Source organism: Aethalodelphis obliquidens, unplaced genomic scaffold (genome assembly GCF_003676395.1).
Source record: "Aethalodelphis obliquidens isolate GAN/ISIS:26980383/991018 unplaced genomic scaffold, ASM367639v1 scaffold50, whole genome shotgun sequence".
In the NCBI taxonomy this organism is placed as follows: Eukaryota; Metazoa; Chordata; class Mammalia; order Artiodactyla; family Delphinidae; genus Aethalodelphis; species Aethalodelphis obliquidens.
The window spans coordinates 4,183,762-4,246,805 of record NW_020837994.1 but is presented as its reverse complement, the minus strand read 5'-3'; the positions used below and the strand labels follow the sequence as shown (position 1 = coordinate 4,246,805).

At 38.1% G+C, this 63,044-nt stretch overlaps 1 protein-coding gene across 1 annotated transcript; it reads left to right on the top strand.

Moving 5' to 3' along the window:
* The first annotated feature begins 17,039 nt into the window (after window positions 1-17,039).
* On the top strand, window positions 17,040-43,835 carry GDPD4 (glycerophosphodiester phosphodiesterase domain containing 4). The gene is given in 7 exon segments (XM_027083271.1): window positions 17,040-17,045; window positions 17,133-17,238; window positions 17,241-17,353; window positions 18,440-18,594; window positions 31,851-31,998; window positions 43,559-43,641; window positions 43,757-43,835. Coding segments are annotated over 7 exon segments (690 nt in total).
* Window positions 43,836-63,044: the final 19,209 nt, after the last annotated feature.

The following is a 63,044-nucleotide window of genomic DNA, read 5'->3' as shown; positions in this document are numbered from 1 at the left end:
GGCCATACAATAGAACTTTGTTGTTTATCCATTCTATATATAATAGTTTGCACCTGCTAAGGACGCTCTCTTTTTCTTGATGACTATGGCTAAAGGTTTATCAATTTTGTTTATCTTTTAAAAAAACCAGATCTTAGTTTCATTGATCTTTTCTATTGTTTATTTTTTTAGTCTCTATTTCATTGATTTTTGCTCTGATCTTTGCATTTCTTTCATTCTAAACTTTGGGTTTTGTGTGTTCTTCTTTTCCTAGTTCCTTTAGGTGTAAGGGTAGGTTGTTCATTTCAGATTTTTCTTGTTTCCTGGGGTAGTCTTGTGTCACTATAAACTTCCCTCTTAAAACTGCTTTTGCTGTGTTCCATAGATGTTGGCTTGTTTTCATTTGTCTCCAGGTATTTTAAAATTTCTTCTTTGATTTCTTCAGTGATCCATTGGTTGTTTAGTAAGCTTATTGTTTAGTCTCTACGTGTTTGTGTATTTGCAGTTTTTTTCCTTGTAGTTGATTTCTAGTCTCATAACATTTTGGTCAGGACAGTTGTTTGATATCATTTCAGTCTTCTTAAATTTATTGAGACTTGTTTTGTGGCCTTTCCTGCAGAATTTTCCATGTGCACTCAAAAAGAATGTGTCTGTCTCCTGCTGCTTTTGGATGGAATATTCTATTAAGTCTAATAGATACACATTTCGTCTAATGTGTCATTTAAGCCCAGTGTCTTCTTATTGATTTTCTTTTTTTTTCATGTTTTACACTTATCTTTTTCTTTTTATTATTTTTTTAACATCTTTATGGGAGTATAATTGCTTTACAATGATGTGTTAGTTTCTGCTCTATCACAAAGTGAATCAGCTATATGTACACATATATCCCCATATCCCCTCCCTGTGGTGTCTCACTCCCTCCCTCCCTATCCCACCCCTCTAGGTGGTCACAAAGCACTGAGCTGATCTCCCTTATTGATTTTCTATGGATGATCTGTCAATTGATGCAAGTGGGGTGTTAAATTCTCATAGTATTATTAAGTTTTTCTACCTGTTTTTCTGTTAATATTTGTTTTATGTATTTAGGTGCTCCTATGTTGGGTAAATATTTCAATTTTTATATCTTCTTTGGTTGATCCCTTGATCATTATGTAATGTCCTTCTTTGTCTCTTGTTACAATCTTTGCTTTAATGTCTATTTTGTCTGATATAAGTATTGCTACCCTGGCTTTTTCTTTGTTTCCATTTGCATGCAATATCTTTTTCCATCCCCTGCTTTCTCTGTGTCTGTGTCATTAGATCTGAAGTGAGTCTCTTGTAGGTACCATACATATGGGTCTTGTTTTTGTATTCATTCAGCCATTCTAGGTCTTTTGACTGGAACATTTAAGCCATTTATATTTAAAGTAATTATGGATTGGTATATACTTATTGCCATTTTGTTAATTGTTTTTATAGTTCTTTTTTGTTCCTTTTGTCTTCTTTTTTCCTCTTTCCTTGTGATTTGATGACTACCTTTAGTGTTATGTTTGGATTCCTTTCTCTTTTTTTGGTATCTGTTATAGATTTGTGGTTTCTGGTTACCATGAGGTGTATAATAGCAATGTGTGTTTATGTGTGTGTGTGTGTGTGTGTGTATCTATTTACATATATCTATTTATATATATACTTATATATATATGTAAATATTTTAAGTTCCTAATCTCTTAATTTCTAACTCATTTTAATAACTCTGCATTTTCAGTCTTCTTTCCCATGGTTTTTGACATCATATCTTACTGCTTTTTGTTTTGTATCCCTTAATGCTAATTGCAGACGTATTTGATTTTACTGCTTTTGTTGGTCTGCTGGTGGGGGTGCTGGTTCCTGACATGGCTGGCTGTGGTTTCCGAGGTATCTCAAAACTGGTACTGGCCTGCTGGTGAGTGGCACTGGACCCCAGAGTGGCTGGCTGAGGAATCTAAGGAATCTTGGTGCTGGTGTGGCCTGCTGGTGTGAGGCCAGAGCCTGGGGCATCATGGGCTAGTGCCAGTTCACTGGTGGGTAGAGGTGGGTGTCAGAATCTCTTGCTGCAGGGTCCTGGGGGTACTGGAGCTGGTGTGGCTCGCTGTTGGGTGGAGCCAGTTCCTTACACAGCTGGCTCTGGAGTCCAAGGTGTCCAGAAGCTTATGTCAGCCCACTGGTGGGTGGGGCTTTATCCTGGGATAGCTGGGTGAGGGGCCCAAGGTGTCTCAGAGCTGGTGTTGGCCTTCTGGTAGGTAGGGCTCTGACCCAGGGGGCCCTGCGGTGGTACCAGCCTGCTGGTAGGTGGTTTCGGTCCTGCTATGGCAGGCTCTGGGGCTGCATTGGTCCTGGGGCTGGTGTCCACCTGCTTGTTGGTGGGGTCAGGGCCCAAGGGATCCTGTTGCTGGTTCCCACCCACCAGTGGATGAAGCTGAGTCCTGGGGCTAGTGCTGGTCCACTCACTGGCAGAGGTGTGTCCTAGGGTCTCTGGCTGCAGGGCCCTGGGGTCCTGGGTCTAGTGCCTGTGTACTGGTGTGTGGGCTGTGTCCCAGGTCACCTGTGGGCTCAGGGGGTCTTAAGGCAGTCTGACTGCTGGAGAGTGGAGCTGTGTTCCCACCCAGGTAGCTGCTTGGCCTGAGGTGTCTCAGTACTGGTGCTGACAGGCTGTTGGGTTGGGCTGGGTCCCAGTGTTAATAAGCTAGAGGGAGGATTGCAAAATGGTGCTTGCCAGCACCAGTGTCCATGTGGTAGAATGAGCTGCCGAAAATGGTTGCTACCAGTGTTTTTGTCCCCAGGATGAGCTCCAGTTGCCTCCTGCCTTTCTGGGAGACTCTTTGAGATCAGCAGATATGTCTAAACCAGGCTTCTTTCAAATTTCTGCTTCTGCCCTGGGTCCTGGATCATGTGAGATTTTCTGTTCACCCTTTAAGAATGGAGTCTCTGGGACTTCCCTGGTGGTGCAGTGGTTAAGAATCCACCTGCCAATGCAGGAGACACGGGTTCGAGCCCTGGTCCGGGAAGATCTCACATGCCGCAGGGCAAATAAGCCCATGTGCCACAACTACTGAGCCTATGCTCTAGAGCCTGGGAGCCACAACTGCTGAGTCCACGTGCCACAACTACTGAAGCCCACAGGCCTAGAGCCTGTGCTCTGAAACAAGAGAAGTCACTGCAATGAGAAGTCTGCGCACCACAACAACCCCACTTGCCACAACTAGAGAAAGCCCGTGTGCAGCAACAAAGACCCAACACAACCATAAATAAATAAATAAATAAATAAATAAATAAATAAATAAATTAAAAAAAAGAAAAGAAAAAATGGAGTCTCTATTTCCCACAGCCCTCTGTGTCTCCCAAAAGTAAGCCCTGCTGGCCTTCAAAGCCAAATGCTCTGTGGGGTCATCTTCCTGGTGCAGGATCCCTTGGCTGGGGAGCCCGATGTGGGGCTCAGAACTATTGCTTCTTGGGGAAGACTTCTGCAATTGCAATTAACCTCCCATTTGTGGGTTTCCCACCTGGGGGTATGGGTTTTGAGTACACTGCAACCTCACCCCTCCTACATGTCTCATGATTCCTTCTTTATATCTTAACTATAGAAGATTTTTTCTGCTAGATTCTGGTCTTTCTCATCAATAGTTGCTCTGTAAATATTTGTAATTTTGGTGAACCCATGAGAGGAGGTGAGCTGAGGGTCTTCCTACTCTGTCATCTTGGGCAAGCTCTCCGTATACCTTTTTAAATTGGTTTTCCATGATAGTTTGCTCAGTTTCCCCCTTTTTAAATGTTTCATGTCTCTGCACTAGATTTTTCTTTTGCAGTTACCATGAGGTTTGAATAAAATGTCTCATAAATAAATTAGTCCGTTTTCTACTGATAGCAACTTATCTGCATTTGCCCATACAGGTTCTGTTCTTTTGTTCTTCCCCTTTTATAATTTTGCTGCCAGAAATTACCTCTTTTTATACTGTGAGTTCATTACTGAATTATAGTGGCTATAGTCCATTTTAGTGCTCTTTTCCATTAACCTTTATGCTATAATCAAATGTTTAACACCCTATTCTAAAATAGAGTTACAGTTTCCTAATCCTATTTATCACCTTCCTTAGAGTTTTGTGTACTTTTGTCTTTTCTTTTCAGATAGAAGAGCTCCTTTCAACATTTCTGGTAAGGCAGGTCTAGTGGTAGCAAATTCCCTCAGCTTTTGTTTGTCTAGGAAAGCCTTTGTTTCTCCTTCATATCTGAAGGATAACTTTGCTGGACAGAGTTTTCTGGGTGGCAATTTTTATCTTTCAATATTTTGTATATGTCATTCCACTCCCTCCTGGCCTGTAGAGTTTCTGCTGAGAAATTTGATGATAGTCTAGTGGGTTGGTTTTTTTTGAAGGTTACTCCCCACCCCACCCCCAACAGCAGTCTTTAAGATTTTTTTTCTGTATCATTGACTTTTGACAGCTACATTATAGTGTGTCTTGGAGAAGGTTTTTTGCACTGAGATAATAAGGTGATCAATTAATTTCATGGATGTCCAGGTCTTTGCCCAGGTTTGGAATTTCTCAACTATTATTTCCTTTAGTAAACTCTCTGTCCCCTTTTCTTTTTCTTCTCTTTCTGGTATACCCATTATTCTTATGTTGGCTCTAATAATGGAGTCTGATAGCTCTTGCAGGGATTTTTTTTTTACTTTTTAAAAACCTTAGTTCTATCTCCTACCCAAATTATTTTTAGATTCCTATCTTACAGCTCACTGTTCTCTCTTTTATCTGATCTGCTCTATTTTCACTGCATTCTACTGCATTTGTTGAGTTCTTTGACTCCAGAATTTCTGTTTGGTTCTTTTTTAGAATTGGAAAATTCCCAAATATTAAAAAAAAAAACACCTCTAAATAACCCATAGATAAAAGGTAAATGTCAAGGAAAGTTAGAAAATACTTTGAACTGAAAGAAGATAAAAATACAACATATTAAAATTGGTGGATTACAACTAAAGCACTGCTTAGAGGAAAAACCCTAGGATTATCTGCTTATATTAGAAAAGAAGAGTCTCAAATAAATAATCTAAGCTTTCTCTTTAAGAAACTAGAAAAAGAAGAGCAAATTAAACCCAAAATAAGCAGAATAAATTATAAAGAACAGAAATCAATGAAATAGATACAGAGAAATAGAAAACGTCAGTGAAACAAAAACTTATTCTTTAAAGAGACCAACAAAACTGATAAACCTCTAGTCAACTGACCAAGTCAAAAACGGAGAAGACAAATTTTCAATATTAAGGAAAGAAAGAATGTTCCTCATTACAGACTCTCCAGACATTAAAAAAGGATAATAATGAAATAGTGTGAACTGTGGAGCTGGCTCATATTGGCTCATGAGGGCCAATTATTACATTTCAGAACTTTTGAAACTAGTTGTTAAACCCAGTTACGATATTAGGCATGGTTGTAGTATTTAAGCAACAAAAATTGGCAAACAGTACAGATCAGGCCTTTATATTCATGGAGAGCCCATTGTTAAACATTTAGCAGCACACCATTTTCTATGAACAACTCTATGCTCATAAAGGTGACAATTTAGATGAAATGGAACAATTCTTTAAAGACACAAACTACCAAAACTCACTCAAGAAGAAATGCGCAAACTAAATAGTATTATATCTATTAAATAAATTGAATCTGTAGTGTAAATACTTCCAACAGAAGATTCCAGTTGCTGATGTATTTGTTAACATAAGTTCGTGTGCCCAACACACATTGAGGCCAAACAAACTGAAACGTCGGAGTTTGGAGCAGAGAAAGATTTTTTGCAAGGCCATGCAAGGAGACAAGGTGGCTCATGCCCTAAAAAGCCCCGAGGTTCCTGAAGGGTTTCGGCAAAGCACTTTTTCTTTGTTTTGTTTTGTTTTGTTTTTTGCGGTACGCGGGCCTCTCACTGTTGTGGCCTCTCCCGTTGCAGAGCACAAGCTCCGGACGCGCAGGCTCACGGGCCCAGCCGCTCCGCGGCATGTGGGATCTTCCCAGACCGGGGCATGAACCCGTATCGGCAGGCGGACTCTCAACCACTGCGCCACCAGGGAAGCCCTTGGCAAAGCACTTTTAAAAGCCAGGTGAGGGAGCCGGGGTTTGAAGGGTATGTGATCAGCCTGTGCACAATTCTCTGATTGGCTGATGGTGAGGTATAAGGGTGGTGTCCCAGGGATTAACATTATCAGTCCTTAGGCTCCCGAAGGCCTGGGGCTATGTGCTCGTGGTCTCAAGTAGTTAACACCTTCCATTTGTTGGAGAGGGGGGATTTTTACATCTGCAAAACAACTCAGGAAATGTGCATCAAATACTATTATCTAGGTACTTCAGAGAGGAGCTAAAGCAGAGGATATGGGGGAGGGTCTGTCCTGGGAAGGCCCCCATGGGGTCCTGCTTGGTTACATATTCACTGGTGAATTCTACAAAATGCACAAGGAAGAAATAAGACCAATTCTACAAATACCTTCCAGAATATAGAAGAGGAGAGAATAATTTCTAATGAATTTTTATGATATCAGCATTTCTCTGATAACAAATCCATAAAAAGGCATTTGAAGAAATCTTTTTTTTTTAGGCTGCACTGTGCGGCATGGGGGATCTTAGTTCCCTGACCAGGGATCAAACCCTTGCCCCCTGCATCAGGAGCATGGAGTCTTAATCACTGGACAGCCAGGGAAGTCCCAGCCATTTGAAAAAATCTTTAGAACAGTACCCTTGTGGATAAAAATATAGACATCCTCAACAAAATATTAACAAACTGAATCCAGTAATATATAAAAAGGATAACATGTCATGATCAAAGGGGTTTTATCCTGAGAATGCAAGTCTGGTTCACAGTTGAAAATGAATGAATTTTATCATGTTAACATACACAAAGAAGAAAATAATATAATCAAGTTCCATTCTTGATAAACTCTCTCAGAAAACTAAAAACAGAAAGCAACTTTCTTAACAGTATAGCTATAGCCACCATCATACTGAATGGTGAAAGACTGAATTCATTTCCATAAGACCTGGCAAAAGGGAGGATGCCTCATCACTCTATTTAACATCATATTGTTAGTCCTAGCCTGTGCAATAAGTAAGGAAAAAGGCATACAGATTGCAAAGGAAGAAAGAGAACTATTTCTGTTTGCAGAGGACCTGATTGTCTATGTATAAAATCCCAAGAAATCTACCAGAAATATCCAAGAATTAATAGGTGAGTTTAGGGTGGACACAGGATACAAAGTCAGTATTTGAAGAAAGCAAACCCCAAAACCCCCTTAATCTAATCAGAGAGGACTTCCAGTTTCAACTTTGATATATAAAGAGTTTGGAAGTTGTCACTGCCCTCCTTAGAACAAGAAAAAATCCAAGCAAACTGAAAATCAATGAATTTTCTTGGATATATTTGAGAATTGAAGTTGTAGGGCAAACCGTTACTCTGAAATCTGGAGAGACAAGTGAGTATAGAGAATCACAGCCAAGATCAGCTTACCAGAAGCAGAAGCCATTGGAGCCAGTAACTGGTAGGAGCAGTGTAAGTATAAGCGGTAATATTGAGTAATTGCTGAAGGCTGAGTGTGAACTAGTTTGAGTCTTAAAAGCTCCTGAGGGCCCAGTTTTATACAGGCCCCCACATTTTTGTGGGTTTTGCCTCCAGGAACTCCATCAGGTTCTTACAGTGAAGATCAAGAAAACAAAATCATCTCTGGTTTTGAACAGGGAAAGGAGAATATAACCCTTTTGAAATACATCCAGAGTATTCTCCATTACAAAGGCTTAGTCTCCAGAAGTAACCACATTACCATAACCTTATCACATACATGGGGAGGGAAATCAGTCAACTCAAGCCCTCTCTGGCCTTCCTGTCATGTAAAGGTAGAGAAAAAAAATACTAAGAAATGCTTTTGAAAGTCATAGCCCAGACTCAGACCCACTAAAAAATACAAAGATTTAATCATAAGGTTATAGTATACTTCCCTTCCTCAGCACCTTACATGAACAGGGCTTCTGTATAATAAAAGTGGATTATGACTGAGAGGACTTAAACAGACTGTTTAAATTCTTAAGGAACCCAGAGAAATAGGATAGGGCACAAAATAAAACAAGGAAACTGAATCCTCTGGTACCTATAGCTATAGTAGGCATTAAACATAGTCCAGGTCCTAGCCAGATTAATATAAAACCTGATAGTAAAAGCATGATTATCTCAGTTCCTATTACTGTTTACATCATATCCAACTTCCAGCAAAAAAATTATAAGATATGCTAAAAGACAAGAAAAAACACAGTATGAAGAGACAAAGCAAGCATCACAACCAGACTCAGGTATAACACAGACTTTGGAAATGTCAGAGAATTTAAAATAATTATAATTAATATGTTAAGGGCTCTAACAGAAGTGTGGAAAAAGTAGACAACATGAAAGAAAAAATAAGTAGTGTAAGCAGAGAGATGGAAACTCTAAGAAAGAATCAAATGGAACCACTAGAAATCAAAAACATTTAACAGAAATAAAGAATGCCTTTGATGGACTCATTGGTAGGCTGGAAAATGATAAGGAAAAATCAGTGATATTGAAGATATATCACTAGAAACTTCCTACACTGAAATGTAAAAAAAAAGAAAAGAAAAGAACAGAAGAGCCAAGAATTGTGGGATAGTTACAAAAGTTATAACATACATGTGATAGGAATTCCAAATGGAGAAAGAAAAAGTGAAAGGAACAGAAGAAATATTTGAAGTACTAATGGCAGAAAATTTTCCAAAATTAATGACAGAAACCAAACCACATATCCAGGAAGCTCAGAGAACACCAAGCAGGATAAATACCCAAAAGATCTATACCTAGCCATACTATATTTAAACTGCAGAAAACCAAAGACAAAAGAATCCAAAGAGAGGGTTAAAAATCCTCACCTACAGAGGAGCAAAGATAAGAATTACATCAGCCTTCTCATCAGAAACCATGCAAACAAGAAGAGTATACAATTTATAATGTTGAAAGAAAAAAACCCACTGACCTAAAGTTGTATATCCAGCAAAATTATTCTTCAAAATTAAAGGAGAAATAAAGACTTGTTCAAACAAAAACTGAGGTAATTTGTCACCAAGAGAATTGCCTGGCAAGAAACATCAAAAGAAGTTCTTCAGAGAGAAGGAAGATAACATAGGTCAGAAACTTGGATCGACATGAAAGAAAGAGAATCAGAGAAGGAATAAATGACACTTAAAAATAAAATCTTCTATTTTTATTATTCAGTATAGACTTCTGGTAGAAAGTGTAGACGGAAATTGCAGTGACCCTGGATTAGTAAAGAGTTCTTAGAACAACAAAAGCATGATCCTTAAAAGGAAAAAATTGATAAGTTGATCCTTATCAAAATGAAAAACTTGCTCTGTGAAATACATTGTTAAGAGAATGAAAAGACAAGTCACAGACTGGGAGAAAATATTTGCAAATCACATATCTGATAAAGGACTTTTATCTAGAATAATAATTAAAAAAAAAACCCAAAACTCAAAAATCAGAAATTAAGCCATTTAAAAAATGGCCAAATATTTGAATAGCTACTTCACCAAAGCAGTACATGGATGGCAAATAAGCACATGAAAAGATGCTCAATTTAATTAATCATCAAGGAAATGCAAATTTAAGCCACAGTGAGATACTATGGTAAAACCTATAGAATGACTTCAAAAAAAGAAAGTCTTGGGAATAGCAATAACTGGTGAGAATATGGATCCCTTGGACTCCCATGCATTGCTGGTGGGAATGCAAAATGATACAACCACTCTGGAAAACCATTTGGCTGTTGCTTGTAATGATAAACATACACTTACCATAGATTTGTAAACAAGGAATATTGCCAAGATTAAAAGTAATTCAGAGCATACCAAACATATCTAAGTGTTTCTGGCATCCTTCTTGCTTGTAAGTAGGATATGGCATATAGCATGAAGAAGTCAACCTTTGATATTTTGCTATCTAAGAAACAGCACATAATTTGGTTGTAAAAGTATTTAATAATTTTACAGTTGACCCTTGAACAATATGGACTTGAACTGCATGGGTACACTTACATGCAGATTAAAAGAAAAAATGCATACTGAGCACTGCACCATCTGTGGTTGGTTGAATCTGCAGATGCAGAACTGTGGACAAAGAGGACCGACTGTAAAGTTACAGTCAGATTTTTGACTGCGTGGGGATCAGCACCTCTAACTCCTGCGTTGTTCAAGGAGTTCTGTTTTTCTGAATTTAGAGTCCTATACTGGAAAGGTGATATAAAAAATGTTATTGTAGTGGGTTGGTCACAAGAATATTAAGTACTTGAGAACAATGAATGTTTGTAGTTTTACTACCTATTAAGCAGACTGGTAATACAATGTTTTAAAATAAAAATAGCAGAAGATAACATAATTTTAAGGAACTTGAGTTCCTTCAGAAGTGAGGAACTTCTGTTTTTATTTAAAAATAATACCAGGCATGCCAAGGTTACCACAAAGTACACAGTTATTTTGGGGAAAAATAGGACAGATATTTTGGGCAGATGACCCACAAGGTAAATAAAGATTTAGTCCATATTTTAAGGAAAAGACTGAATATTCAAAGATCAGTTTTGTCATTTTAACAAAGAGGAAACTGAATTACAATCTTGCAATAATATAACATTTGTTGGTAAAGGATTCACAAGACTTGAAAAAATCTTAAATGAGCTTGTTTCTGAACCAACTTTGTCAAAATTTTAATGTATTTAATTGATTCTTACCACATTCATTATTTTCAGTTATCATAGACTAAAGCAACTATAGTTCACTTTCTCTCAAATCTTTTGTAACTTATTGTACCCACCTATTTGTTTTTAATTATTATTATTCTAGAACAACCGGATAATTTAAATCAGCTGTGTCACTAAACACACTGTTTAGTTCAGTTGACTTTTTTCTTTACATAGCAAGATTTCTTGGTGAAGAAAGTAGTTGGTTAAAATATATTCTGGTACAAACTCCCCACCTCATTACTAACCAGTACTTTGAATACCCTTATTCTAACATATTTATAGTGGGAAATAATACAGCTGAGGAAAGCATGCCAGCATCAGGGTTAGATTTTTGGCTGGAATTGTTCATCAATTGTTGAACAGTTGGGTGTCACTTACCATTTACCTATTAGTTGAACCATTGGGCATGTCATTTATGCTTTCAAGCTTCAGTTTTTTCATTTTTAATGTAGTGTTCTGCGGTTGAATTAAATAATGCATTTGAAGTTTTCCGCAAATTGTATTTTATTGTTACTGTAGTCCAACTCTAAGAAGGTCACTTTTTCAGTGACCACTGTCATGGAACTTATATCATGTTTTATTTGTCTGTCTATCTGTCTTATCTCCCTTACTATACTGTGAATATCTTGAGAGCAGGATTGGTGTTATATGAACGCACAGCATAAGCTTGCTGAATGAATGGTTATCTAGGGCTTAGTAAGCAGATCTGTGTGTCATACTCATTTCTTCTCTCTCAATGTTGTTGAAAATGTATAGTTAATGGCACTAATAAATTAATTTTCCTGTAACACTGCATTTCAAGTACCATCCACTGCCACAAAACCAAGTCCAATGCAAGTCCTTGTAATTGCATTTAATAAACATCACCCACCCAATGGAGCTACAACACAAAGTGTTAACAATGGTGCTAGTTGGTTAAAAGTAAATTTAGTGCTTTTTTATTTTCTATATTTACTCAGGCTAAAGAATTTAAAGTGTGATGTTGTATGCCAAGGGCTTGGGCTATGTTATTTATAATACTATAATAAATTATATATTTATTGTATCAGCCAAAGTGAAAGACAAATTTTTGATAATTACCTCAAATTATTCAATTCCTGTTGATGGAATCAATATCCTTAGAAGGCTGTTTCCTTGGAAATATGCTATTTTTTCAGACTCTTTATAAGCAGATATTGTTTTCTAAGGGTTTGGAGAGTCCTACAATTGGAGAGGTCTAACAGCCCCATAGAACATTTAACCTTGTCCTGGGTTAACATCAAAAAGCTTGATTCCCACATATTAAAAGAAGACAGAAATTATACAAGAGACACAACCAACTTTAGTGAAGTTTTATGTATATTTTCTCTGAGAATTGTCATGACAAACATTCACTATTACACCCCAAGCATTTTAAAAAATCTTCTACTAGCTTAAGTATATTTCCCTTCATTTAGGTATTACTTACACAAATAATCATTATTGAGTTGGTGTAGTAGGTTGATTGGTGACCCCAGAAAAGATATAGCCACATGCTGATCCCTAGAACCTGTGACCATTATCATAAAGGCAAAAGATGTGATTAAGTTAAGGATCTGGAAAGAAGGAGCTTATCCTGGATTATCTGGGTGGGCCTTAAATATAATCATATATTGTTGTAATGGAGAGACAAGGGGAGAACAGACATACATATAGAGGAGACCACACAGAGAAGGGAAGCGATGTGATCATGGAGGTAGGAACTGGAGTGATGTGGCTATTAGCCAAAGAAGGCCAAGGCATGTCAGCAGTCACCTGAAGCTAGTACAGATTCTCCGCCAGAGCCACCAGAGTGGGCATAGGCCTGATAACACCTTGGTTTTAGACTTTTGGCCTCCAAACTGTGAGAGAATAAATTTCTCTTCAATTACCAAGTTTGCATTAATGATGGAATTCTTGAATTCCATAGGTTGGTCTTTCTTTTCTATAAGAGGCCCTTGTCTAAGGACATTAATCAGAGCATTCTGTTTAGATCATCTGTTGATGATCTGCCAAAGTATTTCCTCTAATGTCTGTTTTACTGTGGGGCTCTACCTTTAGGACAGCAATTTGTTTGGGGAGTTCCAAAACATCTAGTAATATGTGTATTTATTATTCATTTTTAATACAGATAACTGAAGAGGTTAAAAATCTCTATTTTTTCCCCCATAACATTCCAAAGTTGTGAATCACTTGAAAGGCAAACAAGCAATGCATGTATTTACCCTTTTATTTTCAGTAATCCCACATGCCATAGAGACAGCCATAATTTTGGCCAGTTGAGCCAATTTGATATCTGGTAATGGATCTGAGATTCTATAAGGGAATCTGGAAAAATTATTGCATAATCAGCCTATTATTACCTTTTTTCATTTTTAAGTTTAACCTATCAATAAGTAACATTAAATCAAGATTTGATATAGGAGCATCCAAAAGATCTGTTCCAGGTATGGACAGTTCTCAAATTATAGAAATGATGAGATTCTCCTCTGTTGATAAGGATAATAGTTGCTATTAAGCGTGTTACATTAGTAACTGGTAATATGAGAAAGAGAATGTAGGTATTTTGTAATTAATCAACTAATATAAAAATACTGGATATTTTAAGTTAACAAGAGGCATTATATTGAATGTGGTACCATAAAATAGATGAACCTATTATGAGATCTGAAGATTATTAGACTAATTTAGCTAAGACTGCATGTTTTTCTGAGGCAAAGATTAAAAGCCTTGGATCAAGGAATAGGCATTAATAGGCAGAGTCTTTGATGTATGTCTTGTCATTAAATTAATACCCATAGACTATGGCCTTCCCTTTTACTTTCAAAAAGAAAGATTTGTGATGATCTGGAAGATCAGCAAAGATGATGGTTGAAGAAATATTTTGAGATCACTGAAGGTCTTTCTGTGTTTTGTGAGAATGGTTCCAAGATGTAAGTCAAATCATACAGAGAGCTATTTCAAAAAAGCTTGCTACCTATACTCTACAACATCCAGTTAATCCCAGAAATCATCTTAATTTTCTTTAGTGTTTGGCCTTGGATAATTTTGGATAATTTGTAATCTCTCACTAGATTATGTCTCTCCTTAGCCAATAGGTCATGGCCGAGGTCAGGGGTTTGCAAACTATGGCCTGCTGTTCAAATCCAGCCCACTGACTATTTTTATATAGCTTGTGAGCTCAGAATGGTTTTTGCATTTTTAAATGGTTGAAGAAAAATCAAAAGAATAATGTTTCATGACACATAATAATTATATAAAAGTCAAATTTCAGTATCCATAAATAAAGTTTTATTGGAACATAGCCATACTTATTCACTTATGAATTGTCTATGGTTGTTTTTGCAATATAATATCAGAGTTGAATAATTGTGACATAGACTATATGTCTAACAAAGTCAAAAATGTTTAGTGTATGGCCCTTCACAGAGTAAGTTTGCTGATTCCTGGATAATGAAATGTTATTTCGTAGAGTTAAAATTTCTCCTTAGAGTCTATGTGAATAGAATTATAGAGTCAGTCTTAGAATTTCAAGATGGGTATGGGTTACTGCATATCCTTAAGATCTTGGTTTAAGACTTGAGAAAAGGAGGATGGGACTTCCATAAATGCCTGAAACATAACTTTCCAGGTGAAGTGTTGATTTTGCTCTGGTGAAAGCAATAAATATTGGCTATCTTTATAAGCTAGGAAATGAAAGAAAGTAAAGATAGGACCAAAGAGAGTACATTCAGGTTAGGCAGTGCTAGAAAATGAGGTATAACTCTTTGGTTAATAGCTCACAGATATTGATGGCAGACCACCATCTCAGTTTTGGGGTTTTTAAAAAACATGTAAAATAGACGTATTGCTTGGACTAATGCAAGGGATAATTAAGCCTTGTTATATTGCCTGTTATAGTTGGCTTAGATCTTTTCTAACTTCAGCATTAATAGGATCTTAGGCAACAGTGTCAACAGAGTCAATCTGAACTCCTGTGGGTTTAACTCCAATTATTCTGCCTCTTTTCCCCTTGGGTTCTGGTACCGTGGACAGTTATTTGGTTATTTTTTTGAATCAACATACTCAAGTCCATAGTTATAATTTGATAATGTGCAGTAGAATTTTCTGTGACTCCTGATAGTAATTTGTCTGTGGTACATTTCTTCTGGTGGTTCTTGCAAAGTAGGTTCCTAACAAAGCTTATGAGTGTGCCATAGAGAAGAAAGTAGTGTTCTTCTGACAGTTATAGATAAAGACATGGAAAAGGACTTAGGGTTGTTAAAAATTCCCACTTCTTGGTTTTAGTGCTCTGAGAAATGTGATTTGCTATGGTAGTGACATTAATAGTAAAGGTAGTTGTACCTGTATCAACAAGAAAACTGTATTGTTGTTCATTGATATTTACAGATAGTTCTCATAATTGTCTGTTGAGCGGTATTGTTTCCCTCAGAGTGGCATCATTGGGCAGATTTTGGATAATTTTCCTACTTCTAAACCAATATGATACATTGAATCACCCACTGGCTCTTCTACTTGAAATTTTTCTAAGCATAGGCATAGAGAACCAAGGACTTTTTAGTACTGTTTTGAAAATGTTCAACTTTACATTGGAGATAGTCTAAACTGGCATTGTCCCTTTCCAGTTTATTTTTCTGAATAAGTTCTCCCATTTTATATATAAAAAAGAGGCTCAACTTACTTCAGATATTAGATCTACCCTGTAATGCTATTTAGAGATTACTGGAATCTAGTTTTAAACTCTATTGATTAATCTTCATAGTTTTACTATTTTGAATTTTTCATCCACTTTATCATTAAAGTAAAGGTTTCATAAATAAATGTCCTTGTACAGTGCATTTCTTATTCCTTTTTCCCATTCAGGGACATTTTAAAAATTATGCACGGCTGAGTTATTTAAATCCTTTCTTGGTCTTTCCCATCCTGTTCTTTTAACAATTTGCCCCTCATGAAGGTCTAATGATTAAGTGCATCAGTTGGTCTAGATCTGGTAGAATCTAACAAAAGCTTGTATTCCAAAGCAAATTTCTATTTTCCTGAGGATTAAGAAAACCTTTACTTATAAACCTCTACTCAGATGTAGACCATGGTTTAATTCCAGACTTACGATCTGCCTTCAGGTATAGCATGGGAATATTGTGCAATGTGCTTTATTCTTTCTTGAGAAAAAGGTGAGAAAGGGCAGGTTGCTTAGGAAGTCAAAGGATGGAGAAGAAATGGAAAGTGTGAGAAGGAGAATGAAGATAAAGTTGTATAGAGAAAAGGAGAGATTATTTGAGTCTTGGTAAAATGTGAGGTAGCTGCTGCTTCCTTCTCCTGAGAGATAGCCTGTTATCACTGACTTTACCTACAAATTGGCAAATGACAATAAAAGTAGCCATCTCTTAAAGTTAATATAGCTAATATATGTATGGACTGAGGTAGAAGATGAAATGCTGTGTACTGCAAAGAAATTGTAACAGTTCCTGCCATTAGGGAGTTGCACTGCAGTAGAAGCAGTAGAGAGTGAGGGAACTATTGTGAATTGTGCACTTCTCTGTGTACCAGACATGCTCCTAGACCTGGTAAATATTTTATCATACTTGATCTTCAAAATAATCCTGTGAATACATAGATTACTTCTCCCCTTCCCCATTTTATATTAGGGTAATGAAGACTTTGAAATTTTAAATGGTTTTACCAATGTTACACAGCAAGAAGTATATGAAGCTAGGATTTGAATCTGGTCTAGGATATGTACAAATGACTGAAGAAGGCAGAATGAGACATACAATTACAAAGGCCTAAAAATGGGTCATTGGGGTTTAGCACCATTGAAGTCTCTTTAGTTTAGGAATATTTAAGGGAGGGTTCATTAAGGAGGTAGCATTTGAACTGGGCTTTGCAGTTTGAGGATAGGATTTTAACGGGTGGTTATGGTAACAAAGGCAAATGAGTGATAGAGCTGGGATTGAATTCAATTCAGTCTGAAGTCAAAGCCTATTTTCTTTCCATTACACAAAACTAGAACAGTGAGAGAAAATGTGGAAGCCAGTGCAACTGAAAGGGGATTGTAATATTTTGAGTTATAGTAAAAAAAAAGGTTGAAAAGGAACTTCAAGACAAGAACATGAAGGACCTTCAGTACATATACAGCAGGTTCTACAATATAGAATAAATCATTCCAAATACCATGATTACCTATGGAGATTACATTTAATATCTCTTCTTGGCAAATCTTCTCTCAGGACCAGTATTTTGGAGGGCCTGGCGGGTTGAATGGTAATGGACCAACATGGAGGTAGGGCTGGGTATGGGACTAAAAGCAGGAGAATTGGAAAATGCTTTTGATAGGAACCAGTGTTTTCTCTAATATATTTATTTTTAGTTCAAACCATTTTACAGTATGAAGCCCCTATCAGAGGCTGATAGAGAAAAAGCAGGAAATCAGAAGATTCCAAAACTAACTGAATTATTGGAACTTGCACAGAAGGAAAAAAATCTGTGATATTTGATCTTAATGCCCCTGCACCAAGACATTTTCACAGAAGCTGGTATGTCCGCCATGTAGTAAGCGTGATCCTTGACTCTAAGATTGAGCAACATCTGGTATGTCTATCTTAGTATTTATGGTAGAGGTTGGGAGGTGGGTAGCATGTCCCAGGAGCATAGCAGCTGAATCTGACCTACCTTGTAGATCTTCCCTGGGATCCTAAAATAATTTTGCTCCCTGTAGAAATGGAGATGACTACTTTATACAGCTATATGTGGCAATCTAAGAATGACCCAATGAAATTTACATCAGTGGGGAAAAACATTGAGGCTATTTGCTATTACAAACCAAATGAAATGTCACCACTCTGTTAAAAGGGAATGTGTGTAATGGCTATATGACGTGACCTGCACCATCACCAGCATACAGCTATTAGAAAGAGCCTTGAGGTAACGGGGAGAAAGAATCTACCCCATCTTTCTTCTCTTAGTTGCTGCTCCCCACTGGGGGGAATAATTTATTTAATTGGCCAAGCCACTGAAGTTCTATAGCCATTGGTCCTTATAAAAAAAGAAAAAGAAAGAAAAGAAAGAGCCTCGGTATGGAACACTAAGGCTTTGAGGACTTGGCTTTCATTAATGACATATAAAGAGACTTTTTGAGCAGAGAGTTTTTCATCGTGTTTTTCAGAAGCAACTCTGCATTTGGGCAGTCAGTCATTCCAAATGTCTTAAATTCTCAGAATATAGAAGAAAGCTATGAGTGAAACAAATACGTGTCTTTTTGCAAATAGAACTATTTCCACAGATGAGTCATAATAGCATTCCCTGTTGGCAGGAAATGACCCCCTGCAAAGATGATTTTTAGCATCATTAGCCAGAGGAGATGTTTATGATTCCCACCTTTCCTCCACACGTACCAACTCCTCATCCACCCTGGCCAGTGTGAGGACACAGTGGACCCTTGGTCCCATGATGTTAACTGGGAAAACTCAGCTCCAGAACAACCTGGGTGAAAGCCCCATTATAAGAATTCATTAGACAGTATTAGGCCAGGTTGACTCTATCACCAAGGGCTAGAATCTCTCTGTTCCCTATAGACTGTTACCCATGCTGGAATGGGGCTCCAGCCATTCTACTTGGGGCTGTTTGTACCTAAACAGCTGGATTATCCACTGAAAGACTTCCTGTTTTTCCTTACAGATTTTTTGGTTGCCTGGTTTTGATAGGGAGTATGTCAGGAGAAGAGCTCCTGGTTTTCAGCAAGTGGGCCAGTTATTCTCCATTGAACGCCTCACAAAAGAAAATATCAGTAGAATAAATGTTGACCACAAGAGGCTGTTCTACAGTGGATTGAGGTAAGTGTTTCACCACATCTCTTTTGGCATATATTGCCTTACTTGCACGAAATCTGTATCCCAACCAAGCTACTTAGGTCCCCCCTCCCACCTCAAGATTTCTGTGTGTGGCTATCTTTTTGGAATCTCCTGTTTTCATCTTCTTACCCTTCCCTCCGTCTCTGCCAACAAACATTTATCAAGGGTAGACTCTTCCTGGAACATACTCTTCAGCTCCTCCTTCATGCTTCAATCTCTCATCATTCACCTTTTTGTATGCTTGGTGTTTTTGTTTTTATATAAATTGATCATTGAAAAGTCAGAACTCAGAAAGTTGTCGATTTCCTTCTGCCATTACTAGATGGATTGCAGTACCTTGTAAATAACTTTGTAATCCAGATAGTCAGATTTCTTATAGATATAATTCAGAACATAATTAAATCATTATTAGAAAAACCCTTAAAACAGCCAAGTATGAGAAGAAACAAATTCTTAACCACCACATTTATAAATATATAATCAGAGACAGATTTTTAGAATTAAAAGCACCTGGGAATAAAGTGATAACTTTTTCAAACTTAGCTATTATTAATCACTGTTTAATTTAATCCATATTCCCTTTCTCTTAGATTAAAAATAATTTTTTTCAGATAATTGTAAAGGCTTCAGAGACAGTCTGAACATGTATATGTATTTTGTTCAGATATACAGATATATCTCCAAAATCTCTTGAGCTAGTAAAAGTTCCCCTAGATATCTTTCTGTATCTCAAGCCATGAGCTAGGCTGTTGGATACACCTCTGTTCATGTTCTGACTTTTCTAGCCTCTCTGGCCATGGGGGTAGATGATCATAAAATATGTCTTTTTTCTTTTAGAATTAGATAATTATACATGTATTACCTCTTTTTCCCATTCAGAAGATTCCTCTTTGCCCAACTACTTCTCTGTTTTGAGTGTATTTGCTTCCTTTTCCTTTTTTTTTTTTTTTTTTTGCGGTACGCCGGCCTCTCACTGTTGTGGCCTCTTCCATTGCGGAGCACAGGCTCCGGACGCGCAGGCTCAGCGGCCATGGCTCACGGGCCCAGCCGCTCCGCGGCATGTGAGATCCTCCCAGACCGGGGCACGAACCCGTGTCCCCTGCATCGGCAGGCGGACTCTCAACCACTGCGCCACCAGGGAAGCCCCCCTTTTACTTTTTTATCAAAGAGAAAATGGCTCCAAGATGATTTGCTTCTCTCCTAATCATAATTTAGATTCATCTAGTAGTTGGAAATAATTATAATAGCTTCCACTATTGAGCCTTTATTATGTGTCAAGTTCTGTTGGTAGACCACAGGCTCTTTTTGAAATTCTGGCTTACCCATCAGCTATGCGTGTGACTTTGGACAAGTTTCTAATAATCAGTTTTCTCATTTGAAAATTAAGGATAACAGTAACTTGATAGAATGGTTAAAAGATTAAGTGACATAATTCATATATGCACAGAGCAAAATGCTGGGCAAATATGTGAACATAATGTTGTTCATATGTTGTTGTATGAATGTTGCTTTTATTATCACCATCCTTACATTCTGTGCCCTGGAAATTATCATCACCACCACTCTGCGAATGAGGCATCTTGCCTGTAAAGAGGAAAAGTTCAGGGAGGTTAGGTAATTCACCAAAGTCAATACAGTTGGTCAGTAAGGGACCACACTGAGATTTAAATATAGGCCTGACAGACTCCAGAGTCCAAATTCTTTCACTAATAAGCCTTTAGTTATTCATTGGCCATAGTTATATGCACGTAGTTTCAGCTGGCATCAGACTTAAGAGAGATCATATCCTGAGTCCTATTAGAAAATCAAGCAGTTTAATTTAGCTCAGCAAATATTCACTGAGTAGTAATATGTACAGCGCGCCATGCTAGTTTTATGTGAAAAGTCAACATAAGCAAGGCATCATCCTTTTTCTTAAGGAAACTATATATTCTAATAAGAATAAGGGTTTCTTCCATATGCCTATAATACAAGGTTGATTGTGACAGTTCATGAGCAGACTTTATTCCAAGTTATTCCCCTCAAGAAACACTAAATTTTAAGAAGTTAAGCGGTTGTAACTTGTTTTTGTATACTGTTCATGACCAGAATACTTATTATGATCACATTTCCAATACATTCTCTGTGAGCAGTGCTTACTTCCATCAGACCACACTCACAAGACATTGTGACCTTGCCATTTTGACTGAGAATGCTTTAAATACATTACTTTGATCAAACTTATATGAATATAGAGATGCCCTCTGTTTTATTTCTGATGTGGGAATTTTTAAGTGTTTAAAAATTTTAATTTATTAAAAATTGAGTGAGGTGAAATTCACATAAAGTTAACCATTTTAAAGTAAACAATTCAGTGGCATTTAGTACATTCACAATGTTGTGCAACTGTCACCTGTAGTTCCAATACATTTTGGTACTGAACATTTTTATTTTCCCTCTGACTCTTGGTCAGTCTTGCCAGGGGTTTATGAATTTTACTAACCATTTCAAAACACCAAATTTTGGCTTTGTTCGCTTTATTCTGTTGCACATTTTCTTTCCTATTTCTTTGACTGCTGTTATCTTTATTATTTTCTTTCTTCTATTTTCTTTAGGTTTAATTTGCGCTTCTTTTAGAAGCAGAAAATTAGGTGATTGATTCTAGATCTTCTTTTCTAATGTAAACATTTAAGGCTGTAAATTTCCCTGCAAGGGCTTCCCTGGTGGCGCAGTGGTTGGGAGTCCGCCTGCTGATGCAGGGGACTCGGGTTCGTGCCCCGGTCTGGGAAGATCCCACATGCCGCGGAGCGGCTGGGCCCGTGAGCCATGGCCGCTGAGCCTGCGCATCCGGAGCCTGTGCTCCTCAACGGGAGAGGCCACAACAGTGAGAGGCCGGCGTACCGCAAAAAAAAAAAAAAAAAATTTCCCTGCAAGCATTGCTTTAATTGCATTCCACAAATAATTTTGATATATTCTTATTATCCAATTTAAAATGTTTAAAAGTTTTTTTATTTCCCACTTGACTCATGGATTATTTAGAAACGTGTTGCTAACTTTTTTAAAATTTGAGGATTTTCCGTCTACTCTAGTGTTACTGACTTCTGATTTAAGGTCACTGTGACCAGAGAACAGCTCTATATGATTTCAATACTTTATTTTTAAATTTTTAATTTTACTGACACGCCTTTGAAAGGTTTGTTTTGGTATAAGGCAAAGCGGCCAATTTGAAATACAAACAGATGGACACAATGTGTATATCAGATGTTGGGAGTAAAGATGGTTTATTGATTGAAATAATAGAGGCATTATTTTGATTTGTCTTGACATGAATGCTGATTTATAAATCTCCTCCCCATTGATTTCTTCCTGTAGTCCAGACACATAGAAATAAAAAAATCTCACCAAAGCTCACCTTGGTGCTAATCAAGAGTGCTCGGTGAACATTATAAAACACATGATTTCAGTACTTTAAATGTATTTGAACTTTTCTTATAGACCACTATGCTGTATATCTTGGTGAACTTCCCATGTCCACCTGAAAAAGGTGAGCTCTCTTCATTTGTTGGGTGTGATATTCTATAAATATCAATTAAATTGGTTGATAGTCTTTTTAAGCATTTTATACTGCATCTTCCCCCTGCTTTTCCTTTTCAGTTAACACGAAATATTAGTTTGCAGATCAAACTCACACACATCAGAGAACTTATCTACTATGAAGTTTTATTATTAATTTCAAAGATACAGCAGTCTATCAGAGGCTCAGACAAAGCAAGGAGAGGTCAGAGACATTGATTTCAACTTTGCAGGTTTCTTCCTTTATTGGACCCATACTCTGTGGCCCACAGTAATAGATACGGCCTCCAAGTGAGTGTTTGCAGGGTTATTTCACTTAGAAAGAGAGCATTTGAGTTGCAGAACATCTGCATTTAATACTCCCAGGGAGTTGTATGGCTTACGTGACTTTCTGCAGGGACGCATGCCTCATAAATCCACATTCTGTATTTATTTACAAAATATATAATAAATACTCAACCAGAACCATCCTTTTAAAAAATGTTCTATACATAAGGCCTTTCTTCCTGGTAAATATTATTATTATATTTAGAAAATATGTAGGTATCATGTTGACAAGGAGATTAGACCATGTCTTCTTCCTTCTTTCTTCTGGGAGCAACCTCTTCAGTCAGAGAGAAATTAAGGCCTCCTTGTGCATCATCTGTCAGTTATGGAGAAGGGGGTGTAGTATCTCCAATTATGATTGTTGATTTGTATATTTCTCCCTTTAGCTCTGTTTGTTGCTGTTATTGTGATTGTTATGGTTGTTTGGCTTCTCATATTTTAAACTCTTTTATTAGGTGTATTTGCATTTTAGAATTGTTAGATCTTTTTGGTGAATCCACCCTTTCATTATGAAATGTCCATTTTCTCTGGTTATAATTCTTGCCTAAAGATTACTTTTATTAATATTGCCACACTTGCTTTCTTATAATTAGTATTTGTGTGATATTTCTTTTTGTGTCCTTTGTCTTTCAACTGCTTTGTGTCTTTATATTTAAAGTACATCTCTTATAAACATCTCATAAAATATTATTGGTTCTTGCTTTTATATTTAGTAGGACAGTCTCTGCTTTTCAATGGGAATGTTTGGCCCATTAATATTTAGTTTAATAATTAATATACTTGGGTTTATATTACATCATACTGTTTTTTTCTATTTGTCCTTTTTATTCTAGGTTGTTTATTTTGGTCATTCTTTTCCTGCCTTTTAATTTTTTTTAGTTAATCAATTATTTTTTAGTATTCTATTCTATCTCCTCTACTGGCTTCTTACATTTTTAAATTATTTTTTACTGGTTGCTCTATGAATTATAAAAAGTATCCTTATCTTATTACAATCCACCTTGAGTTAAATTATTCCATAATATAGAGTATAGAATATTAAAATCTTAATTCCATTGACTGCTGCCCTTTGTGCTATTGTTGTTATAAATAATATTTTTGTTATAAACCCAGAGTACATTTTTATTGTATTTTTAAAAATTGACTACCACTGGCATTTTTCACAAAACTAGAACAAAAAATTTCACAATTTGTATGGAAACACAAAAGACCCTGAATAGCCAAAGCAATCTTGAGAACAAAAAACGGGGCTGGAGGAATCAGGCTCCCTGACTTCAGACTATACTACAAAGCTACAGTAATCAAGACAGTATGGTACTGGCACAAAAACAGAAATATAGATCAATGGAACAGGATAGAAAGCCGAGAGATAAACCCACGCACATATGGTCACCTTATCTTTGATAAAGGAGGCAGGAATGTACAGTGGAGAAAGGACAGCCTCTTCAATAAGTGGTGCTGAGAAAACTGGACAGGCACATGTAAAGTATGAGATTAGATCACTCCCTAACACCATACACAAAAATAAGCTCAAAATGGATTAAAGACCTAAATGTAAGGCCAGAAACCATCAAACTCTTAGAGGAAAACTTAGGCAGAACACTCTATGACATAAATCACAGCAAGATCCTTTTTGACCCACCTCCTAGAGAAATGGAAATAAAAACAAAAATAAACAAATGGGACCTAATGAAACTTCAAAGCTTTTGCACAGCAAAGGAAACCATAAACAAGACCAAAAGACAACCGTCAGAATGGGAGAAAATATTTGCAAATGAAGCAACCGACAAATGATTAATCTCCAAAATTTACAAGCAGCTCATGCAGCTTAATAACAAAAAAACAAACAACCCAATCCAAAAATGGGCAGAAGACCTAAATAGACATTTCTCCAAAGAAGATATACAGACTGCCAACAAACACGTGAAAGAATGCTCAACATCATTAATCATTAGAGAAATGCAAATCAAAACTACAATGACATATCATCTCACACCAGTCAGAATGGCCATCATCAAAAAATCTAGAAACAATAAATGCTGGAGAGGGTGTGTAGACAAGGGAACACTCTTGCACTGCTGGTGGGAATGTGAATTGGTACAGCCACTATGGAGAACAGTATAGAGATTCCTTAAAAAACTACAAATAGAACTACCATATGACCCAGCAATCCCACTACTGGGCATATACCCTGAGAAAACCATAATTCAAAAAGAGTCATGTACCAAAATGTTCATTGCAGCTCTATTTACAATAGCCCGGAGATGGAAACAACCTAAGTGTCCATCATCAGATGAATGGATAAAGAAGATGTGGCACATATATACAATGGAATATTACTCAGCCATAAAAAGAAACGAAATTGAGCTATTTGTAATGAGGTGGATAGACCTAGAGTCTGTCATACAGAGTGAAGTAAGTCAGAAAGAGAAAGACAAATACCGTATGCTAACACATATATATGGAATTTAAGGAAAAAAAATGTCATGAAGAACTTAGGGGTAAGACAGGAATAAAGACACACACCTACTAGAGAACGGACTTGAGGATATGGGGAGGTGGAAGGGTGAGCTGTGACAAAGCGAGAGAGAGGCATGGACATATATACACTGCCAAACATAAGGTAGATAGCTAGTGGGAAGCAGCCGCATAGCACAGGGAGATCAGCTCGGTGCTTTGTGACCGCCTGGAGGGGTGGGATAGGGAGGGTGGGAGGGAGGGAGACGCAAGAGGGAAGAGATATGGGAACATATGTATATGTATAACTGATTCACTTTGTTATAAAGCAGAAACTAACACACCATTGTAAAGCAATTATACCCCAATAAAGATGTAAAAAAAATTGTATTTTTTAAATTAAACTTTTTATTTTGAGATAATTGCATATTAACCTGTAAGAAATAACACAAAATGATCCTGTATACCTTTTACCCAGTTTACTCCAATGGTAAAACTTGTAAAACTTTAGTGCAATATCAAAACCAAGGTATTGACATTGATGCAATCCACCAGTCTTATTCAAATTTCCCCAGTTTTACTTATATTCATCTTGTGTGTGATTGTATATATAGCTCTGTGCAGTTTTTTCACATGTGTTGGATTGTATATCCAGTGCCACAACCAAGACATAGACTAGTTTCATCACTGGAAATATTCTTTTTGTTTCCCTTTGATAACTACACTCCCCTTACTTCCAACCACTTCCCCTCACCTCAAACCCTAGCTCTTCACAATCACTAATCTGTTCTCTACTTTTATTATTTTGTCATTTTGAGAATGTAATATAAATAGTATCATAGAGTATATAACCTGTTGTGATTGGCTTTTTTTCATTCACTATAATTCCCTTTGAGAGTTATCCAGGTTATTATGTATATAATAGTTTATCCTTTTTCATTTCTGAGTAGTATTCCATTGTGTGGAGGTACTGAAGTTTGTTTAATCATTCACCAACTTAAGGCTATCTGACTGTTTCTGTTTATGAGCTATTATAAATAAATCTGTTATGAACATTTGTGTACAGGTTTTCATGTGAACATAAGGTTTTTAAATTAAAAGTCTATAGTTTATTCAGATTTCAGTCATTTTTAAAAAATGTTTTAACTGTGGTAAAAATACATATAATATAAAATGTACTGTTTTAATCATTTGTAAACATACAGTTCAGTCATTCTAATATACATTCATTACATTGTGCAGCCATCTCTGCCATCAAGCTACCTAACTCTTTTTGTCTTATAAGCTCAAATTCTATACTCCTTAAACAATAACATCCCTACCAACTCCCCCACCCCCAGACCCTGGCAACCACCATTCTGCATTCTTTCTCTGATTTTGACTTATATAAGTGGAATCATGTAGTATTTGTCTTTTTGCAACTGGCTTATTTCACTTAGCATAAAATGCTCTAGGTTCATCCATGTTAAATCCATCCATTGCAGAATTTCTTTCTTTTTTAAGGCTAAATAATATTCCATTGCATGTATACACCACAGTTTGCTTATTCATTCATCAGTTGATGAACACTTGAGTTGCTTCCACATTCTAGCTATAGTGAATAATGCTGCTATGAACATGGGTGTACAAATATCTCTTCAAGACCCTTCTTTCAATTGTTTTAGCAATATATCCATTAAGTGGACTTTGTGGATCATATGGTAATTCTATTTTTAATATTTTGAGGATACTGCTTTCCATAACAGCTGTACCAACAGTACACAGGGGTTCCAATTTCTCTATATCCTCTGCATCCTTGTTGATTTCTGGGGTTTTTTTCTTGATGTAGCTATCCTAATGGGTTAGTATTAGTTCTTCTTGAAAGGTTTGGTGGAATTCGACAGTGAAGGCAATGGGTCCAGGACTTTTCTTTGTTGGAAGGTTTTTGGTTAATGATTCAATCTCCTTATTCATTGTATGTCTATTTGCATTTTCTAATTCTTTATGATTAAAAGGTAGGTTTTGTGTTTCTAGGAATTTGTTTCATCTAGGTTATCCAATTGGTTGGGATACAACTGTTCATAGTACTCTCTTATAATCCTTTTTATTTCTGTAAAATTGGTAGTAATGTCCCCACTTTTATTTCTGCTTTCAGTAATTTGAGTTTCTCTTTTTATTAATAGTACATCTAGATAAACGTTTATCAATTTTGTTGATCTTTTTGAAGAACTAACCTTTGGGTTCATTGATTTTCTCTATTGGTTTTCTGTTTTCAATTTCATTTATATCTGCTCTAATCTTTATTATTTTCTTTCTTTTGCTATGTTGGATCAATTTGTTCATCTTTTTCTAGTTCCTTAAGTTACAAAGTTAGGATGCTGATTTGAGATCTTTCTTGTTTTTTAAATGTAAGCATGTATAACTATGAATTTACGCCCAGCACCCCTTTTGCTGCATACCATAAGTTTTGGTATGTTGTGTTTTTATTCTCATTTGTCTCCAAGTATTTTGTAATTTCCCTTGTGATTTCTTTCTTGATCCATTGGTAGTTTAAAAGTGTGTTAAGTTCCACAAATATGTGAATTTTCCAGTTTTCCTTCTGTCATTGACTTCTAATTTCATCTTGTTGTGGTTGGAGGAGATACTTGTATGGTATCAATCTGTTTGAATCTATCAAGACTTAATTTGTTGCCTAACATGTGGTCTATCTTGCAAAGTGTGCACTTGAGAAGAATGTGTATGTTGTTAGTGTTGGGCTGAGTATTATGTATATGTCTGTTAGATATAGTTAGTCCTTGTGTTGATTAAGTACTCTATTTCCTTACTTACCTTTGGTGTGGTGGTTCTATCCATTGTTGAGAGTGGGATATTGAAATCTCTAATGATTATTGTACAGCTGTCTATTTCTCCCTTCAATTCTGTTAGTTTTTGCTCTGTCAATTTTGCTGCGCTGTCATTAGGTGTGTAAATGTTTATAATTGTTGTATCTTCTTGCTGTATTGAACCTCTTATTAATATATAATGTCCTTCTTTGTCTCTTATAACCTTGATATAAAGCCCATTTTGTCTAATATCAGCATAGCCACCCCTGCTCTTGTTGGTTACTATCTGCATGGATTGTCTTTCCATCCTTTCCCTTGTAATCTATCTGGTCTTTGAATATAAAGTGAGTCTCCTGTAGACATCATGAATTGAAACATATGTTTTATCTGTTCTGCCAGTCTCTGTCTTTTAGTTAGAGAGTTTGACCCATTTATATTTAAAATAATTACTGACAAGGAGGGATTTTGTCACACTGTTACTTCTGTCATTTCTGTAAATATTTGTTATTTTGTTTCTGTCATCTGTGTTTTTTTTTTTTTCTTTACTTTCTGTATGCCTTATACCTTTTTTGTCACTTTGGTTTCTGCATTACAATTTTCTTTGTTGTTTTGTTGACCTTTTATAGTGAAATGTTTAAATCCTTTTCTCATTTTTGGGGGGTGTATATTCTATATCTATTTTATTTGTGGTCAGCATGGGAATTACATTTACTATATTAAAGCTTTAACACTCTTATTTGAATTTATATCAGCTTAATTTCAATAATATAGAAAAACTCTTTTCCTTTACAGATCTATTCCTACCTTTCTGGGTTGTTAACATCAGAAAATTAAATCTTTATACATTGTGTGCCCCAAAACATAAACTAGTAATTTAAAAAAAGGCATTAGTCTCAAATTACATAGAAAACAACTTTTGGAGCTACAAACCAAATTTACAATAATACTAACTTTTAGACTAATAATTTTTTTTCTTTAGATATATTAGTCTCTTAAATCATGTAGAAAATAAAAAGTACAGTTACAAACCCATGTTACAATAGTACTAGCTTTTATAATTGCCCATATATTTGCTTTTATTGAGATCTTTATTTCTTCCTTCAGTTTTGAGTAACTGTCTAGTGTCCATTCATTTCACCTTGCAGAACTCCATTTAGTTTTTCTTACAAGGTGAGTCTAGTGGCCATGAACTCCCTCAGCTTTGGTTCTTCTGGGAATATCTTAATTTGTTTCTCACTTCTGAATGACAGTTTTTCTGGATATAAAATCCTTCATTGACAGTATTTTAACACTTTGAATAGGTTGGTCCACTGCCTTCTGGCCTCCAAAGTTCTGATGAGAAATCTGCTGGTGATGTTGAGGATCCCTTGTATGAGACAAGTTGCTTCTCTCTTGGTGCTTTCAGCATTCTCTCTCTGGCTTTTGAAAATCTGATTATAATGCATCTCAGTGTGAGTCCCTTTGAATTCATCTTATTTGGAGTTTGTTGATCTTCTTGGATGTTTTCCTTCATGTCTTTGATCGAATTTGAGAAGTTTTAAGCCATTATTTTTTCAAATATTCTTTCTGTCCTGGTCTATTTCTCTTTTCCTTTTGGGAATCCAAGAATGCATATATTGATCTGTTTGATGGTGTCCCATAGACATCTTAGGCAGTTCATTTTTCTTCAATTTTTTTTCTTTCTATTCTTCAGAATGGTTAACGTCTATTGGCCTGTCTTCAACTTCACCAGTTCTTTCTTCTACCTGCTCAAATCTGCCTTTGGATCCTAATAATAAAATTTTCATTTCAGTTACTATACTGTTCAGTTCTAGAATTCTTTTTGGTTTCTCTTTTAGGATTTATGTTCTTTATTAATATTTAAATTTTGTTTATACATTTTTAAACTTTATCTACATCTTCCTTTAGTTCTTTGAGTATCTTTAAAATACTTGTTTCCAAGTCCTTGTCTAGCATATCTGCCAACAGCTCTTTTCTGGGAACAGTTTTTATCAAGTTATTTTTTTTCCTTTGAATGGACCCTATTTTCTTGTTTCTTAGTATGCCTTGTGATTTTTTTTTTTGTTGAAAAATGTATATTTCAATCTAATAATCTGGTAACTCTGGAAATCAGATTCTTCCCTTCCTCAAGGTATGCTGTATTTTTGTTATTTGTTTATTTGTTGTTGTTGGCTGTCTCTGTGCCAAGGATCAGCCTGAGTTCTTCTCAGATCTCTTCTGTTCCTTTCCCTGCTCATACATGTCACTTTCTAATTTTCTCCATATAAAAAGTTGCTTTTGCATGTCCTAGTCTTTAATGTATGGCTCCCAAAAAGGGAAAAAAATAAAAATAAAAGGTGGGGAGGAAAGAGTGCTGGCCCTTTTAACCCCTGGTAGTCACTTCAGTGGGAGTGGGAGGGGTTTGCAACAATGGGGGAAGGTACAAAAATCATGGCTTCCCTACTCTGTCTACAGCTCTGTGGATGGAAGCATCAATCAGTGATCAGAGCACAGATACCTAATATATGAAGGATAGCATCCTTTTGGCTCACCTTGGCTCCTACAAGGTGTGTGCAAGCTGCTTCAGGAACTTGGGCACAGCTGCCTGCCATGGGGCTAGGGGCTGGTGTACTGTAACTGCTACTGTGCCAAGTGATGAAATCAACCAAAGTTAACTATAACTTACCATCCAAAACTCCCCTGGAAGTTGAAAGCCTTCAATAGATTACATAGTTACAAAATACTTATATTTTACCTTTTATGGATCATGCTTTTAGTGTCAAGTCTAAGAGTTCTTGGTCTAGCTCTTAGATCTCAAAGATTTCTCCTATGTTTTAAACATATTCTTTCATCACTATTATGCAGTTTACAGCTTTCAGAGCCTTCCTTGTTTTGTTACGTTTATACCTAAGTATTTAATTTTCTTTGGAGTGATTGCTAATAGTATTGTTTTAAATTTCAATTTCTATATGTTTATTAATATATAGAAATGTGTTTGGTTTTTATGTGTTGGTTTCAAAAAGTATAAAAAGTAGGTTTTTATAAACCATTTCCTTATTTCTATTTTTTAAATTTATCTTTAGGTGATCTGTAGAATTCTCTTAAAGACAATCTAACATATTGGGTAACTAATAACAAGCACTCTTGTAAAGGTGGTATGGTTATTTTTATTTTACAGTGTATACACTGAGCCTAAGAAATTGCCAGGTTAGTATATGACAGAGCTGGGATTCAAACCCAGGCTTGTACAGAGCTGTTTTCAATATGCTATACCATCTCAGGGTTTAAAAAGTCTTTTGAAGGCACTTAGATGGTATATTTTCTGAGAAATTTAATCTCTGAAAATAACAACTTGACTAGGTGTTCTTCTACTGTTTCTGTAGATAGTGCACAAATATTTACTGACATTTGAAGTTCTGACATTGGGAAGTGTTGTGTTCCATTCCCCCTACTCAATGCTTATAAAAATTCTTTATATTTGAAATTTAAATATTCACCAAATTGGTATTCATTTCTTCATTCCTTCCTTTAACTATTTCTGAAGGCAGGTATGCTAGGTACTGGATATACAGAGATGAGTAAGACACAGTCTCTGCTTTTAATTTGCTTACAGTCAAGTAAAGAAGACTGATAGGAAAGCAGATAAATAGAGTAGAGTGTGGTAAGTACTCTGATGGAAGGAAGTACATTTGCTACAAAACAGTGTACTGGAGCTGGTGCATTTCAGCTTATGGGAGCAAATTGTGGGAGTATTTACACCATGGAAATTGGCAAATTCTACAGTTAGGGCTTTTCTTCTTTTTTCTTTCCCTCCGTCTCCCTTTCCTTCCTCCCTCCCTCCCACTCTCCCTCTCCTCCTTTCTTCCTTCCTTCCCTCCTCTTTCCCTTAGGAAGCCAGTTTACTAAAATACTACTGTTGGTACAGGAGGAAAGGTATTAAATCCAGTCCTTTATCTCACCGTAACATGAGCTCATTCTGCGTGTCATATCATAAGTTGTCCTACTACCAACTACTTCTGGTGATTTAAGCAACAGCCTTTCACAGACATGGTGGCTGTTTCCCTTTTACATGATGAGAGTGAGATTAAGTCTAAATCTCCTGTGGGTTCTTTTTCTTCCCAGAGAATATAAAGCAGTTAACATCAACATCCACTTATACATCGTCAATGAACCTTGGCTTTTCTCACTGGCCTGGTGCTCCAGCATTCATTCAGTGACCACAGACAACATTCAGGTCCTAAATGAGATAAATCACCCTTACTTCTTCATGGTGAGCTGATGGTCCAGATTGTTCTTCCAACTCTGGTATAATAGGGGTCTCTGTCCCCCACCCCACCCCTACACTGCCCACTGTGCAGTCCCCAGGGAAGCTGCTTAAGAGCAGAGATTTATGTGACCTTGGAAATGGCATTCCCCTTTCTCTCACCCAGATCCTTCTGTGATTTTCAGGGAAAAATTAATGTTGTTTTAATAATTGAATTAATATTGAATCTTCACACTGCCTTGCATGCATTATGTAGTGTAACCCTCTGAGTTAGCCACTAGGAGTATCCCCATGGGGGATCTGAAGTGTGTAGCTTCACATGATACAAGGTTCAAAATGAGGTCTGACTCGAGTTTTGTTACTGCAGCCACACCTTCCTGTAGGCACAACAACAATGACAGTGGCATGGGGTGAGGGGAGAAAATCAAGTGTACTTGATTCCGAAGTGAAAACTGTGCGTCCTGAGAAAAGGAGAGTGAGTGTCCAGCCACCGAGCTTGATTTCACCTCTGTCCTGCTACTGCTTATGGCCAGAAGTGTGGGGACCTGAAGACCTGTGTTTTAATCCCAGCTAAATCCCACCACTTACTGTCTGTAGAGGGAACCCCAGCTAACCAGTTAACTGCCACAGAAGCTGTTTTTCAAATCAGTGTAGAGTATGTTGACCGAGTCGGACATCTATAACAGAAAACAGCTTAATTTCTCTCCACTGACTCTTTAAACTGCTCTGTGAACTAGATCTTTCCTTGCCCTTGAATGAGGTCTCACTCAGATCCCATAGCTTTTCTAGTCACTCTTAGATAATTTCTTAAAGTACAGTTTAGTCACCAAAAAGCCTCAGTTCAGCATCAACAGTCTAGTCCAGAGAATAACCCAGACTCTAAACTGCCTTGAAAATTAAAGCTTTTTAAATGAGAGGCCTAAATATTTCTTGTTGCTTTCTCCATAACTCCAGGTTCACTGGCCCTTGTTTCTGTCTTGATCAGGGTCAGGAGCAGGAGAAAGGGGATCAAGGCCAAGTGCACAATCTCACAGGGCCAGTGCTGTACTGAGGCCCTCTGGTGGCGGTGTAAAATTGCTTCCCTCTTCTTTCTTGGTGGCTCCGGCAGTTTCTATAGATGACCCTCAAGGAAACCTTGGATGGCAGGTCCCTTGGCATAGGTAAAACCTCTCCACTTGTCTGTCCCCATACCATCCCGCTTCATGTATGTACTATATACTTTTCTAACATTTTTTTTTTAAATTGATTGCAAAGTAAACTTGTTCATTATATAAAATTCAATCATTATGAAAATCTATAAATTAGAAAGCAGTACACTCCTCCATAATCCTATCCCCCCTAAATCAGTAATGTCTTAACGTTGTCCCTTTGTATATATCAAATAAAACTTTATTAAGTAAAACTTTTCATTTTAATATTTTAATTCGTAATATTTGAATTGATAATAAATTCATGTGATTCAAAATTCAAAGAGTATACAAGAATGTAAGTAAAAAACTTCCTTCTACACCTGGCCTGGGCTTTTTTAAAGGACCCAAAGTCACTTTGTTCAGGGAGGTGGGGCCAGTATCCCAAGGACTTTCCTAAGCAGCCCACACTCTGGGTTAGAATATGCAGATTCAAATCTTGGCTCTTGGCTCTTGGCACTTACTGTGTGACCTTGGAAATGTTAGTTAACCTGTCTGGGCCTCAGACAGGTTATTTGTTTATTTGTAAATTGGGAATAAAAACACTACAATAGGGAAACCTTCAAGATGGTGGAGGAGTAAGATGTGGAGATCACCTTCCTCCTCACAAATACATCAGAACTCCATCTACATGTGGAACAACTCCTACAGAACACTTACTGAACGCTGGCAGAAGACCTCAGACTTCCCAAAAAGCAAGAAACTCCCCCATGTACCTGGGTAGGGCAAAAAAAAAGAGAAAAAACAGAGACAAAAGAATAGGGATGGGACCTGCACCTCTGGGAGGGAGCTGTGAAGGAGGAAAAGCTTCCACACACTAGGAAGACCCTTCGCTGCCGGAGGCTGCAGGTGGCGGAGGGGGGAAGCTTCGGAGCCACGGGGGAGAGCGCAGCAACAGGGGTGTGGAGGGCAAAGCGGAGAGATTCCCTCACAGAGGATCGGTGCCGCCCAGCACTCACCAGCCTGAAAGGCTTGTCTATTCATCCGCCGGGGTGGGTGAGGGCTGGGAGCTGAGGCTCGGACTTCGGAGGTCAGATCCCAGGGAGAGGACTGGGATTGGCTGCGTGAACACAGCCTGAACCCGGGGGCTAGTGCACCACAGCTAGCTGGGAGGGAGTCTGGGGGAAAGCCTGGAACTGCCGAAGAGGCAAGAGACCATTGTTTCGGGGTGCTTGAGGAGAGGGGATTCACAGCACTGCCTAAACGAGCTCCAGAGACAGGTGTGAGCCGCGGCTATCAGCGCAGACACCAGAGACAGGCATGAAACGCTGAGGCTGCTGCAGCCACCAAGAAGCCTGTGTGCAAGCACAGGTCACGATGCACACCTCCCCCTTCCGGGAGCCTGTGCAGCCCGCCACTGCCGTGATCCAGGGACAACTTCCCCTGGAGAACACAGGGCGTGCCTCAGGCTGTTGCAACGTCATGCTGGCCTCTGCCACCGCAGGCTCGCCTTGCATTCTGTAACCCGCCCCCCCTCCCGGCCGGCCTGAGTGACTCAGAGCCCCCTAATCAGCTGCTACTTTAACCCTGTCCTGTCTGAGCAAAGAACAGACGCCCTCAGGTGACCTACATGCAGAGGCAGGGCCAAATCCAAAGCTGAACCCCAGGAGCTGTGCGGACAAAGTAGAGAAAGGGAAATTTCTCCCAGCAGCCTCAGGGGCAGTGGATTAAATCTCCACAATCAACTTGACGTACCCTGCATCTCTGAATACCTGAATAGACAACGAATCATCCCAAAATTGAGGCGGTGGACTTTGGGAGCAACTGTAGACTTGGGGTTTGCTTTCTGCAGCTAATTTGTTTCAGGTTTTATGTTTATCTTAGTTTAATATTTAGAGTTTATGATCATTGGTAGATTTGTTTATTGATTTGGTTGCTCTCCTTTTTTATTTATATATATATTTTTTTTTTTCTTTTTTCTCTTTTTGTGTGTATGTGTATGCTTCTTTGTGTGATCTTGTCTGAATAGCTTTGCTTTTACCATTTGTCCTAGGGTTCTATCTGTCCATTTGTGTGTGTGTGTGTCTGTGTCGTTTTTAGTGCGTGTTATCATTGGTTTTTTGGTTTGGTTGCTCTCTTCTTTCTTTCTTTCCTTTTCTTTCTTTAAATATTTTTAGTTTTTAATAATTTAAAATTTTTTAATTTTAATAACTTTATTCTTTCCTTCCGTCCTTCCTTCCTACCTTCCTTCCTTCCCTCCCTCCCTCCCTCTCTCCTTCCTTCCTTCCTTCCGTCCTTCCTTTCTTTCCCATCTACCTTTGCTTCTGAGCCATGTGGCTGACAGGGTCCTGGTGCTCCGGCTGGGTGTCAAGGCCTGTGCCTCTGAGGTGGGAGAGCTGAGTTGAGGACACTGGTCCACCAAACCTCCCGGCTCCACATAATATCAAATGGCAAAAGCTCTCCCAGAGATCTCCATCTCAACGCTAAGACCCAGCTCCACTCAAAGACCAGCAAGCTACAGTGCTGGACACCCTGTGCCAAACAACTAGCAAGACAGGAACACAACCCCACCCATTAGCAGAGAGGCTGCCTAAATCATAACAAGGCCACAGACACACTAAAACACACCACCAGACGTGGACCTGCCCACCAGAAAGACAAGATCCAGCCTCATCCATCAGAACACAGGCACCAGTCCCCTCCACCAGGAAGCCTACACAACCCACTGAACCAACCTTACTCACTGGCAGCAGACACCAAAAACAACAGGAGCTACGAACTTGCAGCCTCCAAAAAGACCCCAAACACAGTAAGTTAAGCAAAATGAGAAGACAGAGGAACACAGAGCAGATGAAGGAGCAAGGTAAAAACCCACCAGAACAAACAAATGAAGAGGAAATAGGCAGTCTACCTGAAAAAGAACTCAGAGTAATGATAGTAAAGATGATCCAAAATCTTGGAAATAGAATGGAGAAAATACAAGAAACATTTCACAAAGAACTAGAAGAGCTAAAGAGCAACAAACAATGATGAACAACACAATAAATGAAATTTAAAATTCTCTAGAAGGAATCAGTAGCAGAATAACTGAGGCAAAAAACGGATAAGTGACCTGGAAGATAAAATAGTGGAAATAACTACCACAGAGAAGAATAAAGAAAAAGAATGAAAAGAATTGAGGACTGTCTCAGAGACTTCTGGGACAACATTAAACGCACCAACATTCAAATTATAGGGGTCCCAGAAGAAGAAGAGAAAAAGGGACTGAGAAAATATTTGAAGAGATTATAGTTGAAAACTTCCCTAATATGGGAAAGGAAATAGTCAATCAAGTCCAGGAAGCGCAGAGTCCCACACAGGATAAATCCAAGGAGAAAGACACATATTAATCAAACTATCAAAAATTAAATGCAAAGAAAAAATAGTAAAAGCAGCAAGGGAAAAACAATGAATAACATACAAGGGAATTCCCATAAGGTTAACAGCTTATCTTTCAGCAGAAACTCTGCAAGCCAGAAGGGAGTGGCAGGACGTATTTAAGGTGATGAAAGGGAAAAAACCTACAACCAAGATTACTCTACCCAGCAAGGACCTCATTCATATTCAACAGAGAAATTAAAACTTTTACAGACAAGCAAAAGCTAAGAGAATCCAGCACCACCAAACCAGCTTTACAACAAATGCTAAAGGAACTTCTCTAGGGAGAAAACACAACAGAAGGAAGAGACCTTCACTAACAAACCCAAAACAATTAAGAAAATGGTAATAGGAAAATACATATCGATAATTACCTTAAATGTAAACGCATTAAATACTCCAACCAAAAGACATAGACTGGCTGAATGGATACATAAACAAGACCCATATATATGCTGTCTACAAGAGACCCACTTCAGACCTAGGGACACATACAGAATGAAAGTGAGGGGATGGAAAAAGATATTCCATGCAAATGGAAATCAAAAAAAAGCTGAAGTAGCAGTTCTCATATCAGCCAAAGTAGACTTTAAAATAAAGAGTGTTACAAGAGACAAAGAAGGACACTACATAATGCTCAAGGGATTAATCCAAGAAGAAGATATAACAATTGTAAATATTTATGCATCCAACATAGGAGCACCTCAGTATATAAGGCAAATGCTAACAGCCATAAAAGGGGAAATTGACAGTAACACAATCATAGTAGGGGACTTTAACACCCCACTTTCACCAATGGACAGATCATCCAAAATGAAAATAAATAAAGAAACAAGCTTTAAATGACACATTAAACAAGATGCACTTAATTGATATTTTTTGGACATTCCATCCAAAAAGAACAATACACTTTCTTCTCAAGTGATCATGGAACATTCTCCAGGATAGATCATATCATGGGTCACAAATCAAGCCTTGGTAAATTTAAGAAAATTGAAATCATATCAAGTATCTTTTCCAATCACAATGCTATGAGACTAGATATCAATTACAGGAAAAAATCTATAAAAAATACAAGCACATGGAGGCTAAACAATACACTATTAAATAACCAAGAGGTCACTGAAGAAATCAAAGAGGAAATCAAAAAATACCTGGAAACAAATGACAATGAAAACACGAGGACCCAAAACCTATGGGATGCAGCAAAAGCAGTTCTAAGGGGGAAGTTTATAGCAATACAATCCTACCTCAAGAAACAAGACATATCTCAAATAAACAACCTAACCTTACACCTAAAGCAATTAGAGAAAGAGCAGAACCCCCCAATGTTAGCAGAAGGAAAGAAACCATAAAGATCAGATTAGAAATAAATGAAATAGAAATGAAGGAAATAATAACAAAGATCAATAAAACTAAAAGCTGGTTCTTTGAGAAGATAAGCAAAATTGATAAACCATTAGCCAGACTCATCAAGGAAAAAAGGGAGAAGACTCAAATCAATAGAATTAGAAATGAAAAAGGAGAAGTAACAACTGACACTGCAGAAATACAAAGGATCATGAGAGATTACTACAAGCAACTCTATGCCAATAAAATGGACAACGTGGAAGAAATAGACAAATTCTTAGAAAAGCACAACATTCCCAGACTGAACCAGGAAGAAATAGAAAATATAAACAGATGGATCACAAGCACTGAAATTGAAACTGTGATTAAAAATCTTCCAGCCAGCAAAAGCCCAGGACCAGATGGCTTCACAGACGAATTCTATCAAACATTTAGAGAACAGCTACAACCTATCGTTCTCTAACTCTTGCAAAATATAGCAGAGGGAGGAACACTCCCAAACTCATTCTACGAGGCCACCATCACCCTGATACCAAAACGAGACAAAGATGTCACACAAAAAAGAAAACTACAGGCCAATATCACTGATGAACATAGAGTCAACAAAATACTAGCAAACAGAATCTAACAGCACATTAAAAGGATCATACACCATGATCAAGTGGGGTTTATCCCAGGAATGCAAGGATTCTTCAATGTGCACAAATTAATCAATGTGATACACCATATTAACAAATTGAAGGAGAAAAACCATATGATCATCTCAATAGCTGCAGAAAAAGCTTTCGACCTAATTAAACAGCCAAAAACCCTACAGAAAGTAGGCATAGAGGGAACTTACCTCAATATAACAAAGGCCATGTATGACAAACCCACAGCCAACATCATTCTCAGCGGTGAAAAACTGAGAACATTTCCTCTAAGATCAGGAACAAGACAAGATTGTCCACTCTCACTACTATTATTCAACATAGTTTTGGAAGTCCTAGCCACAGCAATCAGAGAAGAAAAAGAAATACAAAGAATCCAAATCAGAAAAGAAGTAGAGCTGTCACTGTTTTAGATGACATGATGCTATACATAGAGTATCCTAAAGATGCTACCAGAAAACTACTAGAGCTAATCAATGATTTTGGTAAAGTAGCAGGATACAAAATTAATGCACAGATATCTCTTGCATTCCTATACACTAATGATGAAAACTCTGACAGGGAAATTAAGGAAACAGTCGCATTTACCATTGCAACAAAAAGAATAAAATATCTAGGAATAAACCTACCTAAGGAGACAAAAGACCTGTATGCAGAAATCTATAAGACACTGATGAAAGAAATTAAAGATGCTACAAACAGAAGGAGAGATATACCATGTTCTTGGATTGGAAGAATCAACGTTGTGAAAATGACTATACTACCAAAAGCAAACTACAGATTCAATGCAATCCCTATCAAACTACCACTGGCATTTTTCACAGAACTACAACAAAAACTTTCATAATTTGTATGGAAACACAAAAGACCCCGAATAGCCAAAGCCATCTTGAGAACGAAAAACGGAGCTGGAGGAATCAGGCTCCCAGACCTCAGACTATACTACAAAGCTACAGTAATCAAGACAGTATGGTACTGACACAAAAACAGAAATGTAGATCAATGGAACAAGATAGAAATCCCAGAGGTAATCCCATGCACATATGGTCACCTTATCTTTGACAAAGGAGGCCAGAATACACAATGGAGAAAAGACAGCCCCTTCAATAAGTGGTGCTGGAAAACTGGACAGCTACATGTAAAAGAATGAAGTTAGAACACTCCTTAGCACCAAACACAAAAATAAACTCAAAATGGATTAAAGACCTAAATATAAGGCCAGACACTATAAAACTCTTAGAGGAAAACATAGGCAGAGCACCCTATGACATAAATCACAGCAAGATCCTTTTTGACCCACCTCCTAGAGAAATGGAAATAAAAACGAAAGTAAAAAATGCGACCTAATGAAACTTAAAAGCTTTTGCACAGCAAAGGAAACCATAAACAAGACCAAAAGACAACCGTCAGAATGGGAGAAAATATTTGCAAATGAAGCAACTGACAAAGGATTAATCTCCAAAATTTATAAGTAACTGATGCAGCTCGATATTAAAACAGCAAACAACCCAATCCAAAAATGGGCAGAAAACCTAAATAGACATTTCTCCAAAGAAGATATACAGATTGCCAAGAAACACAAGAAAGGATGCTCAACATCACTAATCATTAGAGAAATGCAAATGAAAACTACAATGAGGTATCACCTTACACCAGTCAGAATGGCCATCACCAGAAAATCTACAAATAATAAATGCTAGAGAGGGTGTGGGGAAAAGGGAACACTCTTGCACTGTTGGTGGAAATGTAAATTGATACAGCCACTATGGAGAACAGTATGGAGGTTCCTTCAAAAACTAAAAATAGAACTACTGTACGACCCAGCAATTCCACTACTGGGCATATACCCTGAGAAAACCATAATTCAAAAAGAGTCATGTACCACAATATTCATTGCAGCTCTATTTACAATAGCCCGGAGATGGAAGCAATCTAAGTGTCCATCGACAGATGAATGCATAAAGAAGATGTGGCACATATATACAATGGAATATTACTGAACCATAAAAAGAGACAAAATTGAGTTATTTATACTGAGGTGGATGGACCTAGAGTCTGTCATACAGAGTGAAGTAAGTCAGAAAGAGAAAAACAAATACTGTAGGCTAACACATATATATGGAATGTGAAAAAAAAAAAAAGGTTCTGAAGAACCTAAGGGCAGGAAAGGAATAAAAATGCAGATGTAGAGAATGGACTTGAGGACACAGGGAGGGGGAAGGGTAAGCTGGGATGAAGTGCGAGAGTGGCATGGACATATACACACTTCCAAATCTAAAACAGATGGCTAGTAGGAAGCAGCCACACAGCACAGAGGGATCAGCTTGGAATTTTGTGACCACCAGGAGGAGTGGGATAGGGAGGGTGGGAGGGAGCTGCAAGAGGGAGGATATATGGAGATATATGTATCTGTATAGCTAATGCACTTTGTTATACAGTAGAAACTAACACACCATTGTAAAGCAATTATACTCCAATAAAGATGTTTTAAAAAATACTACAATAGAAGCAATTTTATCCAAAATAATCCTGTTTGCTTAGCGGTCTGTTAATTCAAAAATTTTAAATGGGGAATCGTGAAATAAATGATATACAGTGTATTAGCTTTTTACTACATTAAAAAAAACGTACCTAATACTTAGTGGCTTAAAACAAACAAATGATTGTCACATTCTCTATGATGGCTGAGTGGTTTCTCTGTGCTCAGCCAGTTTGGTTGGACTAAGTGGTAGGATGGCCTCATTCATATGTCTATGGTCTTACCTGAGATGACTGTGGTCTCTCTTCATTTGGTCAGTCATCCTTAAGGAATCCAGCTTGTGTATGTTCACCTGGTTGCATTGGGTTCTCAGCAGCAAGAGAGGTCAAGTCCCAATGCACATACCTTTTCAAGGATATCCCAGTGTGATGTTTGCTAATGTTCCATTGGCCAAAGAAAATCACATGGTCAAGTCCAGATTCAAGGTGGGGCAGGGAAGAAACAGACTTTACCTTTTGATGGAGAGGAACAGCAAAGTCACATTGCATATAGACCTGCATTTTGGGAGGAATATTTTGGTCTTTTTTATAAACAATCTACCACATACATACCTCACACATTTTAATTTAGATCATTCACTTTTTGACATAGACTCAATGTCTTTCCTTTGAGTGTATTTCAGCTGATTGAATTCTGTATTCTCTTGCTTATGTATACTTTCCAATGAACCATCTATGATTTCTACGTTTTGTTTCCTTAAAGCACAACAAGAACTTGAGGGACTTCCCTGGTGGTCCAGAGGGTAAGACTCTGCGCTCCCAATACAGGGGGTCTGGGTTTGATCCCTGGTCAGGGAACTAGATCCCGCATGCATGCCACAACTAAGAGTTCACATGTTGCAACTAAGAAGCCCACATGCTGCAACTAAAAGATCCTGCATGCCACAACTAAGAGCCCACATGCCATAACTAAGAAGTCTGCATGCCAGAACTAAGAAACCCGCATGCTGCAACTAAAAATTCCCGTATGCCACAACCAAAAAGCCTGCATGCTGCAACTAAGTCTGCATGCCACAACTAAGAGGTCTGCATGCCACAACTAGGAGTCTGTATGCCACAACAAAAAGATCCTGCATGCCGAAACTAAGACCCGGCGCAGCCAAGATACATAAATAAATAAATACTTTAAAAAATTAAAAATAAAACAACGTGAAGTCATTTGGAGAAATGACGGGAATGAGGAAGCCACCCAGTTTTTTATAATCCTCCCCTCATCTCTTAGTGTTTCTCTCATACCTAAATCAAAAGCAGTTTATTTTTTAATGAACTTTTCTTTCTTCATCAAGTTTTTCAAAGCATCGATTTAGTTTCCTTGAAAATGACATACTTTTTAAACTCAGACTTTACAGATTTAAGTAACATTGAATTACACTGCGCAATTTAAACAACTGGTACAGCTGTTCTGAGCCATTTCGGTAGTAAGAACAACTGATTCTTGGTGACGGTACAGCTCACTTAGTGGGCATCCTGAAGCAGGCCAAAGCACAGGTCAGTTAGGTTCCCAGAGAGGATTAAGAGCCTCAATTTAGTGGAAGTTGGTTAAGAGCTTCTAATGTACATGCCTAGTAGAGCTGTTGTGAGGATTAACTGTGAAAATACCTTTGAAGTGCTTGGAATGCTTCCTTAACTCCTGTAAATTCTCATTAATGTTAGCTGTTGTTCTCATCATTATCATGATAGTTCATGTTATTGTTATTATTATCGTTGTTAATCAGTCCAAGGAAAGACCATGGGATAGGGTGGAAATGGCATTAGAAAAAATAAAAATGATAGACCCAGTACCATCAAGTAATACTAGAAGGGGGACAATGAAGGTGGAAAGGGATGAGTAAACTAGCGAAATGAAAAACTCGTACAAGAGAACCTAGAAGATGGAGCTCTGTGAAATGGGTGATTCAGGCAAGGAGACTGGAGAAGTTGGCATGTTAGTTAAGAATGATAATTTCAACATATTTATCTGAAGCATGATGATTTAGGAGAAGGATTCCTAAATACTGGTTCACAGACTAGTTGCTTTTTCCTGGGAAGCTTGTTAAAAATACAGAAATTCTAATTCCTGAGTCTGTACTGAGGCCCAGGAACCTGTATTACTAAAAGCTGCTCAGGTAGATTTGGATGCACAGCCAGGTTTGGGAAGCCATGCCATGAAAACATAGAACACTGGAAGTCAAGAAACTTGGGCTGTAGTCCTGGGTCCAGAATACACTTGCTCTGTGACATCTCTGGGACTCCCTCAAACACCTATCTTGAGGGTCCAGGGAGAAGTGTGGGAAGTATTTTATCCTTTGTAGAGCCTTTGGCACATGTAAGGGGGGATTGTTAGGATAGCAGCAGGTACTCTCTGTGTTTGAGACCAACCCCATCATCAAGGTTCCTCTGCCTGGTCTGCCCCCTCTCCTCCCGGGCAGCCAAGCAAGGGACCTGGCCTACATGATCTAAAATCCCTTCTAGCTGTAAATCCTTTAACTATTTTCTATTTTGCAGACACCAAGTTACTATAAGTTCATGTGGATTCTCATGGATTGTGTTTCTGCAGTTTTCATTGTTGCCATATTTTATTTTCATTGGTAAGCATATGTTTGTAATTTTAAATGATTTTTTCCCAAAATAAAAATGGTCCTTATGTAAATCTGAGAAAAAACAGTTACATTTTCCCCATAATTCTATATGGCGAATTCTCAGGAAGACAGGGTTTTATCATCTGAACCTCCCATTTCTTCTCATGCTGCCTGCAGCTCCTCACACACCTTCTACCTCCTAAAAATGAGACCATATTCTAAGAATAAGGACTCTCACTAAAGCTTAATCAAATCCTGTTACTACTGTTTTGGTGTGGATCAGTTGGGAGAGGACAGGGATTGAAGGTTGTTCAGAACAATTGTCTCCACCTTCCCACCTTCCACAAAATTGGACATGCAGAGTGCTGTGTAAAGAGCAAGTTCACAAACTGGGGAGCCTGGATTTTAGTTGTGGCTTTGCCCTTAGTTTCTGGGTGACCCTGGGAAAATCACTGCCCCTTTCTAGACCATAGTCTTTTTGTCTGTCCAAGAAAATAACATTTGAGAATTCTTGAGGGAAAATGCTTCAGGATTGCAAGGTTCAGGGTGGGAGAGGGGACATCTGGTAGAAGAATTTTAGCTAGAAGAGTCCATGGTTGTTTAGACCTCATCATGCCCATCATTTCCTCATTTGAGTTCTCCTTTAAAGGCGGAAACTACAAACCCTCTGCTTAAGGTAGAATTTGACTGGATAATGTTCTTTTCTGGCCACTGCCTTGAATTATGGCCTATTTTGGAAGAGGTCTGTGAGGCTCATGGATAGTCTGCTTCCTTCCAGGTGGAGAGAGAGCCAAAAAAGAAAAATTACTCCAGAGCACTGGCATTCACACAGGTAAACCAGAGGCCTAGCCCACTCTCTTAATTCCTACCCATTGCCTCCAGGATACAGGGCCTGCCTTTAATGTTTTTGACAAGCGTTGAAAGAGTGGGGACCAGTGAGAAGTTGGGACAAAGAGGCTGGGCACAGATTCTGGAGGGCCCTTGGCATCAGGATTCATTGTGGACTTTATCCTCTAAACAATGAGACTCCTTGGAAGATTTTGAACACGGGTATTTTTTGTTCACTTGTTGATATATTCATTCATCACATAGTTATTGAGTACCTACTTTGTGCCAGGCACTGTGAGAGAGACTGAAGTAACTGAAAGCCGTCTGTGTAGGGTGACACAAGAGAACAGAGGTTCTGGCCCACAGAGAGCAGTGACGAAGCAGGCAGAGGCATAGCAATTGATGCCATTAGGCTAGGCCCCTAGGTCCAGGACAGAGAAGGTGCCATGCTTACCAGGGCTGAATGTGCTTTATATGGCTTCAGTTGTGGGTGATGTATATTGGAAGGTGGAGAGAGAAAACTGTGGAGGGGGGATGCTGGAATCGAGTCTAGGCTCTGCATATAAGCAATCAGGAGATGGCAAGTGAATTTCAAACAAGGGCGCTTGTGCAGACTTCTGAGTAAAGGGATGGAATAGCAGAATAACTTATTATTCAGCAGAATAACTCAGAGGCTAAGTGAGATAGGTCCAGTAAGGGAATGGAAGCTAGAGTTTATTATTCAGGTAGTTGTGGGTATAATCACACAGTGAGTTACAGGTTTGGGAAGGCAGTGCAGTGTCAAAGGGAAAACCAGTTAGGAAGCAGAGGACTGTGCAGTACCAGATACAGTTTCTTCCCATAGCTCTTGGAGCCTTAAGTAAAGTTGATACAGTCACAAAATCATGAATTAATTTAATTTATTGTGGACAATGGTAAAGATCATGAGATGCCATGTACCAGCTGGCAGAGGGTCAAACTCATACATTACTTAGAGTTGCAGCAATGGATCCAAAGGGACCATGAAAAAATAAGTTCAGAAATTTGAATAAATTAAATGAAAGGAAATGGACTTTCATTCTGTGAAACTGAAGGTTTAACCCAAGCTCACTCAAATCTCTTAAGGGACAGAGAGATCTCAAATAACACTGAGTTACATGGATTTTTAGATCACCCTGCTGGCTGTTAAGAAGTCTGAAGGCTATGTTCCAGCTCCCTTATGACTTCTAGTAGTTTTATTAGTACACTAGGACTGCCATAACAAAATACCATGGACTGGGTGGCTAAAACACAGAAATTGATTTTCACACAGTTCTGGAGGCTAGAGGTGCAAGATCACTGTGTCAGCAGGTTTGGTTTCTACTGAGGCCTCTCTCCTTGGCTTTCAGATAGCCACTTTCTTCTGTGTCCTGACACAGCCTTTCTTCTGTGCACACACCTCTACCCACCCCTGCCTCATGTCTCTCTGTGGGTCCAAATTTTCTCTACTCTAGTCAGACTGGATCAGGGCCAACACCAATGGCCTCGTTTTAATCTAGTTTCCATATAGTCAGATTTTGAGGTTCAATACATGAATGTGGGACACAATTTAGCCCATAACAGTAATCCAGTGAAGAAATGAAAAGAATATGGGAATGTTGAGGAAAGCATGAACGGAGAGAACTTTTAAAGGAAAGCTCAAAGAACTATTTAAATTGGGATAAAAGACATGGCTATAATGCCTTAGAAAAGTACTCAGTTAACTTGACCCCAACTTCCAACTGTGTTGAATGATGATAAGAAAGTAAGGTAAGTAGGAAATAAATTAAGAATTTTTCCTGTTTTTAAGATTTTTTAGTTGCCCAATTAGGGAAACCAATTTTGCCTGAACTAAGTAAATGCATGAGAAGGCTGTTTGAGTACCTCCAAGAGATACCTAGAAGGGGTGGACCAAGTTTGGACTCAGGCAAGGAACAAGGAAGACTGGAAAGAAGCCGAAAACACAGTCCAGACCAATTCAGTTTGGGGAGAATAGAGCCTTGAACACTAAGCATAGTGTCACATCTTGCACCATGACCATCTCCAAGATGGGCATGTACTGCTGCACCTACTGCTGCCACTGGAATGCTTTATCACCTCTCTAGCTTTAGGATATATTTTTCAGACCTTTAAAGAAGTTGATCCTTTGTCTTCTGTCTCATATAGTTTCTTATGAAAAGTCTTCCAAAAAGATCTTCCATTTTTTAAAAAAAATCATTGTTTCTTTACTTGTATATGTCCTTTTTCTCTGGCTGCTTTTAAAGATTGTTTCTCTTATTACTGGTTTTCAGTAATTTGATTATAGTTTATCTTGTTGTATATGAGTGTGTATATGAGTGAGTGAGTGAGTGAGTGTGTTTGTGTGTGTGTGTGTCCATCCTGCTTGGAGTTTTTTGAGCTCCTTAGATCAGTCAGGGTATAATTTTTATCAAACTGGATAAATTTTCAGTCTTTATTTTTCAAAAATTTTTTTGCCTCTACCTTATTTCTGGGATTCCAATTACATAGATGTTAGACAGTTTCATTTTATCCTATAAGTGACTGAAACTCTGTTCATGTTTATTTTTAGCCTATTTAATTTCTTTGCTTCATTTTGGATAGATTCTATTACCATATGTATTAGTTTTTATTGCTATAGAAAAAATTACCACAAATTTAGCAGCTCAATACAACACAAATTTATCATCTCACAGTTTGTGTGGGTCACGGGTGGAGGCATGGGTTTGTTGGGTCGTCTGCATAGAGTCTCTCCAGGCTAACATTGAGGTGTTGGCCTGGGCAGCAATCTCTTCTGAGACTTAGAGTCTCCAAGATCACTGGTTGTTGGCAGAATTTAGTTCCTTATAGGAACTGAAATGTCCCTTTTTTTGTGATCACTGTTGACTGGGTTTTGATTTGAGTTTAGAGACCATACCCAGTCCTAGCCATTTGGCCCACTCACAATGTGGCAGATTTTTCTTCAATGCCAGCAAGAGAATCTCTCTTTATAGTGATGGATTCAGAGAGAAAAGGACAAAGGAGGCAAAATAACAGACAAAACAAATAGAAGACAAGTTGAAACATGGTCATCATTAATTCAACCATTTAATTACTTACATTAAGTATAAATGGATCAAATACTCAAATCAAAAGTAGAGATTGTCAGACTAGATAGAAAAACACAAGACCCAACCATATGCTGTCTACAAAAGAAATACTTCAAATACAAAGGTACAAATAGATTACAAAGTGAAAAGATGGGACAATGATATGCCTGCAAACAATAAACATAAAAATATTTTCTGAAAAAGAATAAACTTCAAAACATGGAACATTACTGGAAACAGAGATAGATTTCATAATGATGAAAAGGTCAGTATATCAGGAAGGCATTATAGTTATAACTCTGTTTTCAGTTAATAACAGAGTTTCAAAACATGTTAGACAACAACTGAAAGAGAGATCATAGTTGGAGATTTTAACATTCTTTACTCAGTACTTGAAAGAACAATTAAACACAAAAAAAACCCAAAAAGAATATAGAAGTCTGAACAGCACTTTCAGCCACCTTGACCTAATTGACATATAACATCTTACCCAACAACTGCAGAATATTTTCAAGTGTACATGGCATATTTCCCCAAATAGACTACATGACAATCTATACAACAGCCTGGGAGAGACAGCTGATATACCTAATACATAGAAAGAAACAGAGAATTAGGCAAAATGAGGAGAGAGAGGAATATGGTCTAATCAAACGAACAAGACAAAAACCTCAGAAAAACAACTAAATGAAACTGAGATAAGCAATCTACCTGATAGACTTTAATGTAATGTTCATAAATATGCTCATCAAACTCGGGAGAGGAAAGGATGAACATAGTGAGAACTTTCACAATGAGATAAAAAATATAAGATAGTACCAAACAGAAGTTATGACTGAATTGAAAAAATGCACTAGCAGCTTCAACAGCAGAGTAGATGAGGTAGAAAAACTAATGAGCAAGCTAAAAGAATGGTGGAACTCCCCCAGACAGAGCAGCAAAATGAAGAAAGAATTTTAAAAAGTGAAGATATCATATGGAAGATTTGGGAACACGTCATGTGGAATAACATTTGGGTCTCAGAAGGAGAAGAGAGAGAGAAAGGGTCAGAAAAATTATTTGAAGAAATAGTGACTAAAAAATTTCCTAATCTGGGGAAGGAAACAGATATCTGGGTCCAGGAAGCCCAGAGAGCTCCAAATAAGATGAACCCAAAGAGACACATTACAATTAAAATGGTAAAAGTTAAGGATAAAGAGGGAATCCTTAAAGCAGCAAGAGAAAAATAACTTGAGGCAATAAAGGAGTGGTGGGACATATTCAAAGTGCTGAAAGGAAAAAAAAATCTCACCAAGAACTCTCTACCAAGCAAGTTTATCATTCAGAAATGAAGGAGAGATTAAGAGTTTCCAAGATAAGCAAAAGCTAAAGGAGTTTATCACCACTACACTGATTCTACATGATATATTAAAGGGACTTCTTTAAACTGAAAAGAAATGGCACTAACTGATAATAAGAAAACATACAAAACTTAAAATCTCACTGGAAAATGTAAATATATAATAAAGGTAGGGGATCAATCACTTATAAAGCAAGCATGAAGGTTAAAAGCAAGCATGAAGGTTAAAAGACAAAAGTAAAAACTAAAATTGCAATAATTAGTTAAGGAATGCATAAAATTAAAAAGTGTGAAAAGTGTCATCAATAGATGAATTTCAAAAGACTGAAATCTTACAGAGTATGTTCTGTGACCACAGCAAAATTAAATTAGAAACAAACATGAATTCTAGATGCTGGAAATTAACGTATTTCTTAACACCCCATTGATCAAGGAATAAATCACAAGGGAAGTTGGAAAATATTTCAAACTAAAGGATAATGCATATACAACAACAGAATTTGTGGGGTACAGCTAAAGCAGGACTTAGAGGGAAATTTCTAACTTTAAATGTTAGAGGGAAGATTGGTTTAATATTGATTAATTTTCTACCTTAAGAATCTAGAAAAAGAAAAGTAAATTTATCTCTAAGTAAAAGGAAGGAAACACTAAAGACAGCAGGAATCAATGAAATAGAAAAGATACAAACAGAGAGAAAATGAAAGGTTGGTTCTTGAAAAGATAAATAAAATTGATAAACTTTTAGCGAGAGAGAGTTTGATTGCCAATATGATAAATGATGAATGAAAGAGGAAATATCACTCCAGATCCTAGACATAAAAAGGAATATTATGAACATTTTTATGCCATTATATTTGACAACTTGAAGTAGAGAAATTCTTTGAAATACAAAACTTACTAGAATTGAGAAAAGATACATAAATTTGTAATAGCCTACTATCTGTCAGAGTCAAATTTGTATATCAAAAACTTCACCATAAAGAAAAGTCCAGGGCCAAAGAGTTTCACTGGTTGATCAAATATTTAAGAAATAAAAAGGAAGGAAGGAAGGAAGGAAGGAAATCCCATACCAACTCAGAAAAAAGAAAAGGAAGGAACACTTCCCAGCTGATTCTTTGAGGTCAGCAATAAACTCATATAAAACCTGACAAAGATGTTACAAGTACTAAATATACAGATCAATATCATTCATGAACTTAGACAAAAATCCTGAACAAAATATTAGCAAATTGAATCTATCAGTATATAAAAAGGGTAATGCATCATGAGTAAGTGGGGTTTATCCCAACAGTGCCAGATAAATATGTCATTTGAAAATTAATCATTATAATCCACCATATTAACAAAATAAAGTAGAAAAAGCATATTTGACAAAAATTAACACCCATTTATGATCAAAGCTCTGGACAAACTAGGAATAGAATGAGACTTCCTCAATCTGATGGAAAATATTTACAGAAAACCTACAGCCGGTATCATTTTAATGGTGAAACAATGAATATTTTCCCTCTAAGATCAGAAATAAAACAAGGGGAGCCTGATCAAGATGGTGGAATAGAAAGATGGGGAGCTCCTCCCACAAATACATCAAAAATACATTTACATGTGGAACAGTTCTCACAGAATACTTGCTGAATGCTGGCAGAAGATCTCATAAAACCAAAATTACAAAAAAGATCACCACATAACTGGGTAGGAGGAAAGAAAAAGAATGGAATTGGGATGGGACCTGTGCCCTGGGCAGGAGCTGTGAAGGAGGAAAGGTTCCCTCACACTGGGAAGCGCTTTCGCTGGTGGGGATATCAGGTAGAACAGAAAGAGAGCTCCAGAGGCTTGGAGGAGAGTGCAGCAGCCAGTTTGCAGCAGGCAGAACAGAGAAAGACCAGCACAGAGGATCTGGCCACCTCCCTGCACTCCCTAGCCTGAGACACATGTCTGCTGGTGTGTGTGAGGTGCTAGGTGCTGAAGCTTGGGATTCGGAGGACAGACCCAGAGAGAAGATGGATTGGCTTCATGGAGACAGCCTGAAGGGCCTGGAGTGTGCCAAGCTGCGACTGGGGGTGTGTGCAGGAAGGAGCCCAGGTCCACCATTGAAGCCCCATTGTTAACATGCATGCTCGAAGGGCGGGGTGAGGCTCACCACAGCAGCCTCATTCTCAGCGTGCTCACAGCTGGCAGGGCTCTGCCAATGAAGCCCCACGGTTAATGTGCACGAAGGGAGGGATGGGCCCCACCATAGCAGCTTTCCTCAACTTGCTCACAGCAGGAGTGGCTCCATCTCTATGAGCTCTGGGAGCACGCAAGCGCTGGTAGGTTGCCCATAAGTGGAGGTGGGGTTGAAATTCCAGCTGATCCCCAGAGGCTGAGCGACTTCAGAAGCAGGACTGAAATCTGAGTGTGCAGTGGTTCTGCAACCCAGGGACTTATGCGACACACGTAGCTATGTAAACTCAGTTTGTCTGGGATATCCAAGCAGATCACTGGTGTTCCTGTGGCTGGGGCGGATCCGGCGATAGTGGCTGCAGGGTTTGCCGCGCAAGCACACTGAGGCGGGGCCAAGGTTTGGACTGACTCAGTAGCTCCCATGGTGGGTCCAGGTGAGTGACTGTGGCAGTCTCGGTGCCTGACTTCAGTGGTTCTGTGCCAACAGATCTGTGCTAGAGGTTTTGTGAGTACAGTGCCTGAGGGACACCTGGGCTGATTGCCTGAATTCCCATGGATGAGTCCGGGCTGAGGGCAGTGCCAAAAACAGTGTATGGGTGACAGGTGATACCACAGAGTGCACTTCCCAGTACAGTAAGTCCCCTACATAAGAACAAGTTCTGTTCCGAGAGCACATTCATTAAGTCCAATTTGTTCATAAGGCCAACAAAGTTAGCCTAGGAAACCAACTAACACAGTCAGCTATATAGCACTATACTGTAATAGGTTTATAGTAACTTTTCACACAAATAATACATAAAAAACAAACAAGGGCTTCCCTGGTGGCACAGTGGTTAAGAATCCGCCTGCCAATGCAGGGGACACAGGTTCGAGCCCTGGTCCAGGAAGATCCCACATGCCACGGAGCAATTAAGCCTGTGCACCACAAATACTGAGCCTGCACTCTAGAGCCTACGAGCCACAACTGCTGAAGCCTGTGTGCCTAGAGCCTGTGCTCTGAAAAAAAGAGAAGCCACCACAATGAGAAGCCTGTGCACCGCAATGCAATGCATTTACCATTGCAGCAAAGAGAATAAAATACCTAGGAATAAACCTACCTAAGGAGAAGAAAGACCTGAAAGAAATGAAAGATGATACAAACAGATGGAGAGATATACCATGTTCTTGGATTGGAAGAATCAACATTGTGAAAATGACTATACTACCCAAACAATCTACAGATTCAATGCAGTCCTTATGAAACTACCAAGGGCATTTTTCACAGAACTAGAACAAAAAATTTCAGAATTTGTATGGAAACACAAAAGACACCGAATAGCCAAAGCAATCTTGAGAAAGAAAAACTGAGCTGGAGGAATCAGGCTCCTGGACTTCTGACTATACTACAACGGTACAGTAATCAAGACAGTATGGTACTGGCACAAACACAGAAATATAGATCAGTGGAACAGGATAGAGAGCCCAGAGATAAACCCACACACATGTGGTGAACTTATCTTTGATAAAGGGGGAAAGAATATACAATGGGGAAAAGACAGCCTCTTCAGTAAGTGGTGCTGGGAAAACTGGACAGCTACATGTAAAAGAATGTAATTAGAACACTCCCTAACACCACACACAAAAATAAACTCAAAATGGATTAAAGACCTAAATGAAATGCCAGAAACTATCAAACTCTTAGAGGAAAACACAGGCAAAACACTCTATCACATAAATCACAGCAAGATCCTTTTTGACCCACCTCCTAGAGAAATGGAAATAAAAACAAACAAAAAAAACCCAAACAGGACCTAATGAAACTTAAAAGCTTTTGCACAGCAAAGGAAACCATAAACAAGACAAAACAACAGCCCTCCAAATGGGAGAAAATATTTGCAAATGACACAACTGACAAAGGATTAATCTCCAAAATTTACAAGCAGCTCATGCAGCTCAATATTAAAAAAACAAGAACCCAATCCAAAAATGGGCAGAAAACCTAAATAGACATTTCTCCAAAGAAGATATACAGATTGCCAACAAACACATGAAAGGATGCTGGACATCACTAATCATTAGAGAAATGCAAATGAAAACTACAATGAGGTATCTCCTCACACTGGTCAGATGGCTGTCATCAAAATATCTACAAGCAATAAATGCTGGGGCTTCCCTGGTGGCGCAGTGGTTGAGAGTCCACCTGCCGATGCAGGGGACACGGGTTCGTGTCCCGGTCCGGGAAGATCCCACATGCCGCGGAGCGGCTGGGCCCGTGAGCCATGGCCGCTGAGCCTGCGCATCTGGAGCCTGTGCTCCGCAACGGGAGAGGCCACAGCAGTGAGAGGCCCGCATACCACACACAAAAAAAAGAAAAACAATAAATGCTGGAGAGGGTGTGGAGAAAAGGGAACCCTCTTGCACTGTTGATGGGAATGTAAATTGATACAGCCACTGTGGAGAACAGTATGGAGGTTCCTTCAAAAACTAAAAATAGAACTACCATACTACCTAGCAATCTCATTACTGGATATATACCCTGAGAAAACCATAATTCAAAAAGTCATATACCACAATATTCACTGCAGCACTATTTACAATAGCCAGGACATGGAAGCAACCTAAGTGTCCATCAACAGATGAATGGATTAAGAAGATGTGGCACATATATACAATGGAATATTACTCAGCCATTAAAAGAAACGAAATTGAGTTATTTGTAGTGAGGTGGATGGACCTAGGGTCTGTCATACAGAGTGAAGTAAGTCAGAAAGAGAAAAACAAATACTGTATGCTAACTCATATATATGGAATCTAAAAAAAAAAAAAAAGTGGTTCTGAAGAACCTAAGCGCAGGACAGGAATAAAGATGCAGACGTAGAGAATGGACTTGAGGACACGGAGAGGGGGAAGGGTAAACTGGGATGAAGTGAGAGAGTGGCTTGGACATATACACACTACCAAATGTAAAATTGATAGCTAGTGTCAAGCAGCCGCATAGCACAGGGAGATAAGCTCTGTGCTTTGTGACCACCTAGAGGGGTGGGATAGGAAGGGTGTGAGGGAGGAGATATGGGGATATATGTATATGTATAGCTGATTCACTTTGTTATAAAGCAGAAACTAACAGAGCACTGTTAAGCAATTATACTCCAATAAGGATGTTAAAAAAATATAGAAAGAAAAACAAAAGAAAAAGAATTTAGTATGAATTAAAAAAATAATAATACAAATGAATCTGTATATAAAACAGAAAGAGACTCACAGACATAGAAGACAAATTTATGTTTACCAAAGGGGAGAGGGAAAGAGGAAGGGACAAATTAGGGGTATGGGATTAACAGATACAAACTAAATATAAACTACTATATATAAAATAGATAAGCAGCAAGGATTTACTGTATAGCACAGGGGAACTATACCCAATATCTTGTAATAACCTATAATGGAATATAATTTGCAAAACTACTGAATCACTATGCTGTACACTTGAAACTAACACAACATCGTAAATCAACTATGCTTCAATAAAAAGATATCATTTCTCCTCTGAATTACCAGAGAAGAAATGCTTTCCCCCAGGAGAGTCCCAGTTCACTCCTGACTCTCTGTGAGGCTCTCCAACATTAGCAAATGTGTCTGACTCAGGGTCTTTTCAAACTACTGCCTCTACACTGGAACTCAGAGTGTGTGAGCTTTTGAGTGTGCCCCTTTAATAAGAGTGGACTTGAGGGCACGGGGATTGGGAAGGGTAAGCTGGGACGAAGTGAGAGAGTGGCATGGACATATATACACTACCAAACGTAAAATAGATAACTAGTGGGAAGCAGCTGCATAGCACAGGGAGATCAGCTCAGTGCTTTGTGACCACCTAGAGGGGTGGGATAGGGAGGATGGGAGGGAGATGCAAGAGGGAGAGACATGGGGATATATGTATACGTATAGCTGATTCACTTTGTTATACAGCAGAAACTAACAACAATGTAAAGCAATTATACTCCAATAAAGATGTTAAAAAAAAAAAGTGTAGGCTCTTTCCTCCAGCTCTCCTGAACAGAAGACCCACTGGTTTTCCAAGCCAGACTTTCTGGGGGCTCATCTTCCTGGTTCAGGACCCTCCGGATGCGGAGCCCAATGTGAGGCTTCAACCCCTCGCCTTGCGGAGAACCTCTGCAATTGTGATATTCCTCCTGTTTTTGGGTTACTGGCCCAGGGGAGTGGGTCCTGACTATACTGCATCTCTGCTCTTTCTACCCATCCTGCTGTGGTTCCTTCTCTACATGTTTAGGTGTGGTAAATCTTTTCTGCTAGTCTTCGGGTTATTCTCATAGGTAGTTGCTCTGTAAATTGTTGTAATTTTGGTGTGTCTGTGGGAAGAAGTGAGTTCAGGGTCTTCCTACACCGTCTTGGCCATCTCCAGCCCTGAACTATTTTATTTTTAACGGAAACCTCATTTCTTGTTTTATCTGATACCCACAACAATTCATTTTCACCTGGGGAGGCTGAGGCTTAGAGAAAAGTAAATTGATCAAGGTCTCACACCTGGAAAGTGGCAGGGATGAGTGTGGAACTAAGTCTTCCTAAAGATTATGTCACAACATTCTATCTCTGTTAGTTGTTCCCAGCCCAGCTTACACAAATTGACTCACTCATGGTGCTTTTCTGAAATACAGCTGCCTGGGTCCCACCCAGACTTTCAGCGTCAGAATTTCCAGAGTTGTAGTTTTGGGGTCTAAGGGGATTTGGGAGATGAGAAAGAAGAGCTCTCTGTGGGCTGCGTTAGTGGTTGAGATTTGAGCTGGCAATGGGTAGAATGTCTATGGGCATTACCTAATGCTGACCTCCAGCCGTGGCTTCAGTGTGTGCCTGGGGGGATGTGTAAATGGTTGCAAGAGGCTGTAATTGAGGGCCTGTGTTAGGTGGCGCTGAGTTGCAGAATTCCCTGTGGGAAAGCCTGGTTCCTGTGGCTAGGATCTGGAGCCTTTGGTTTATTCTAAGAAGTCCTACAGCATGTCGTTTAGAATTCTTTTCTGGCTGCGTTTTCACAACGAAGGTGGAATTCTCCAAGCTTGGGAAGATTTTAACAAAGTTGATTTAAAAACTGGACTACGTCAGTGTTTCCTCTCTCCAGTTTGGAGTTTTTACTGCCTTGAGCTTAGATTAGCTCAGCTGAACTAATGAGAGGGGCTTCTTAAAAATAAATCTTGAGAAAATAAACAAGGTCAGTGATCCGTGATGAGACTTGGATGGCTGTACGGCAACCTGGGACTTGGCAATGTCAACCTCATTTCCCATGCTACCAGGAAGCAAATAGATTTGGCCAAATATAGGTTGGATAGGGTTGCAGGCTTCTTTTTCCACTTCATTTCCTCAAGCCTTTAATCTCTAGTTTCATGAAATCAGGTGATTCATTCTTCTTTTTCCTCAGCCACAGTTTCTCTGTCTTAATGAGTGGGCTGGGAAATCTTACTCTGACCCTTTCCTTCATTTAATGATAACTCATGTTTGTAAATCTCTTTAGCTTCTACAAAGTAAATACATTTTCTTTACCTTAGTTGATCCTCAAAATAATAAGAACAGCAATAATAAAAATATTAATAACAAATAGCAATAACACAATAGTAATAACCATAAAATAGAAACAGCAGTAACCAAGCTACTATCTATTGAATGCCTGTTAGTTACCACATATTATACTAGGAACTTTCATGTTTGTGAAATGTACTGATCCTTTCAGGGAGATAAATATTTCACTCTGTAGACAGCAAACTGAGGTTCATAGTTTTAAAGTAGCTTGCCCAAGGTCTTCTAGTTAGGATGGCTGAACTGGGATTTTAGCTCTTCTCTATGATTCCAAGCACCTTTCCACTGTACAACAGTGATACTCTTGGGCTCAGAGAATCAAGGACCTGCCCAAGGTCACATGCTGCATGGTTGCAGTGCATGGAGTCTGCATTTCAACCATTGTCTCTTGATTTCTGTACTGTGCTCTTTAATTCTTCTGAGTCCTCAGACACCATGTAGTATTTGAAGTTTCCCCATCCTAGAGATGTTCAGACTAATGCCTTTAGTAGAAATGAGTTAGTTAGTTCTTTTAACTTTAAAACAAATTTGCATTTAATGACATCCATTCACATTCACCTGGTCTGCAATATGGGGAAGGCACAGTGCACGTAGAAGCAGCTACGTTGGAGTTCAAGCACTTGAGGTTATCACCATTGACCATCCCTGACTCTGCGACCTTTGGTAAGTTGCTCTACCTTTCTTCACCTCAGTTGTCTTACCTGTAATATAGGTACATAATAATATTTACCTCATAGAGTTGCTGAATGGATTTATAAGGCTAAAGATGTGAAAAAGGTTATGCAAACTGCAGCTTTATTAAGAGTTGGAAGTAATTTTGTGGCTGTTATTGCTTGCAGTCATGGTTTTCTTTTGGAATCTGTGATTAACACTTAAGAGTTTTTATGAGATTTACAAAAGAACAACTCTTAATGGGATTCCTCCAAGATAGAATTAAAGAATGGTCCTGGGGTAAAATACCTTTCTCTTCCTACATATAGCCTGTATTTCCTGTTGGTTTAGATAGGGCTATTAGGCCAGATTAAAGAATTTGTGCACTGAGGCTAAACAGACCCAAGGAGAGGTTTCCTAAGGAGTTCTCAAGAGTTCTCTGTAATGTCAGAAGGTTATGCAAACTGCAGCTTTATTCAGAGTTGGTAGTAATTTTGTGGCTATTACTGCTTGCAGTCATGGCTTTCTTTTGGAATCTGTGATTAACCCTTGAGTTGTTATGAGATTTAAGAAATAACAACTCTTAGTGGAGTTGCTCCAATACAGAATTAAAGAATTGTCCTGGGGTAAAAAGCCTTTCTCTTCCTACATATAGGCTGTATTTCCTGTTGGCTTAGATAGGGCTATTGGAAAGGCCAGATTAAAGAATTTGTGCACTGAGACTAAGCAGACCCAAGGAGAGGTTTCCCAAGAAGTTCTCAAGAGTTCTCTGTAATGTCAGAAGCAGGATTCTAAGCTCTGGATGTGGGCCTGGGCCTCTGGAACAAATACTGTATTTGAAACTGAGGCCAAAAAAGGTAAGCCTCTTAAAACTACAAATCTCAGATACTCTTTTTTTCTTTCTTACTCTAACCATCTCCCTTTTCCCTTTCTTTCTTTCTTTCTCTTCCTCTGTGTTCTCCTAATTCACTTACATAGTTGTTGTCAACAGGGTTGGAAACATTGCTGTACATACGATATACCAGGAGTTAGGCTTATCAACCAACTATGTGTTCACGATTCTCTAAGTAATAACATTTAAAAATATCCTGGGGCTTCCCTGGTGGTGCAGTGGTTAGGAATCTGCCTGCCAAGGCAGGGGACACAGGTTTGAGCCCTGGCCTGGGAAGATCCCACATGCTGCGGAGCAACTAAGCCCATGTGCCACAACTGCTGAGCCTCCACTGTAGAGTCTGTGAGCCACAACTACTGAGCCCGTGTGCCACAGCTGCTGAGGCCTGTGCACCTGGAGCCCATGCTGTGCAACAAGAGAAGCCACCACAATGAGAAACCCACGCACTGCAACGAAGAGTAACCCCCACTCACCGCAACTAGAGAAAGCCCGCGTGCAGCAATGAAGACCCAACGCAGCCAAAAATAAATAAATAAACAAATAAATAAATTTATTAAAAAAATAATAAATGCATCTGTTAAAAAATATAAAATATCCTATTTGGGGTTTTGTCCCCATTGCAATGTTTCCACTTGTGTGGCAACTCCATGACCTTCTCTGGGCTTCAGTTTCTTTCTCATCTGTAAAATGAATAAATTGGACTGAATGCTCTGTAAGGTCATATGTAGCTCATGAACCATGATTCTTGTATGTTCCTCCACTGCATTTGTTAAATCTTTATATAGGAAAACGCACAGTTCAGCAGTGTACAGCTTAATGAATTATCACATTGAGCACCTGTGTGGCCACTACCTTGACCAACAAATAGGGTATAACCAGCCCCCTGTAAGCTCCCTATGTTTTCCCTTTCAGGCACTAACATCTGTCTCCTTCAGAAGATAAACATCATAAATGAGTTTGCCTGTTTTTGAACTTGCTATGCATAGAATCATACAGTGGATATTATTTTCTTTGCCTTCATTAGATTAACATTATAAGATATTTCTATTTTTTTACATACATGTTTATTTTCATTGCTATATAATATTCTCTTACAAGAATATCTTCCATTGTAGTATTTTTTTTTGCAATGTATATATTTTAATTCAAAGTGAATCGAGACAGTAATACACCATAAATTCTTATTTTGACACTCACCAAAATAGTCACCTGGAAAACCCGCTTTTTGTGACAAAGTACAGAAGGCTTGGTCACATTTAAATCACTGAGAACTAGAGAGAAATACTATCGCAAACCGTAATAGACATTACATCCATAAAAATTTTCCCAGTCCTTATTGTAATATTGCACAGTGCAATTGCTACATGGCAAACTAGTGTAGCATAGAAGTAAAAGCAAAAACAAACCAAAGAAAGAAAGCCACAAGTCTAAAACTGTTAAACAGTTAACAGTTCAAACTCAGTAATCAAATCTATATCATTGGGTTCTTTAAAACAAATCTTCCTACACCTTGCAGTGTATGATTTAACTTTTACTTAACACAAATCAACTTTAAAATTAGTAGTAGAGGTTTTTAAAATGAAAAAGTTTTGCTACTACAGTAACACATTTAAACACCCTGAAGGAAAAGAAATGAAATATCAAGATATTTGATTAAAAAATAATTTGTAAATTAAAGTAGTATGCAAATACGCAACTTGGAAGTCATGCAGTGTTTTATTTAAGAAAGCAGTAAAACCAAAGAAAACTGGTAAAAATGGTTTTAAAGAGAGTACAAATTCTTTTGTCAGTATGCTAAATTTAGATTTTAGCAGGATCTTGGATCTTTTTTTATCTTCTTAAACACATAAAAAGCACGTGATTAGAATCAGTTAAGAGCAGTGTACTTAACTTGGGTACGCCTTTATCAAACAGGACTATTATATTATGAAAACATTGAAGTTTATCATTCACCATCAATTTAACAAGACACCTCAGTCTTGGAACAGAAATACAGAAAATACGATGTTTCAGGGTAGTGAACATGGCCTGAACAGGAAGAAAACTGCGCCAGTTTTGTACCTGGTACAAACATCAATCAATCCTTTGCACTTGGTTCTTCCATTGTAGTATTGATGAATATAGGGTTGATTTCAGTAATAGACTCTTTAAAAAATAAAAATTAAATTTTATTGAAGTATAGTTGATTTACAGTATTGTATTAGTTTCAGGGATACTTTTTCACATATATATTCTTTTTCAGATTCTTTTCAATTATAAGTTATTACAAGATATTGAATATAGTTCCCTCTACTATACAGTAGGTCCTTGTTATTTATCTGTTTTGTATATAGTAGTGTGTATCTGTTAATCCCAAACTCCTAATTTATCCCTCCCCTGGCCCTTTCCCCACTGATAACCATAAGTTTGTTTTCTATGTTTGTGAGTCTATTTCTGTTTTCTAAATAAGTTCATTTGTGTCATTTTAAAAATATTCCACATATAAGTGATATCATATGATATTTATCTTTCTCTGTCCCACTTACTTCACTTAGTATGATAATCTCTGGGTCCATCCATATTGCTGCAAATAGTTTTACAGTTAAGTCTCCTACATAAGAACATTCTGTTACAAGAACGCATTCCTAAGTCCAACGAAGTTAGCCTAGGTAGCCAACTAACACGATCGGCTATATAGTACTGTGCTGTAATAGGTTTATAATACTTTTCACACAAATTATACATAAAAAACAAACATAAAAATAAAGAAAACATTTTTAATCTTACAGTACAGTACCTTGACAAGTACAGTAGTACAGTACAACAGCTGGCATATAGGGGCTGGCATCGAGTGAACAGGCAAGAAGCGTTACTGACTGGAGGAGGGAGGCGGGTGGGAGATGGTAGAGCTGAGGGATCATCAACAGCAGGAGATGGAGGCCAGGCTGCAGTTTCACTGATGCCTGACGCTGATGGCACAGGGTCTGGTTCCTTGCTGGATTCAATTCTATCTACCCTCTTGAAAAAACGATCCAGTGATGTCTGGGTAGTAGCTCTTTTGTTCTCATCATAGATGACATGGTAGCACTGGATTGCGTTCTGAACGGCCGCTGCAACCTTCGTGTACCATTCTACGTTTGGGTCCTATGCCTCAAAAACTAACAGTGCCTCCTCAGATAAAGAAAATCCCCTTGCCATTTCCTGCGTCGTGACTCTCTTCAGTTACTTCTTCTTCCTCTTGTCTGTCTTCGTCCTTTCTCTGGGCCTCCAATTCTGTCAGGGCTTCATTAGTAAGCTCCGTGTTCGCATCTTTGAAAGTTCACAACTTGAAGGTTCATGTGTAGGGGACTTACTGTATTTCATTCTCTTTTACAGCTTAAAATATTCCATTGTATATATGTCCATCTTCTCTATCCATTCATCTGTTGATGGACATTCAGTTTGCTTCCATGTCCTTGCTATTGTAAATAGTGCTGCTATGAACATTGGGGTACATGTATCTTTTTGAATTAGAGTTTTTGTCTTTTCTGGATATATGCTCAGGAGTACTCTTTATGCTCTTAATGGTATCTTTGATAGATGCATGACATGGTGTCTTTGATAGAATTTTAATATAGTCAAATTTATTAATTATTTCCTTTCTAATGCTTTCTGTTCTATATCTGAAATCTTTACCTACTCTAAGATATGAAGTTTTTTTCTATTAGCACTTTCTATGTTTGTATACATGATCATATTATCCATAAATTGTGATAGTTTTGTTTTTTCCTTTCTAATCCTTCATTTTCTTCTTTTACTTTCCTAATTGTACTGCTAGTACCTTCAGTATAATGATGAATAGAAGTAGTGGTAGCACATCCTTGTCTTATTTCTAATCTAAGAGGGAAAACTGTCAACATTTCACCACTTAGTATGGTTTTTGCTCTAGGGTTTTTGGTAATTAGCTTTTTTTTACTAGATGAAGTAAATTCCCTTGTAATCCTAAATTACTAAGAGGTTTTAATCACAGTTGGATGTCGAATTTTAGCAAATCCGTTTTTGCATTAATTGATTCCATACGTTGTCTTCTTTATTTTGTTAATATGGTAAATTACATTTACTTTTTTAAAAACATTGAGATGTAATTCATGTACCACATAGTTCACCATCTCAAAGTGTACAATTCAGTGATTTTTAGTACATTACAAGGTTGTACAACCATCACAACTATCTAATTACAGTGTATTTTCATCACCCTAAAAAGAAACTGTTAGTATCCATACCCCATTTCTCCCTTCCTTCAGCCCTTGCCAACCACTGATCTACTTTCTGTTTATGGATTTGCCTTTCCTGGACATTTTATATAAATGAAATCATACAATATATGGCCTTTTGTGACTGGCTTCTTTCACCTAGCATAATGTGTGCAAGGTTCATCCATGATGTAGCAAGGATCTGGATTTCTTTTTTCTTTTTTTTTTAAGGACCAAATAACATTCCATTGTATGGCTATACCACGTTTGATTTATCCATTCATCAGCTGAGGTACATTTGAGTTTCTACTTTTTGACTCTTTCGAATAACGCTGCTGTGAATATTCACTTCCACGTTTTTGTGTAGACACAAGTTTTCATCAGATGCCTCTAGACTCATACTTCTGTCCCCATAAGACAAACCAAAACCAATCATCTGCTTGCAGCAGCAGTAGTCCCAGGGATCCTGATATCTGTGGCCTGGGGATATGGGACTAACAGGATCCTGAGTTTGCTTCATTTTCTTTATTTTATCTTCCCTCAGTCTCAAGCCCAGAGTACACCCTTCGTAAGAGTTTATAAAATTTGCTTGGCTTGCTGGACAGGCGGAAAGCTGGGACAAAGATCCCTGTCACTACTCCTCTGGGTTTCTGTTTATTCTGTTTCTTTCTGGAATGGCCTTCCCC